The sequence below is a fragment of the Misgurnus anguillicaudatus genome, chromosome 20, assembly GCF_027580225.2.
Source record: "Misgurnus anguillicaudatus chromosome 20, ASM2758022v2, whole genome shotgun sequence".
NCBI lineage: Eukaryota > Metazoa > Chordata > Actinopteri > Cypriniformes > Cobitidae > Misgurnus > Misgurnus anguillicaudatus.
The window spans coordinates 740,204-812,292 of NC_073356.2; the positions used below are offsets into that span (position 1 = coordinate 740,204).

General features: G+C 39.1%; 3 long non-coding RNA genes across 4 annotated transcripts; 2 read left to right on the forward strand and 1 right to left on the reverse strand.

Moving 5' to 3' along the window:
- Window positions 1-37,421: 37,421 nt before the first annotated feature.
- LOC129455474 (uncharacterized) lies at window positions 37,422-39,304 on the forward strand. The gene is made up of 2 exons (XR_012359593.1): window positions 37,422-38,352; window positions 39,087-39,304. It is a non-coding gene; the product is annotated as an uncharacterized lncRNA (long non-coding RNA).
- Window positions 39,305-41,156: 1,852 nt separating this feature from the next.
- Window positions 41,157-42,519, forward strand: LOC141351360 (uncharacterized). Of its 2 annotated transcripts, none has more exons than XR_012359591.1 (4): window positions 41,157-41,476; window positions 41,999-42,081; window positions 42,179-42,311; window positions 42,415-42,519. It is a non-coding gene; the product is annotated as an uncharacterized lncRNA (long non-coding RNA). The 2 variants fall into 2 exon arrangements; XR_012359590.1 differs by having other exon boundaries at window positions 41,158-41,476; window positions 42,401-42,490.
- Window positions 42,520-42,662: 143 nt separating this feature from the next.
- Window positions 42,663-43,845, reverse strand: LOC129421251 (uncharacterized). The gene is made up of 3 exons (XR_012359592.1): window positions 43,679-43,845; window positions 43,190-43,247; window positions 42,663-42,796 (listed from the first exon to the last, which is right to left on the reverse strand). It is a non-coding gene; the product is annotated as an uncharacterized lncRNA (long non-coding RNA).
- Window positions 43,846-72,089: the final 28,244 nt, after the last annotated feature.

A 72,089-nucleotide genomic window follows, 5' to 3' on the forward strand; every position in this document is an offset into this window, starting at 1 on the left:
TGGAGTGGCCACTAAAATCCAGACTGGTGGCTGTTCAGAAGGATATTCTGTAAGAGATAAGAGCTGGTCATAAACAACATGCTTGAGTGTCTTAGCAATGAATGGAAAAACATTCAGTCCTGTCAGTGATCATTAATAGCAGGGGCAGTCTCACATGCCTTCACACCCAGCAGTAATACTTTCAGCATCCCTTCTCTTCCCCATCTCCTCCATTACTGTTCTCTTTCCTCTGTGCAGTTCTGTTACAGGGGTTGAACTTGGTGCTCGAGACCCGGCCTCAGGTTCATTCTCTCTGAAGGTTCTGTTTACATCCTGTTTAGAGCTCCCTTTGATGCTAAAGCTCTAAAGAGGGTTTCCTGGCAGCCATATGATGATGTTATTGATTGTCTCCAGAAATGCAACAGATGATTTGTCAAATTTAAGTAAAATAATCCCATCATTTAATCTATAGCAGCATAGTTTGTTTCAAGCTTTACTAATGTGCCCATTACACAAATACTAATTTAAAACATAAAGATACATAATTTACACATTTATTATGTGTGCTGTCTGTTGACTTGTGGCCTATTTGCTGCTTTTTCTGACAAAAATCCACCCTTCTGCTTAAGAAAGGTATGTCTCAGTGTAATAGTGTACAATAATAATGACATGATAGTTATCCATTTTGGTAGCAAGTTCCCCAAATGGTGGTACAGTATATAACACTGGAACTTTCTTTCCGTGTTATAACCTTTGCACTAGCAACACACCGCTCTACCAATTGAGCTACAGGAACACTCAAATACAGCCAAGTATTTAAATAAAAATATCCAAGCCCATGGAATTTAAAGCTCGGGTGAATTAAAAATACATCCGAATGTGAGCTGCTGTCACAGGGTGACTTTTATAGGGCGGAACCGAAAATGGCGAAACTTGGTTCCGCCTGAAGATGGTTTCCGCCCGGACCAAATTTTAAAAGAACCCCAGTACTTCCTGGTTTCCAGGGCAACGCAATCGGGACCTTACGAGCCACAGGTGAAACAAATTAAATAAGCAAATTGTGATTGGAGGCTGTGTGAGGATGAAACGTATAAAAAGCTCTGCAGAAACACGAGTAGACAGCGATTGACACGGGGAAAGCTCCTTCGCCAAGGGCAGATAGAAGACATGCACCTTTTGAAGAGCCCGAACGCTCTGTTGATCCGGGGATCGCTGGGAAGCGAGCAGAAAGAGGACAGACCCACAGGAGGCGAAAGAAAGGTATGCTGTGGATCATCTACAGGAGCCCCCCCCCGAAGAGTTTTCGTTTGGTGCTGGTTGTTTGCGCTTGTTGTGCTGTTTTTCCTCTCAGGCTGAAGCTGGCGTGGCTGTGTGGGACGAAGTAAACCATAGTGGCTGGAAGACGATTGGACATTACTGGAAACTGAAATGAAACAAAAGGAGAAGCGGAGTCTAGCGTGAGTGTTTGCTATACTGAGGATATTGTGGCGTAAGTGAAATTGCTGTGCAACCCTGTTGGGGGAAGAAACGCCTCGTTCTGTGTGGCTGGAAATAATCGCCTGTGTGGATCAAAGAGGAGAACATTAGAGAAGATCTTACAGTAATTGTGAGTATGAAACATTGAGTTTGGGACACGCTGTATACTAACCTGTTTTGTAGCAAACGACTCCGTGAAAAGTAGGACGGCCCTACCCCTGAACAGTGTGGTGGGTGAGCCGGAGGAAGACAAACTGGGGCTACCACAGCAACGTGAACGCTGACTAGGCCGTGCTAAACACCGTCTAACGGACTCCGGCGAAGTGGAGGAAGACGGGGCGCCCTAAATGTTCACTTGAGTGCGGTGGGCGAGTCTGTGTTGTTGTGGAAATTTCACTTTGACGTGGTGCTGTGTGTGTATTGTCAGAAAACCCCTGCCTTCGCTAACCTCGCCCTGGGAGAACGAAAAGGCTGCCGGTTTCAGTCGTTATTACCTGACATATGCTGTGGGCAAGCCCTTGATGTGAGCATTACCGTGGTGAGAGAAACCAGCAGTATAAATAACTGATCTTTGTGTCCCAGCCCGCAGCCTGTAGAGAGAGAGAGAACGAGAAGCCTACCTGTACCGTACTTACTGTACGTTGTCCCAAGTGGAGAGGTGAGAGACATCAGCAGTCTGAATAACCGATCCTTGTGTTCCAACCTGCAGCCTGTAGAGAGAAAGAGAACGAGAAACCTACCTGTACCGTACTTATTGTACGTTGTCCCAAGTTAGAGAGCCAGCAGCCTGTGGAGAGAGAACCCTGAACGCTACCAGGGAAATGACTGCCCGTAAAGGGAAAAAAGTAGCGAACCTGAAGAGGCCGTTATTTTAAGTTCCCCCTTTTTCCCTCCCCTATTTATCTTTTAAATAATTTAAATAAAAGTGTATTTTAATTTTACTCTTATCTGGTGTGTCTGGTCATTGGGGTGGCTTTGGGAACCTCCTCGAGGTGGAAATTAAAAAAGGGGCGTGACCTCATTAACATCTGGGTCCACCCTGACCTGTGACACTGCCATATATGAATGAAAGTGCTAACAAATAGCTTTAGCTAGGTATTATAGTATAAACCTCCTGGTCTCTAACCATTTCAGCAATCATTACACAAAAAACCAAAACAAAGCAAAGAGCTTCACGTTCTGGCCAAAATTAGGAAAAAAATCAAACACATCTCCATGGAAAAACAGCAGAAGAACAGGAAGATGTGCAGTAAATGCAAGCCAAGCTCTTTTGCAAGCACTGCTCTTGTCCAAACACAACAACTCGCAATGAGTTTAGAGTACTGAACTGGTGATACAGTAGGTGAGAGAAAAATGATTGCACTGTTTCTGGGGTTCACACTATGTTTCTGTATTATGTATTTAATCATTCAGTCATGTTCAACCAAAGTCTTTCATCCCTGTGCACTCTTGTTATCTGGGCTAAATTGAAATGAGGGTATTAAACGCTGGCTTATCATACCAGAGTCGTTGATCAAGGAGAAATAAATTGTGACAGCATGGATTTACATTGCTCAACCCTTCCTGTAACGTGCAGAGATTGTTATTTTTGTGATGATGTTTACAGGCTATTTTGTAATAGTCCTTCATGTTAGCAAAGTTAACCGTAATTGCAAGGTGTTTGGTTTCATTGATTAATTTATATTTAATTTACTTTGGGCCATGGTTAGACATCTATTAAATTTTAACTGACTGTGACTTACTTTTAAACGTGATGTTACGTTGTATTACATACAATAACACTCTGGCCTGGTGTGTAGCAAAGTCTTATTCAAACAGTAACGTGAGGTTTTAGATCCGCAGTACAAATGTCTTTACAAGTACCAATTTTCTTTTTGTCTCTTGTTTATTGTAATTACATCTGTGTATTATCAGCCTCATTGCTTTCACATAGACATATAAAACACCGCTCAGATTTGCTATTGTGTACATAAATGCCACCTTAGTATAACAAAGAAAATAGAAACACTCACTTTACAGTCAGACGTCCGTTTATCCCTGCATCCTCCACACAAACGCGTCCCCTGCACAATATCTCCACAGACGTGCTGCCTCAGCTCTTGGAGCTTGTGCTCGTAAGCTGAAACACATCTTTGAAATAAGCACGCGCAAAGAGCCCCGAAACATTCACAAAACAAACGTTCATATCCTTATCTGATGCAGAAATGTTATAAAGAAAGCACACAGCGAGAGTAGAGGCACTATCAGTCCGGGCTTCTCTATGCAGCAGAGGCTGATGGTTGCGGCGTCTTCCCCGGGCTCCTCTACTCAGCCGAAGCCCAGGCTCTGGCCTACTCCTCGAGCTTCTGTTCCTTCATCTGCCTGAGCTCTTTGCTGTATTGTGGCTCATAAAGGTGCAATGAACAGCGGATTAGAGCATCACGCTTGCGAAATCACCCTCTTCTATATCATATTGATTAACTTCCGCTGTTATTGTAACACAAAGTCTGTTTATGTCATGATTTTGGTTTTACTGACTGCTGTATTTTGGTTTCTCTGTTTGTGTTTTTGTGTTGACAGTTTCACTCGTGCACGTCTCTGTCACTGGTGTCATTAGTGTCATCTCCTTCACCTGCGTCCCTCACCTGCAGTTCATTTGATGGCCAATCGGTTCAGTATTTAATCCCTGTGTGTTTTTTGGTTCATTACAAGTTCGTCTGTGTATGTTCTCACCAGCTACTAGCTTTGCTAGTTTCTAGTCTTGTCTTGTCGTGTGTTTTGGATATTTCTAGTCTGTTTATATATTATTTTCAACCCCTAATCTGTGCTCTCTGCTGCCCAAGATTTATTCTGAGACTCTGTGTTTGCTGACGGCTCCCTGAACTTTTGTCATCTGTCAATTTATTACTACTACGGAACCCTTGTTGTGTTGTGGATTATTACAATTGTTGTAAGATACTCTCTCCCACCGTTCGCTTGTCTGGCCGGAGCCCGAACGTGTGTGGTTCATCGCCCCAGTGTCTGTGTGTGCTCCCCGCCTCCAGCCGTCTGCCCCGGAGTGGCCATTGCGCCCAGACGTGCTACTGTCTGTTAACTTCATTATTATTTAAATAAACTTTCTGTTATCCGCACTGGGATATTCTGTGTTTTCTGCCTGACAGTTTAGCTTAGCTTAGCATAAAGATGGCGGCTGATCGTTTCTTTTTCGTCTGTGTTCGTATATTTTCGTAAGTCCCACCCACTGACCTGTAATAGGTCTTTCGCGTGAGTGGGTCCCACCCATAGCCCCACCTTTGAAAAATGAGGAATGAGTGTCTCTAGTCTTTCACCCTCAACAGAGATACAGCATTTCCTTCTTTCAATGACGCAAAATGACGATTTTTACATCATTGAAAGAAGGAAGTGCCTCACTGAAATGAGCATTTCTCCCGTCTCATGAGAAACTGAGGGAATGATCCACGACCATTTAAAAACATGACTGGGGTTCTAACGATGCAAATGGGTGAAATTTCCCTTTAAATGCCATACCCTACCTAAGTAATGTTGCTGACCGTGTATTTTTACAAAGCTAATATCATCTCAAACAGAGTTTCTTACAACATTTCTGCTTACTTTCCAAATACAAAGACAGGTGTGGAATTTCCTTCAGAAAAAAGAAAACTCATAAAACACAAATGTGCTCAGGTGTTTTAATAAAGGAAATATAATAAAAGATTTTTATTCATCACTCATTAGCTGCTCCATTGTCACTTTAAAATTCTTTTTTTATTAAAATGTAAATCATTGTAATAGTGGCCACTTTACCAATATTGAATAATACTCAATACTATACTATTATAATGTGAACTACTGTTGAACATAATTTAACGAAAAACATGTGTGACATTAATTTAAAACTGAGGGCTATATATACACGGGTATTTTAATACAAAATCTGTGCTAAAACGTGCTTTGAAGCACTGTCAAGAGCATGCCAAACCCATAAGTGTCGATATAACTCTGTTTGGCCAACATGGCCTTACAGTTCGAAGCCTGAGAAAAGGTTAATACCGGTTCAACAGGTAATAATATGGGGCACCGAGGAAGAGTGCAGAGATTCGCCTCATATTAACAAATGAGATTGCGGCACTAAATCTGAGAAATAGTGCGATCTACTATGTCACAAGCCAAAATCTCTGGTTTCAAAATATCTGGCTACAGCAGCCAAATAGTTCAAAAAAGTGAAATTGATTATCCTGATTCATAATCTGTTTATCCCAGAATGATACTGTAAAAAAGCTAAGATTTCCTTGCTTTTATTAAAGCACACAAGATGCTTTGTGAAACAAAGATGTTAAGTGTCCCAAGTTTGAATAATGAAAATAAAATTACTTAGATATTTATACATTTTCTGTAAGAACTTGAAACAATTGTACATGTTTTTATGTTTTGAAAAATCAAAATGTTTAATTCATAAAAGATTTTTAATGTGGTCTCAGACTTTAGGATCCCACATTATGTCACTTACAAGGAATCTGAACGCTGAATCTAATAAATGTGATTTTCAAACTGAAATAGTGAGAGTCAATGTCTAAGCACAAACACACACACATGTGGAACACGTGAAGTTTGTGGAAAACCTTTAAGCAGGACTCGAGCACAAAACAAGTCAATTTTCACCCTGTGGTTTAAATGTGTCTCCAACTCAACACAGATCATTTTATTTAGGTCACATTGCCCAATTTACTGTGGGCTGATTTTTTTAAGGGAAAAGGAAAAGCTTTGCAAAATATTAAAAGAATCAGGCTATAAAGATAATAGAAGCTAAATGTTAATTTCATCTCATACAACATTTGCATCCACTGAAATGCTTTTCTTTTGTGAAACAATTATGAATTTTATCACTACTGAGTGTCTAACAATCCCTGGGACACCTTTAATGTACTCTACTAGTTCTCTATGCAGCAGTATTTGTACAGTTTGAACTTATAATGTATCTACATTAAAAAAACTACATGCACATATTGTGTAAATACAGCAGTGGCCAAAATTATCAAAACACCTGATAGATCAGAAAATAGATCAGGGCCTTTTTTCCCTCCAAAACATGATTTTTCTGGTAGTCAAACTCTGCTTTAAGGAACATAATCGTTCTTTCAGGAAGACCACATGCAACCGTCTTCTACAAATAAATAATAGTAATTCCTTACATTTATATAGCGCTTGTCTCAGTACTCAAAGCGCTTTATATATGAACGGGGGAATCTCCTCAATAAACCACCAATGTGCAGCATCCACCTGGATGATGCGACAGAACACCCACCACACACCAGCTTATTAGTGGAGAGGAGATAGAGTGATATAGCCAATTAGTATGAGGGGATGATTAGTAAGCCAATGGGCAAGTTTGGCCAGGATGCCAGGGCACGCCCCTACTCTTTTTCAGTAGGACCTCGGTTTTACCTCTCATCCAAAGGACGGTGCTTTTTTGACAGTATAGTGTCCCCATCACTATACTGGGGTGTTAGGACCCTCACAGACCACAGGGTGAGCACACCCTGCTGGTCTCACTAACATCTCTACCAGCAGCAACCTGGTTTTCCCAGGTGGTCTCCCATCCAAGTACTGACCAGGCTCAGCCCTGCTTAGCTTCAGTGGGCAAGCTGTCTTGGGCAACAGGGTGATATGGCTGCTGAATGTCTTGTGGTCGTTTAGAAGGTCGGAAGTCAATGTCAGCCTTTCATTTGTGACTTACATGTGATTATGGGTGGTCTACAGGCAGCCCTCAAACACTGCACAGGAAGCAACAATCCATTTACATTCCACTGACACCCCGTTCCTCCAGATAAGAACATTCTTGAATTCAAAGATGTACATCTGAAAGAATCTAGTGAAAGCTTTCTGATAGATATGGGGACAAATGTAATTTTGACTTTTTACCTCACTACTTTGACTTTATTTCTTTTGATTGCATCACAAATCTAATTGTGAGGGCAAAAAACTGACTGCTTTATTAAATAGTGAGCGACCAGCTGCTCCATTATCATCACATGGAACAAAATGCTGCTGAGGGTATGAGCGCTTAAAAATATATAGTTTCATTTAGGGATGCACCGAATCCAGATTTTTTAGGTTCGGCCGAATCCCGAATCCACCGTTTAAGATTCGGCCGAATCCGAAACCGAATACCGAATCCTACTCGCATCCTTATTCCAACACAGTAAAACACATTAATGAAGTAAAAAACGTCCACAGCAGTGTATTTTTCATTTTATTTAATTTTAACTGTACATTATGCCAGGATGACAAGTTGGAAAAACTATTTTGACAATTACCATAAGCCTATGCATAATGAAAGCGATGCGTTGCGACACGCTCGTTTTTCCAATAAGCAAGCAGCTCCGCGCTGAAAACTATATTTAACTTTGAGTGAGAAGCTCCGCTCGTCAATGTCAGTCTTCACACGGCTGTCCAATTACAGTGGAGGAGGGGCGGGACATTTAGTGATGGCCAAACGAGGCTTCCTGAACCAATGAGGCTTTCCAGCCCATTGGTTCGCCAAAAGGTTCATTTACCCGAAGCCTCATGAAACACTGTGCTCTCCAGTGACACCTGCTGTGCAAAGCAATGTATCGCACACGCACACAAATCTATTCATTTTGAGCAACCAAATTGTCATGGTGTGGGCTTTTGAATAAAGTATATTAAAGAAAGTATTTTACTCTGCTTGTGTTAACCTATGTACACACAACTCACACATACACAACTTTGTGTTCAACTATAGGCCTACAGTTCTTGAGTTAGTGATAACAGTGAATGCACAAAAAAAAGAAATGAAGAGTTTCGTTGCAAAACGAGATAAATCCATTTTTTAACATTTTTCTCAAAACTTGTTTATTATTACGTTATCATGTTATTATTTTGTTTTATGGTGCTACTTAGCTGTATTTTTTAAGTTATGAAGGTTTAAATCAAAACAAACCAACTGCAGTTGCATTGAAATTAATTGGAATGCACAACCAAAAAAAACAAGATTTCTGAACAATTAAAAAACGGTGGTTATCTCGTTTTGCAACGAAACTCTTCAAATTATCGTGAGTGCAGTGCTTATTGAACTGGGGCTGCAATAGTGGAATGCTTATGGGACTGGAAGTGTGGAACAGCAAACTGCAACATGGAAAAGGGTTTACTGGTTTTTATTTAGAAACAAAAGTTTTTTAACAGTATTTGGATTGAGGCGGTTTCTGTTTTTAGAAAACACCCTATCACAGGGCACTGATGATGCTGGACAACATAAGAAGATCAGTGCCAGCTTATATAAATTGGGATATTGGACCTTCTGTTTGTTCCAATATCCCAATGGATCCTCAGTCCTTCTAGGTTATCCCTAATACAGTCTAGTCTTATAATAATAATAACAGCAGCAATAATATATAATAATAAATATAGGCTATATAATATAATTACGTATTATTAGAACTAGACATATGCTAATTTACTCTAATGATATACTGAACTAGGCTATGTATAATTTACTCTAATAATCTACTAAACTAAGTGTAATATAATATATAATACAGGCTATGATATATAATGATAACTACTAGAAACTCACTACAACCTCGCCACTACTCGCTACAACCAACACTTTAACATCAATGCAAACGTACTGCAAAACACAAGCTCCGGAGCCTCGCTTCAGATGTCCCATCACTAGGGACATTACCACAGCAACCAACCGGCTCACAGCTGAAGCACCACAGCTACCAAGCGCTCGGCTGAAAAACAGCTGGCATTTGGGGTCCTCAAGGCGTTTTCAGCGGTGTTTAAAAGTTTTGGTGTGTCCAGCTGACCGAAAGAAAAAGCTCATCTCCACGTCAGCACCCGATGTGTGTAATCAACGGTTGCGTGACGTCGACCAGCGTAGCGCAAGCCTAGGGTTCGGTTCGGTGGAAAAAAAATCTAGGATTCGGCCGAACCCGAACCCCGCCAAAAAGCCCAGTATTCGGCCGAAACCGAATCCTGGATTCGGTGCATCCCTAGTTTCATTATGTGCCTATTATTGTACATGTTTTACAGACAGAAAAAAAGAGAAAAAATTTTTGGGAAAATAAATGTATTCATTATGTTAATTGCCTAATACAAAACCCTTTGCAATCTTTATTTTAAAGGCGGAGTGCACAATGTTTGAAAGCCAATGTTGATATTTGAAATCACCTAAAAAAACATGCCCCTACCCCAATAGAATCTGGACCTTCTTTTAATAGACCCGCCCCACACATACACAACCCGGGCAAGGATGTCAGTTAGTAGACACCCCCCTTACTGCTGATTGGCTACAAGTGTGTTTTGTTAGTCGGCCCGACTCCCTTTTCCAAAGCGTATTTCAAACATTGTTTACTCCACCTTTAAATAGTGTATTGTCATTATTCTTAGCTTTTCAGTTATAAGATGTAACTGAAAAAATGTATCATACAGAAAGACTTTACCCAGAACTCAAAAGACTCCAGATATTGGGGGTTTTCAAGATAAAGTATGGTTCCCTTTTAGTCGATCACTACGACGTCACGATGAATTGGGAACACGCATTGCGGGAGCAATCTACTTTAAGAAACTACTAAAATGCCAATGAACTTGGCATGCAGGTATTTGCATCTACCGGCGCTGTGCGATTATTTAATGAGCAGCAGGTGCAATACCAAATCAACCTTGAAGATTGCTACCCTCATCTCTCTCGATGGCAGAGCCGCTAAGGGTTAGACTAGGATTCCCGCCCCAGAGAGACCAGCCAACCCTCTGCTAGGGGTGCCTTCGTTCCTCACCTCTTTTGTGCGGCCAAAACACACACACCGGCAATCATCTCTGCTCTGCTCGCCGCGGGTACACCTGTCATGCTGTTAATTTCTCTCGTTCGGTATCTGGAAGCTTGCCAACAGCCTCCCAGCCCGTCGTGTTGGTTTTTATGCACGATCTGTCTCAGCCAGGGCATGAAATTAACACCCGACCATGCGCCAAATGCGGGTAGATTTTGCAATTGGCGGGTAACACTGTCAATCTGCTGGCAACATTGGCGGTTAGCCAATGCGAATCAGTGATGCGCTGGTCAATGTATAAACAACCCACTCCCGACCGACGGTTCAACTAAGCAGCCCGCAATTGTTTAAAATAGTTAATTGGCATCTTCATTTCAAACGACCCTACCGACCGTGGCCCAAATATCATTAAAAATGTTTTTGGATGACTCGTAACGACGGGTGACCGCAGGCACCCACTCATTTCTTATCAACCCGCGCATCACTGATGCGAATTGAGTGATTCATTGAGAGGATGCAACTGGTGTTTCGCAACGTTCATGAAGATGAGGCACTTCTCTTACTATGTTTGGATGTGCGAGTAAGTATTAACTGTTGGTGAGATGGGATGAGAATGCAGTGCTGACATAGGCTACAGTACAATCACAGTTGCACAGATGTGTAGTGCTGTGACGTATCAGAACTCTTGATGTGTAAATCTTAGAGAGAGTTGCGCTACTGTGTTTTATACTGTAGTAGTATATTAACATACACTTTGCGAATAGAGTAATGAAAAACAACGTATGTGGGGTGTTTGTGTGCTCAGTTTGGAATTACCCTTCCATCTGTATGTGCACGCGGGTTTAAGGGCCCTCAATAGTGCACACACGAAGACACGCATTCCTAAAAGCAAGCGTAAATAAAATCTTTCTGTTCTTGACAGGGCACATATAAACAAAATGATCTTCACAGTATTCTTTTTCTAATAAAACATTTTTTTATGTCTAAAGTGTATGTATAGAGAGTCTGTGACCAGTCTGTGCTTATTTGGTCTTAAAGATACAGTAACCTCAATTAACACACTTAAGTCTTTGTCATTAATGTTAATCAAACAACCTAAGACAAAGAGAAAATCAGTTTTGTAGCTCTAAAAATTAATTATATTTAATTTATACAGTAAAGACAGTGTTATCATTCACTATTCAGGCAAAAAAAAAATGGCTGGTAAAAAGTCACTGTGGCAGGTGGATTTCTAAATTTTCAGGCATTTGCTTCACTACAGTGAAAGCTGCCGATGCGCACATACTGCGTGCAGAGATTGAAGTCCTACTAAAGAAGGACGCAATCTAGCCGGTCCCCCAGCCGAGATGAGGTCAGGGTTTTACAGCATGATTTTTTTGCACCCATAGACCTGAAGGATGCGTACTTAAATGTCACGATTCTCCCCTGACACTGGCATTTCTCTGCTTTGCATTTAAGGGGCGGGCATATCAGTACAAAGTCTTACCATTCGGGCTTTCTCTCTCTACTTCACAAAAGTTTTGGAGGGGGCTTTAAAACCCCTGAGAGAGAGCAGTGTTTGCATACTGGCATATTTTGATGACTGGCTCATAATAGCACAGTCTCATCAAACACTTTGCGAACACAGAGTTTTGGTGCTCAAGCCCCTCGCTCATTTGGGTCTCCGGGTCAACTGGGAAAAACTCTGTCCTGTGCAGAGGATCTCTCAGAGGACTGGACTCGGTCAAACTAACAGCACATTCGACTGTACAGTGATTGTACAGTTGATACTGGCTTGCTTGAATACATTCAAAGGCAAAAAGACGGTCCCACTGAAACAATTTCAGAGGCTCGTGGGGCATATGGTAGCAACAGCGGCAACAACTGCATGCCAAGTTCATTGGTGCTTTAGTAGTTTCTCGAAGTAGATTGGTCCCGCAAAGCACGTTCCCAATTTGTTGTCACAACGTGATGTCTCTGTTCCCTTCCTTCAGGGAACGAGGGTTACAAATGTAACCGAGATGATCAGGGGTCTCATTTATAAAGCATGCCAGTTCCCACGCAAAAGTTGTGATATATAAACAACAAACTTGACGGGAGAATGAGCTTGAAGGGTGGAATCTGAGGATGATTCATGTATGCACACTTGCATGTGATCTGTGATTTATAAAGGGAACATTGCTTTGTTTTACAAGTCTTATTATTTTTTGGCATATGCCATTTTTGGCTTTTGTGCGTACATAGACTTTTAGTAGGGATCCTACACATAGTTTCATAAATAAGACCCCCGGTCACTTGATCTTATCATGGTGCCACCTTCAGAATAGCTTTGTAAAAACTTTAGTTTTTTTGTGTTCTTAATTACCTTGTTTACACTTTTTTGTCACTTTGGAGCATTTCTCAAATCATTCTTAAAGGTTGCAAAAAAATCCTTAGAACAATTTGTACAAACTGCACAACATCCTGAATGTCCTGCAAAAGCGTGTAACTTTTAAAATCCTTATTTCATCTCTAAAAAGTCAGTGAACAAGTGAACAAATTACACACACTGTGATTAAAAAAAATCTTATTTTATAGTACAAATAAAAGAAGTACAAAATTAAAAAGGTTCACTGTACACTGTAAGTAATGTCAAATTTTCTGTAACTCAAAATGTATGATTCACTTGACAGAAATGTATCAATTCCGTTTACATTTAGAAAACAACCTATGGAAAACATGCTTACAGTAACAAATTATAACACAATGGTCAACAATGAAATAACTTGTAGGATGAAGAAATTCCTAAATGTTTTGAGCTGTAAGACTATTCAACAGAAACCAGTATAATGTGTTTTGATGAAAATGTATCAAACAGCAGACAATTGTAAATAATCATCTACATGATTAAGCATTTGCAATTTGTCCAAAACAATGAGAATTAGTTTTATGTTGTGCACAACTGACTTGATGATGTGCAGGTTGAACAAAGTGTTTTAAAAAATGTATTTCTGATCTAAGAAATGCTCCAAAGTGACTGAGAAAAACTGTAAAACATTCATCTTGGAAATATATACTAAGTGTACCTTTAACTGCATACAACTGTCAGAAACAGATGATTTACAAGGTTTTCAGAAAACTACACTTAAAAAAAATGCTGGGCTATTTTCAACGAACTCAACCCGTTGGGTTGTAATTTAACCTATGCTGGGTTGTTTTAATCCATTGCTGGGTCAAATATAAGCATTTTCTATATTAATTTACCCACCAGCTGGGTTTGTCCCTTTTTGACCCATTCTGGGTTGAAAATGACCCAGCATTTTTAGTAGTTGAATTCTTGTAAAGTTTAAAAGATATGGCGCGAGATTTCCTGCTTAACCAAAACAGGCATTGCGTGGTTCATGGCATGGTCATGGATACATCTAAAATCGCAATCTAGATTTCTCTCTTAGGTCGCCACTGTTTAACACTTCCAGCTGAACGTTGCCTTTTTAATCTGGATATCTGCATCTCTTCATGCTGCTGATGAATAGAATGAGTTGGATCTTGTGTTATTGTTGCCAGTATACAAAGCTATCTCAGAGCCTGATTCTGCACAGGCCATTGCCTATTTGTGTTTGTGCTGGCTGCTACTGCTTTGCTGAAGCCAACAGTATGTAACAGTAAAAATACAGCGATAAAAGCACCATAGCAGGGCACAACAATAAGAAAAGATTGCAGGTGCATTAGGTGTGTGTAATATCAGGTTTATGTTATTGTGTATATTGGAGTGATATTTCAAAGCATTCCATCATTTGTCACACCTGGATTTATTGCAGAAAGAAGAATTGACTCACTGTGCCCCCCCCCAACAGCAGTGCCTGATACAGACAGAGTCCTTTAAAATGCCGATGGGATTATGGTCCTGCTTTCCTTACATCAACACTTTACATAATCTGAGAGGCTGAGGCACCAAATTTAGTATTTTGGTTGCAATATCTCACATTGCTTAAAGGCAAAGTGTTTAATGTTTATGCTACACTGTAAAAAATGTCTGTAAATTAAACAGTAAAATACCGTATAAGTGATACAGAATAAAACCGTATTTCACAAAACATGTGATAACCGTAGGATTCACTGTGAAAAACTTTAATTAGTTTTACAGACTAAGACCTTACATTTAACAGTAAAAAACATATAAAAATATGGTTTATTGCAGTAAAATTAACAAGATACTGTATTACCATAAAAATGAAAAAAAAAATTCTTGAGCAATATCAGCGTAATAGATATGGCATTATGCGTTATTGGTGTAACATTAAAACTTTTAGAGAATATATTTGTTACCAATATACTGAACCATCTGTTTATATTTTACTAAATCCTTGTTGATAGAGTTTAAAAATTTGAATAATATCAGTCTGCACTATAGTGGTCATCATGCAGGCATTTGTCATCAAGTTTCTACTTTTATCACACTAAATTTACTTTTAAGCATAAAATTACAATTATTTTCTAAACATGGACGATAAGTTTACAACTGCTGTCAAAACAAGATACAAGTCCTCAACTATTCCAGCATCCACACACATGATTTAGTAGACAAATATTCTTTCTGACGTGATGTAATCACAAGTCAAATGGATATTTTCCACCAAATTTATCCCATTAAATCTCCAGTTTGTGGTTGTTTAAGATTCATTTGAAGTCACCACTATTGTAATTAGTGTTTCCTTTAGTTAGGCATTTGTCCTTGTGCCCTTTATTGACCTAGCTCTCCTCTTTTAGCAATTGCAACAGTGCTTTATTAAGACCACTTGTTTATTGCTAGAGGGAGTAGGAAAAACTATCATGTGATCTATTGATTGCTTGTATGTCATGCATATAATTGTATATGCATAAAATTTTATAAATATTTTATGAACATAAAATGATAAAAGAACAATAAAGATATAAAGCACAAAAAAGTAATGCTCAGTTGAAAAAATGACACTGCTTTGAACAAGACTGCTGTAATGCTTTAGTTAGTTTCTTTTTTTTGCTTCAGAGAGACATCAACACTTTGGATACAAATCTCAACGATGGTGACAGTAAATGGTAAGAAAGTTGCACAATTTTGTCATGTCACAATGCATGATGGGAGTTATGAATGAGTTTTCTACAATCCTGGTACCCAGCATGCATTGCAGCATGAAGCTTTGTTGTTGAATGTCACCATTGTTGCGTTTCATAGGCGGATTAAAGTGTCTGTAAAGACTACGGAGAATGTACTGTAAATTTACAGTATTTTAAAGGAATGAAAGGAAATGTCTATAAACATAATGGAAATAGTACTGGTAATCTATTTTACAGATTTTTTTACAGTGTAGCATTTAAATTAGACAGTTCTGAGCTGTAAAATAGATGGTACCGAACCGTCATTTGTACAACATAAACCTTTACAATAAATAGTTTTGAGCTGTAAAAATGGTAATGAACCATATATATTACAATGTTAACCCTTGAATTTGACAGATATAAACTGTTTTAGCAACATAAACATGTTAAATAGACAGTTATAAACTGTAAAAAAACATTTATAAATTTGTAAAATATACAGTACAATGGGTGCAATCCCGTAAAACCAATAACATTGCTACCGTATTTTTGACGGTAAAGATCTGGCAACCACAGCTGCCGGTTTTCTACCGTAAAATGTACGGTTTATTTTTAACAGTGTAAAGTACTTTCCTCCATTCCTACGTGGCCGAACGTGTCAAACTTCTCTTGGGTTCTGTTGTTTAGTGTAACAAAATAAACTTGTCAGGAACTCCTTATGTGTGTTTTTATTAATTACACTTCACGCATACATAACATTGCCCTGCAGCTGTACATATCTAACACACGGTACCCAAGGGGGGCGGGACCTAATATGTAGAGAGGTCTCGTGACTACTTAAACATATAGTGATGTCACATATGCTGATGTACTACCTAAGGTTTATATTCCACAGCTTCAATAACATTGTGATTTCTTTTCACAATGAACATCAGTTTACTTTTCTTTAACATACTCATTTCCTAGAACAACAAAGGTATATTGGTTTTGCAACAGTAACAATATCAGAAAATTTAAATATTGCTTCAAATGTATTGCACATTAACAAAATATATTGTACATTAACGAAACAGGCATATTTAATCTAAATAAACAACTGAATAAAACAGCAATGTGCAATTCAACAGCATATTAAGTACTTCAGTCCTTGAATTTTCTGTTAGGGCGGACAGTACGTCCCGATCTTGTTACATAAGGACTGTCTCTTATTTGTGCATGTGTCTGAGGGTTTGTATGACCCATGGATGGAAAAGTGGCCTTTCAGTTTTTGTATGACACATGCTGAGGTCAAATTGTGGAGTTGATCAATCTCATACCAGCCAGAATAAGAGTCGACAAGCACCAGATATTGATGACTGTTCCAATCAAAGATGTCAGCCGCTACTGTTGACCAAGGTAGGCTCGGAACTGTATGCAGACGGAGAGGTTCTTTTTGCTGGTGTGGCTTGGTGCTGTTGCAAGTGGCACAAGATGAAATGTAAGCATCAATGTCTTTTGTCATTGTTGGCCAAAAGAATATACCACGTGCACGTCGTTTGGTAGATTCAGCTCTAGAGTGACTCCTATGTACAATCTGTGTGTATTCCAACTGGAGTGTGTCTGGGAAGACAACTTTGTGGCTTTCCACTAGGGATGGGCATAATTAATCGACGATCGATAATTGATTGTTAAGAATTTTGTCGATGACGTTAATTTGTTATCAATTAATCGAATGCATTTTTTTATCTAACTCCTGTTTCACAAATACTCCGTATGCAGTGCGTTTGAGTATGTGTCAGGCGAATCCGTCAAGCACCCGATGAAGTGCGCAGCTGACCGATTATTCTGCATATAAAAAGTTCATGTGATTGACACTTTCTGTGAACACTTTTCCGCATAAACAATAGAACAAAGCATCATTTTTTTTCACAAAACAATATATTTTAGATATTATTTGACAGACTAGTAAGTGTGGATTAAGGATGTTTAAAATCTCTAGCCTGGTGGTCAGGATCTGAATGGATCAAATCAGCAGTTTTGCAATGCTTTATTTATCTTCACATATATCATAAATAAAAATAAGCAGAGTAACTTTGCAAGTCTACCCTTCCACATTATATATTTCCTACTATGTATGTATATGATTTCCAAATAATAAATGAGAGTATTCAACGACAAAAAGCGTCTCATATGGAAATAAATCCTCACAATATTATTATTTCTCAAAACTTTATGACAAAAATAAGCAACTGTATTCCTACAGTTATTCAAAGATGCAGACATTATTCCGCATATAATTTGAATATTATATAAAAGTATTCATTTAACGGCACGTTTCATATGGCAAATAAATATCCTCACATTAACATAACAGCATAATGAAATGAATAAACAGACAATAAAACAGGATTGAAATATAAATTGTATTATTATTACCGGAAAAAAGCAATATTGCTAAAATAATCTCTGAGGTAAATGCGTCAAAAACGCTGTTACCCGCACAATAAGTCTAAATTAGCAATAACAGCGAAAAAAGCATTATTAGGCCATGTCTCAAAACTTTATATGACAAAATATATTTAAAAGTAATGTATACTTACAGTTATTCAAAGATGCACACATTATTCCATATTACTCCGGTTTAGGAGCACGTTTGTCTCTGGCCTCGCTCTGTTATGTAATATATTGACAGGTGCGCGTCTCCGTCTTTAAAACATATATAATTTTGTAATTACTACCTTAGTAAAATTAGCCATGATTTTATCATTGTGAAAATGTTTTTTTTTTTTTTGCAGATAAAAAACGATTTGTATTTCCGCAATTTTACTACAAATAACATGGTTATGGTAGGCTATATTGTGGAGTTGGAGACCATAGTAAATTTGTGTCTACTGTTGTTTTACAACAAATAAAAACTAAAAGACTATGTTAGTATAATTAAACAATGGTGAATGGGGCTCACAAAACGCACGCTGTTTCACACATACTCTGTATGCGGAATAAGCCAAGTTAGCGCTGAGGTACCTGTGCATCACGGTCAGTCTACTCGGAGCGGCTGTTTTCGGCGGCGGCTGGACTGACGGTCACCATGGGTTGCGGTCGCGTCTGACCCCAAAACATGTTTTTATTTCTCAAAAAAAAAAAATCAGTAGACTGGTGCAGAAGTTTTATGCGAGTTACTAAAGTTAGTTATTTTTCACAAGGCTTTAATGCCTAATTTGTTATAATTTGCCTAATGTTAGGAAGGCTAATATCTTGCACTTTCTTCTGGCTTGAATAATTTTGAGTTACATTTTGACAAAACCTTTCAGATCTAAGTATTATGTTTTTTGTTTAATTTAATGTTAAACATGAATCTGTTTTTTGTTTTATTTTGGAACTAATGAGGTCTCTGTTTAAGAACTCTGGCTCGCATCTGAAGGTTCCGCTGCTTTAGAGAACCGAACATGCAGGCACATATATGTTTGAAACATAGTTTAACTGTCTGCCACAAGTTGATCTTGTAATAAAGGTCTCATTGAGGAAAAACACGCTGTATATTTGTATTCATTGCAAGTATAAAAGTTAAATAACAAATTTTATTATAAAAATATTAATGATTAATCGATAGTCGATCGTTAATTCTCCCGACGATCGACAAAGAAAACTTAATCGAATGCCCATCCCTACTTTCCACACAATACCATCGTCTATGACCAATTCATGTCTGTATGGGTAGAACAACTGTATTGCTGGGGGAACACTGTGCAGTTTAGCTGTCCATCCTTGTCTGATTGTGTTCACAAGCATTTGAAGCGTGTGGTCGTCTGCTGTGTGGCGTTTAAGTTCATCCATGCATGATGGTGCAATGTTGCAGACATTCATTACCTCAAAGGTTTTTTCCTCGTTGAACTTTTGCTGTGTGGATGCGTGTGGGGCCCGCGACAAGGTGTCTGCAATGTACATGTGTTTTCCTTTTTTGTAAACCAGTGTGATGTTGTAGCGCTGGAGCTGAAGCAACATTCTTTGGAGTCTGGCAGGAGTGCTGTGTATAGGACGTTTGATGATTGTTACTAAAGGCTGGTGGTCTGTTTCGACTGTCACTGGTTTGCCATAGATGTAATCATTGAATTTGGTGCAAGCAAAAACAACCGCAAGGAGTTCTTTTTCTGTTTGCGCATAGCGCATTTCAGTTTGCGAGAGAACTCGTGAAGCATAAGCGAAGGGGTTTGCTGTCCTGCAGGCATATCGCACCTAAACCAAACTGTGAAGAATCACATGTCAAGGTGACGGGCTTGTGAACGTTATAGTATGACAGGACAAGAGGGCACGTCAGGTGTTTCTTTAGGGCATTAAAAGCGTCCTGATGCTGTTGTAGCCAACACCATGCCGAGTCTTTGTGTGTTAGCTGGCGGAGCGGGGCAGTTGTGTCGCTGAGGTTGGGGATAAACTTTGCCCATATAGTTGACCATGCCGAGAAATCACTGAAGAGCAGTGGCGTTTCTGGGCTCTGGCATTTCACTGATGGCTTTAGTCTTTGATGGATCGGCATGTGGGCCATCGCTGCTGAAGACATGTCCCACATAGCACACTTCTTTCAGTCTGAATTTGCATTTCAGTGGATTTAGCCAGAGATTTACCTGTCTGGCCCGCTCAAGCACTCTTTTTAGGTTGTCGTCATGCTCTTTTTTCTGTGTGTCCACCAACCAATATGTCACCTACTATTACAGCACAAGGGTATCCAGTGAAAATTTGTTCCATTGCACGTTGGAAAACTTCACTAGCTGAGTTTATGCCAAAAGGCATTTTCAGGAATCTGTATCTTCCAAAAGGGGTGCTGAATGTTGTTAATAGTGATAACTTGTTGTCTACAGAGATTTGCCAAAATGAATTCTTTGCATCCAGCACAGAGAAGATGGTGGAATTCGATATTTGAGCAGCGACTTCTTCAACCATTCTCATTGGGTGATGGGGTCTTTGTATTGCCATGTTAACGTCTCTAGGATCTATGCAAATCCTGATGTTGTTAGACTCTTTTTTATGAGCGGTTCAGAAATGGGTGTAATGACGCCAAGATCCGTCATTCGCTAAAGCTCCTTTTTAACCCTGTCTTGCATAGCAACTGGAATGCACCTTGCCGGTCGGACGACAGGAGGGATGGTGGGGTCGATTTTCATAGAATATGTAACAGGTAGTTTACCCACCTCATCTTTAAAAAGGTCTGCATATTTGGTGAGAATTCTGTCTGTGAATTCGTCCAGACTGTATGTGTAACGGTACAATAAAGTGGAGGAAGCAAGCGCAGGCGATCAAAACAGATTTATTAATAATGATGGTAAAAGCAGTGAAACAAACAGAGCAAGTGACTGAGTCCAGGATGTTGGCAATGGTGATCGAAGGTCTACGGTGGCGTGAAGAGTGTTGAGGCGTGAAGTCGGTGAAGAGTGTGATGATGGCCAATGGATGAAACCAGAAACGAACCAAACACTCACACGGAGACGACAACACGAACACAGATCCAAACACGACGACGAGAGACGATAATCCAAGTAGTATGGCTGGAACATGAAATGAGGACCTGACAACAGGAAGAGAACTGAGTGAGTATATGTAGCTGATGGGTAATGAGGATCAGCTGGAGCAAGGCAATCATACACAGGTGACAACACTTAATCAAACGAGCACATGGCAGAGGTGAGTGAACAAACAAACACACACACACACATGACACGGAGGAAACAGAGGATTTCCTACCGTGACAGTATGTGCTCAGCTGGTGGATTTCTTTGTTGAGAGTTAGAAGTTCCATCTGTAGGCAGTCAGGTAAGCCCAATAGTGGCTGTGCAGAGCTTTTGATGACATAAAACAACAGGTTGTAAGTCTGACTGGCTAGGCTGCATGGTAGTGTGACTGTTCCAAGTGTGTGTAGTTCATTGCCACCATATGCTATGAGCTTTGTTGTGTTTGACACATTTAGTTCTTCCTCCTTTCGCAGGCATTGGAACGTTTGTAAATCCATTACATTACACTTGGCTCCAGTATCCATTTTTAGTTCTGCCATGTATGTGTACAGTGCTATACAGTTCATTCTTTTGTGTCAGCTTAGATATGGAATCAACCGGCGCAGCATTTACTCCATCAATAAAGAACAAATCACTTTCATCACTGTTTGTCTGGTGTGGTTCAACATTATGGACGGTTTTGCTGTAGCGTCGCTTGGTTTGTTGTGTTTCGGTGGACCTGCAGCATTTTTTTAAATGGTTCCACTTTTTGCAGCCATTACATTGTTGACCAAATGCAGGACACTTATCTCTTTTGGCTGGATCTTCGCTACCACAATTGTTACAGTTCTTTATGGTTTGTGTTCTGTGTTTCGATTTGTAATTTCGGTGCTTTCCTGCAAACGTTTGGTGTACAGTATCGACTGAAGCAGTTGTCGTTTGGAGTGTTACTAAGTCTTTAGTATGCTGTTCAGTTTGCTCATATATCCTGCATGCTGATATGGCTTTAGTCAAAGTCAGCTCTGAATCACGTAGCAGTGATTTTCTCAGAATATCATTGTGTATTCCACAAACTATTCGGTCACGAATCAGCTCGTCTTGTAATGCACCAAATTTCCAGGTTTTTGCTTTTACTTTTAAATCGCTAATGTAAGATTCAAAAGTCTCACTGGGTATTTGGGATCTCGTGTTAAACTTGTGTCGTTCCATGGTGATGTTGACATGTGGATCACAAATCTCACGGAACTTTCTTTTTAAGCAGTCGGCGTAATAATAACGGTGTCATCTTCACCGGGTGTCCTCACCTCTTGTGCATAAACAAAGGACCGTTCACGTTCGATGGCTTTGGGACCCGCGAGGTTAAGAAATATAAAAGCTTGTGTTCGACATGGTTTGTCTCTATGAGCTGCAGCAATAAAGATGTCAAACTCTTGTTCAAAGAGACGCCAGTTTTCATGTTTTCATCATAAACGAGAGGATCCGGTCTTCGGAATTCCCCTGCCATGGCTTGCGCGTGCGATTTGTTTACATAGCTTAGCGGCTAGTAGATCACGAGTCGATTAATATGCACTGAACTTTTTAGCGAAGACAAAACTCACTTTTGCGTGCAGTCGTAGTTTACTTCTGACACCATGTTGTTCAGTGTAACAAAATAAACTTGTCAGGAAATCCTTATGTTTGTTTTTATTAATCACACTTCACACATACATAACATTGCCCTGCAGCTGTACATATCTAACACACGGTACCCGAGGGGGGCGGGACCTAATAAGTAGAGAGGTCTCGTGACTACTTAAACATATAGTGATGTCACATATGCTGATGTACTACAGGTTCAACTGATTAGGTGCATTTTGGGCAGTGTTTGTGTTTAACTTAGAAAATATAATTGAAATATGTCAACTTTATTTTATAAGTTGTAACAACTCATCTCTTGTCAAAATAAATAATAGTAAATTGAAATTATTTGTAGTAAAATCCTGGCTCCGGCAAGACAGCTAAATTCAGCAAACTGTAGCAGGGAGGGGTGTTACACATACACTTCTGAGTATGTAAGCATTTTATGCAGTGTTTATGCAAGTATGGGTTGTGCGTAATGTTGCCACAAGGGGTGCTATATTAGGTATAGCTAATATATGTGCTGTTCTACAGTATGTTACTGCACGTTTTTCTTGGTTCCTAAGATCTGTACCTGACCCCTTGCAACTTCCAACATGCATACAAATTTTTTTAGATTAGAATGACCACACACACTTAAAGATTTTTAGCCCAATTTTGGGCCTAATTTGCACACCTCCTTAAATGTGTCTCATAAGTAATTTGCCCCTGACCTATTATGTACCCTTATTATTTGTTTGGTGCTTGCAAAAATTGTATTGTGTCAGAATACATACCAGCTTTAAATGTCCATTAAATGAGAAAGATGAATCTAGAATCTCCAAGCAGGGGCTAAGCTGAATCTAACCAGCCAAACCTAATGAAAAAAGCCTCAAAAGTCAGTGGGTGCCATGTTAATGGTCGTCATGCATACGAATCACCATTACCAATCCACTAACCCTGAGCATCTGACAGTGAAATGAAACATACGCCAGAGGAGTCTGTATTTTTAGCAGATGGAAAAGGCAAGATTGCCCATTTGTGGCAACAACAGAATTGTGGAATCCCTCTTTGTTCTTCTCACCTCCTGTCAAACTGAATCTGTCTCTTCCTTTAAATCCTGGGCATGACAGTTCTTTATCATGATCCGAGCCACCTACATTTCATAGAGGAGGTGGAGAATATCATGAACACATTCTTTATCACTCACTTCTTGCTCCAGAAAATCCTGGCTCCGGCAAGACAGCTAAATTCAGCAAACTGTAGCAGGGAGGGGTGTTACACATACACTTCTGAGTATGTAAGCATTTTATGCAGTGTTTATGCAAGTATGGGTTGTGCGTAATGTTGCCACAAGGGGTGCTATATTAGGTATAGCTAATATATGTGCTGTTCTACAGTATGTTACTGCACGTTTTCTTGGTTCCTAAGATCTGTACCTGACCCCTTGCAACTTCCAACATGCATACAAATTTTTTTAGATTAGAATGACCAGACCCAAGACAATACAATTAGAACCCAATCCAATCTTATAGCTGTAATATACTTTTTCGTGTATGAGTTTGTTTCTTTTCTATGCACATTTTACTAAAAATAACACTTCACATGAAAGTTGCTGCCTGTTCATGTAGAGCTGAAATATCTGATCACTGTACCTTCATTTTGTTCTATGACCTTTAGCGTAATGTTCACAATATTGGTTATTTACCGGAACATAATGTGGGTCTTCTAAGTCTATTAAATAGAAGCACATTTATTTTGAAAATCAGCCTTGACCTGTGCCTGTCAAGTTTTAGACATTAACCCCCTCTGTCCTCGGTCAGACTTTGAGTTCATATCCAGGCAGACTCATGATGAACTTAACTGCATACACATTAAGGGATTTTCCAGACAGTTTTATCCGAATCAACTTATGTACATGTGCATTCAATGTACATATTCCCTGGGAAACAAACCCACAACTTTAGTGCTGCTGCTGACCAGATGAGCTTCAGGAACACAGAGACATCCAAGAGTGCATGCTGAGTACTAAAGACTGTATCATGGTAATGTGTTAGCCAAGCATTACCATCTGCGTAGCTCTTGTCCTTAGGATATTTTAATTCACATGGAAAATTCACAGGGAGAGAGAGAGAGGAGGATTGCAATTGTTTTATTACGTAAGTGACAGTGTGATTGCTGGAAAAGGTAACTTCAATAACTCAAAACTCATTTCACCATGAGCTGACTCACTCTGCAGTGGGGTCTGGCTAACATTTCTGTGTGACAATAATTCAGTATTTTAGTAATTGAGTATCCTGCAGTCTTAACCTTAGGAAACCTATGAAGGAAACTATGAATGTCATCGCTAAGTGCTGTTTGTTTAACATCTTGATGCCATCAAGCTACTAACAAAGGCAGGCGGAGTTGTGGTATTTTTAAACCTCGCTGCTTGCAGTTTGCTGTCCCGGCACCATTCACTTCAGCAATAACCACCGAAATATCCCAACAAGAAACTTAACAAGCATCACAGGAGCTCTCTTCACAGCAAGAGTGGTACATCAAGAACATTATCCTTCATTATAAGTTGCAGGGTTTTCTTCTTTTCTACAGACTAGAGGAGATAAACAATTACAGCCCCACTGGAGTCTGAATATCTCTGTTTTAAAGGCAGGGTATCTCATTTGATTCAGAAACATTTTAGTTATACTGGTTAAAAGTCTCCTCACATCCTGATAGCAATCACTATGTTAAGTGGTTTAAAAGTTTTTGTAGAAATTTATGTCATCTGTGAAAGTCATAGCCGCAGCAAATTTGACTGCTTATGCTATCGTGTATTATGTTGTGCTATCTGTCGTTTTTCTGTGCTTTTACTGCTTCTATTAATGTAAAGCTGCTTTGAAACAATTAGCTATTGTAAAAAGCGCTATATAAATAAAATTGAATTGAAAAATTGAAAGGCGTAGGACCAAAAAATGTTCAACCAATCATAGATCTCGGTCCGAACGGACATTGCCTTTTTTGTCCCTCATCCGTAAGCATAATTTAAATGCCACCGCGCAGCTTGTTTACGCAGACACCATACGTCATCGGCGCCTTCACATGCCCTCACCTCCCGTTTGTAAACAGGGAAAATGGCAAACTTTTCTGCTGAATTGACTACCTGCACAGGGGCCACAAAACAAAAGACATGTTTTATAACAACAACAGCAAAAACTGCCTGGATCAGCAAAGAACAAAAACCCAAATTAACATTGGTAAATTTACTGCTTTACCATGAGATGCAAACAGTTGCAGGAGGCAAAGGGTCTGAAAGGGTCGTTGCACTGTTTATTTTGGTACGGTAGGTATGCGATATGTTACCTATTCAGATGGATTCAGACATTCTACTTTGATGAAACATTGTGCTGCTTATATAATTTGTGTTTGTTTACAGATTAGCGTAACAATATAGTTACTACCCACCCAGCACAAGACGTCATTTAGACATTGTTTTTTGGGCAAAATCACGTCGGCCCGTCATGACCTTCATTTAGTCCAAAAAAAGACGTTGAAATCTGGTCTTGGTTTGGTCCGTCTAATTCAGTCCAAATTTAGCCTAAAATCAGAAGTCTTTTTCGGACCACTTATCTACTACAATAGAACCATGTGATTTTCATAAAGTGTCTGTCCATTAAATAATAATCCTAACAAAATATGCATGAATGTATAGGTAGAAACAATAAATAATGAGCACACTGAACTATAATGAATATGCTTTATTTAAAGTCTATTAATATTTCTGTTTATTTTAATGGAATAAATATGTTAAATTGGGCTTTAAACAGGTAATTTCGGTCCCGTACAGGACTGTTAGAAGCACTTCATTTTCATCTTTTAACAAATATCTTTATTTTCTTTAATTATGATATTATTAGCAGAGGCGCGCGTCCGTCTCGTGCTTTGTGATCACGTGATTATTCAACTGGGAAACGCGCGTTCTGGATTCTCCTCAGACAAGTGTTACTGTTTTGTGGTCGATTCTGGGGTAAGTTTCCTTAAATTCGTGATTACTTTATTGAACTTAGTTCACAGGGATGTCGATACGACTAATAAATGATATATTTGAATGTTTATCATTTGTTAGTAATGTTAGCTCGAGTGCTGACAGCTTGACTGAGCTCGTCGCGCAGGTGTGAGCTAATCAGTTAATGGAAATCTTTTATTTGTCTTTATATCTTCTATATAATCGTGTTATGCTTGTTTTTAAATATATTTTAAATTGTTTAGTTAATTATAATGCAAGTTTACTCCAAGTATTGTAATGTTGGCTTTTTTCAGCTTACGCCTAGCTTGATTGATCTCGTGGCACAGCTGTGAGCTAACAGTTAAGGTTAGAGATATTTTATTTGTTTTATATCTTTTATAAAAACGTGTTGTGCTTTTTCTTAAATGCATTATAATGTTTTTAAAATACAAGTTTACTCCAAGTATTGCAATGTATGTGTGCTTTGTTCAGCTCCCTCCTATCAAAATTACATTAGCCTAACATTTTAAAGTAGACGGTTTAAAGGCCATTCTGAATAAATAACTGTTATATATTTATTGTTACTTCTTTCAGATCCTTTTCTTGGTGTGTCTTGATGTTTTCTAAGTATTACTTTGTTCATTTTTTCACAGCCACCAGAATCAGACTCAAGTCAAGTGCTCAAAAGGGAAATAGCATGTTGGTCTCTTCAATGCAATGATAAATAAAATAGTTATAACTAATTAAATAGTCAGATCTTACTTTGACTTGATGTACAGTTTGCTCAAGGTCAGAACACAGCTCATTCATACAAATCAAATAGTGACACTGGCTATATGTCTGCTTTCTTTTTATAGCAATAAAAGCATAGAGATATATATAAAGCAAAGACAATAAGATAATCCTTGTCTCGCGAAAGTGACTAAGCTTGCTGATGACAGTGGCAGCCGTAGTAGTGTTGAGTTTGTCTAATTGGAAGAAATGTTTATAGTAATTCAATTCAATTCAATTTTATTTATATAGCGCTTTTCACAAGTGTTAATTGTTGCAAATCAGCTTTACATGAGAAGATGTAGAGGAGAACACAGAAAATCAATAGATAATATAAGAAGTAGAGAAAGCGGTTAAACCGTACAAGCGAGCATATTAATAATGTCACGTATACAGTAAAGTGCTAAGTTAAGCCAAAGTTGGCTGACTCTCCCTGGGACTAAAAACCCTCTAGGAAAAAAAACCCAATGGGAAAAAGTCCTAGAAGGACAAAAACCCTTGGGAGGAATTAATATATATTTAATATATTGGCACCACCGTGCAGCCATCTATGGGCAACTTGTAATCTGACATAGTATGTTTGTAGCGATTCGGTTCAATAATAAGTATCTCTGTCTTATTGGAGTTTAGCATAAGAAAGTTTTGTGCCATCCAGTCCCTAATATCACTAATGCAGTCTGTTAGCTTAGAAAACTGGTGGGTTTCGCTAGGATGCGACGAGATGTAAAGCTGGGTATCATCTGCATAGCAGTGAAAACGTATGTTATGTTTCCTGATAATGTCTCCTAGAGGTAACATATATAACGAGAATAGGATAGGGCCTAGAACTGATCCCTGAGGTATGCCGTATTTAACGGGGGAGTGATATGACTCTTCCTCATTTACATAAACAAAGTAATATCGATTGGTTAGATACAATCTGAACCAGGCTAACGCCTGACCACTGATGCCAACATAGTTTTCTAGTCTATTGAGTAAGATTGTGTGATCTATTGTGTCAAAGGCTGCACTAAGGTCTAGTAATATAAGGATTGAGATTTCACCACGATCGGATGTTAATAGGAGGTCATTTGTAACTCTAAGCAGCGCTGTCTCTGTGCTATGGTGGGGCCTGAATCCTGATTGGAACTTTTCATATGTATTATTATTTTCTACGAATGTGCGTAGCTGGCTTGCCACTACTTTTTCTAATATTTTAGAAAGAAAAGGTAGATTTGAGATTGGTCTAAAGTTATTAAGATCTCCCTGGTCAAGGTTTTGTTTTTTAATGAGCGGTCTAATAACTGCTAGTTTGAAAGCTGTTGGAACGTATCCTAATTCTAGAGATGAGTTAAAGATATTAAGTACCGTGTCTGACACTACATGAAATACCTCATTTAGTAATTTTGTGGGAACGGGGTCTAGTATACAGGACGATGATTTGGATGACGTTACTAGTTTAGAGAGCTCTTCTATTGTAGTAGGATTAAATGACTCAAGATGTTCGTTTGGTAATCTAGTGGAAAATGTACTATTGGGTAGAGTGGTGGCTGTTTGCGTAGTTTCTATGTTTTCCCTAATAAACATAATTTTGTTAGTAAAGAAGTTCATGAAGTCATCACTATTGTGTTGGAGTTTACTATTGGTTTCTGTTTGTTCTTTGTTTCTAGTCAGTTTCGCAACTGTGCTAAATAGAAAACGAGGGTTGTTGTGATTTTCTTTAATAAGCGTACTGAGATAGGTAGATCTGGTGGTTTTAATAGCCTGTCTGTAGTGTTGAACACTCTCTTTCCATGCTGAACGCCATACCTCTAACTTTGTGCTTCGGTAGTTTCTTTCCATTTTTCTAGCTACTTTTTTAAGGGCTGCAGTATGATGGTCATACCATGGAGCTAGCGGTTTTTCTTTGATTCTCTTTTTTCGAATGGGAGCAACGGCATCCAACGTGCTAGAGCAGACGTTGTTCAGGTTTTCTATTATAATATCTAGATCTTCACGATTATCTGCTACATGTTTAATTTGAGACAGGTCTGGAAGAGTGCTAATAAAGCTATCTTTAGTGGTGGAAATTATTGTTCTGGCTAATCTGTAGCATGTTGTAGACTGAGCGGTCCTATGTCATTAATATTGAGTCCGAGTGACAGAATTAAGTGTAGTGTGTGATTACGAGTATGCGTGGGCCCTGACACCTTTTGTTTAATGCCGAGAGAATTTAGAACATCCATAAACGCACGTCCTAATGCATCTTTTGGATTATCCACATGGATATTAAAATCACCAACGATAAGAGCTTTATCTACAGTGACTGTAACCTCAGATAGGAAGTCTGCTATTTCTTTAAGAAAATCTGTGTGGCGGCCTGGAGGCCTATATATGGTAGCTAAAATGAACGAAAGCCGTTTGTTGTTGCGATCAGTTATTTCCATATTTAACAGTATTATTTCAAACGAATTAAATTTTAGGTTGGATTTATGGTTTACTTTGAATATTTTATTGTATATTGTAGCTACACCACCCCCTCTCCCTATTAGACGAGGAACATGTTTATAATAATAGTCTTGTGGGGTGGATTCGTTTAAACTGGTGTAATCGTCTGCTTTAAGCCAGGTTTCTGTTAAACAGAGTGCATCTAAGTTTTGATCAGTAATTATTTAATTGATAATTGGTTCTTTGTTGGTAAGTGATCTAATGTTAAGAAGGCCGAATTTTAACATTTGAGTTTCATCTGTTAATGTATTATGTTCTAGTTTTATGTTAATAAGATTTGTACGAGACGAGGTAAACGGTGCTCTGTATTTATTTGTTCGAGGAACAGACACAGTCGAGATGTGTTGGTACTCTGTTAAAAAAGGCTCTATGTGCTGGGATATATGTGATCTTGACATGTCAAGGCAGCTAACAGACTGATGGGTAAGCCGATCTGTCTGTTTCCTGACCTGGGCCCTGGATAGTCAGACAATATCAAAAGTAAGACTATTGGTCAGATTTCTAGAGAGTATAGCACTTCCTTCCGGAGACGGATGGAGGCCATCTCTCTTTAGCAGGTCAGGTCTTCCCCGGAAATGCTTCCAATTGTCTATAAACCCTACGTTATGCTGAGGGCACCACTTTGACATCCAGCCATGAAGAGACACTAATCTACTGTAAGTTTCATCCCCTCTACATTAATCATGTATTCTTCATTGTTCCAGGTGAAGAGGTCTGAAGCTAATACCTGCCATGGTCTGATTGGTATTTCATGAGGAATCATGGGTTCCTTGGTATTTGAATTATGTTGCAACAGGCAAGTACTGCATCTTTCGAACATGTGTTCTATCTGCTAACACATTCCTAGCCAAAATAACATTTCGTGCTCTTAGCTTCTCTGCGTGTGCGCATATCTTTTCTGTGTGAGGTCAGATATGACTATTTTCTTATCTTCACTGGTCAATGAAAGTTTGTCTTAGAAGTCAATAATGTATGTGGGAAATTGTCTCCTCTTTGCAGGCCATCCATCCAAGATTATCTATCTGAGCTGCTGAAAACTGCCTCGGTACGGATCTGTTGCAGCTTTGTGTCACTGCAGGCCCGGCTGCAGGATGAAATGACTAACGCCTGTTTCGCGCATGCTCCGTGTGCGGTGCGTTTGCGGTGCGTGTTGCAGTACGTATGCGGTGCGATCCGTCAAGCATCCGTTGTGCTTTCGCGCGTGCTCCGTTTGCGGTGCGTTGCTGCCGCTGCTTCTGCGTATCGGGTGGTCAGGTGATTGACACTTTCTGTTGAATAGCGTCTCATCAATAAACGATATAATAGCCTGCTGTGTTTTTTTTCTTTACAAAACAATATACTTTAGATATTATTTGATAGACTAGGATGTTTAAAATCTCTAGTGTAATGGTCAGGAAACATGAAAGGATCAAAGGTCTATTTATCTCCACATATATCATAAATATAAATTAGCATTATAACTTTTGAAGAGAAAATATAGGTGACATGCATGGTTACATTATAGGCTACATTTCCTATACTATTTATATATTTGCATAGACGAGAGTATTTATATAATGGCAATGAAGCTCATATGGCAAGAAATATTCTCAAATAATTAAAATAACAGCATAATGACATGAATAAACAGACAAGGAAGCAAGATTGACATGCAAATTGTATTATTATTACCGGAAAAACAGCAACATTACTGAAACAAACTCTGAGGTAAATACGCCAAACGCTGTTATAACTGCAACATGTCTAAATAAGCTCAATAACAATTTAAAAAAACATTATTATCTCCCAAAACGTTGTATGAAAAACATTATATTTAAAGCAAATGTATTCTTACAATCATTCAAGATCAACACATTATTCCATATTACTGAGCACGTTCGTCTCTCGCCTCGCTCTGTTATAATAGCGCTGATTGACAGGTGCGCTTCCCCGTCTATCAAACAGATCATTTTGTATAGTTCTCCTTAGAAAAATTAACCATAATTTTAACGGTTGACAAAACGGTTTTTGTCAGATTGATTATGATTTGTATTACCTTAGTTTAACTAAAAATTCCATGGTTATGGATATTGTTATAAGACAATATAAATTTGGTTACTGTTGTTTTACAAATAAAAAGTAAAAGGCTATGTTAGTATAATTAAACAATGGTAAAATTAATAGCATACTTTATGTATATGCAATGTATATAAACACGGTAGAATATTTAACAAGATGTTATTAATATCATTTTTTAACTCCTTAATTGCTTCATACTGAGATTAAACAAATAAAATTACAGAAAAAACTACTGAAAAACTTTATTTACATCCATTTAGAGTGAAATTACTGCATTTTTGTGTAAATCCGTGTTCATTCTGACCACAAAACATGCGCTATCACTTTAAATCAGCGCGTGCAGCTTGCGTGCCGTACAGCAAAAATAGACTCGCTGCCGAAACGATCGCAGCACTGCTGCACCGCACCGCATCTGCAACGGACAGGACGGACCGCATACGTATGCTGTGTGAAAGCTCTAACCTGTTAACATGGCTACGTAAAAAATTACGCACCGCAAGCGCACTGCATACGGGGTATGTGTGGAACAGGCGTAAGGGGGCATGTGAAATTGTTGAGGGGGCTTAACTTTATACCAACAATGATACACTGAGATCTTGCTTTGGAAAGACATATTTTTAAATGCAGCGCTCCATAAAACACTCCATATGCAACTGCACAGCCCAGGTAACCAGAAACTCACTAATGATGATAGATCATGAGATATTATTTTATAGACTAGTAAATGTGGATTAAGGGTGTTTAAAATCTCTAGGCTGGTAATCAGGACATGAATGGATTAAATCAGCATATTTGCAAAGGTTTATTTCTCCACATATAAATTAAAATTAGCAGGGTAACTGTTCAGTAGGGGTGTGCAGCGGAGTCAGTATTTGTATCTGTAACAGTCTTAAAATTATTTCTATCTGTATTTGTATTCGGATTGAACCGGAAGTGGGCGGGTCTTAAACCGAAAGTTTGCATTTTTGCTTTTTATTATAATTATAACTTAAATAACTGTAAATGTTTATTAATAATAATAATACAACATTTTAATCAAAAAGACAAATAACTTGATTCTTGTTACTAATACACTTATACGCATGGAAAGCAAACATCTTATTTTCAAAGCCTCATCCAGCTTGTGCCTATGTGCTATGCATCATTGTATTGTAGCATTAAAATAACAAACTTGAGAGCACATTGACAAAACTGTAGGCTACATCACCTTTAAACGTTTTTGTGCCTGTCAGCACAGTTCCTTGAGATTCTGTCTAAATGAGTGGGATATTTTTCAGAAAAAAATGTGTAGCCTACATCAATCCCTCGTCTAGCGATTCAAATAATTAAACATCTAAAATGATCGTTAGTTTTCTGAGTGAAATATAACCTAATACTACTCATAAATCCACATGTCTGACATCTTGGTTTCGGTTTAAAAAACATGCAGGAATTTGAAAATAAAATGCAGGACTTGCTTGACGTTTAAAGATTTATTAAGGGAGATAAAGTTCGGGAACTGATTTATGTTAAAAAGTTATTAAGATCGACAAACTCGCGCTGACTGACAGATCCGAAATGCAACGCAGAGACACGCAAGTGCACCGCCCTATATACACAGAATAGTTCAAAAACATCTGTTTTGACAAGAATTTATGAAAGCATATAACCATTACAACAAACTTGCTGAGTTATTATCTATGTCCATATAGCATTTGCGCGAACATAACGAATTGTTTAAAAAATAAACTTTCTCATTAATCTTAATCTACATAAATAAATAATCAGATATTCCTTTAAAATTTCAAATAACAGTATTTCAAATAACAGTATGCAGTTTTGACTTAGTTCAAAACAAGCAACATAATTTTAAACAATAAGGTAATTTAGAAAGATTTAATTCAAATGCAGTTGTTATTTGCTTACTTTATTTTTATGTTAATTGCAATTCAAGTCATAGTAATCTTCAGTTAAAATTTTGCTTTTAAAATGTTATTTTCATATTTTTAGCTATTTACTTATTTATTTTATATTCACCAAGATTGACAATAAAGCTTGCTTGGACTAGAAGTAATTAAAAGATCATCTACCGGAGTCAGAGACACGGAGTTATTAACAAATATTTTATTATTAGAGTGCAGCATTTTATTAAGCTTTTTTGGTCTTGTGTAATTAGATAAAACGAAAAAAAACTAAAAGGGTCATTTTTTACAGCTGGGTTTAAAGAAGTTTGATACAACAGCGTTTTTAAGATTTTAAACTAATTCCAAAACAACTCGCGTTTCTAAATTAGGGTTGCGCCGAAAATGTCATTCATGTCATTTTATAGCACTCATTGCACTCATTCACTTCACACTCACATTATTCGTGCTTTAAGGGATTTATAATTTACAGCTGTTCCAGTAAACACGTGATTATGTCTGGCCGAATATTTTCTCTGTTATTCGGATGAATTCGTTATTCGTTTTGAAACCATTATCCGTGCCCTTCCGAATAACGTATTCGGCTTCGGGCACATCCCTACTGTTCAGTATACCACATTATATATGTCCTATGTGATTTCCATTAACGAGAGTAGGCTATTCAACGGCACTAAACGTTTGCAATAAATATCCTAACATTATTTCTCAAAACGTTGACAAAAGTTATTTATATAACGGCAATGGACGTCTCATATTGCAATACATTTCCACATATAACTTAACATAACAGCATCATGAAATGAATAACCAGAGAAGGAAGCATGATTGACATGTAAATTGTATTATTAAAACAGCAATATTACTGAAATAAACTATAAGGTAGGCTATGCGGCAAACATGCTGTTAACTGCAAGTCTAAATAAGCAATAAAAGTGGATAAAACATTATTATCTCTTAAAACTTTATATGACAAAAATTATATTTAAAGGAAATGTATTCTTACAGTTATTCAAAGATGCACAAATTATTCCATATATTAATTCCTGTTTAAGAGCACGTTCGTCTCTGGCCTCGCTCTGTTATGTAATAGCTGCTTGACAGGTGCGCATCTCGGTCTTTCAAACAGGTATAACCTTTATAACAAAAGAGTAAACTTTATAGTTGCTTCCACTGTGTTTGTCTGATATGAATAACACACGTCGGCAAATTAATTATTATTTGAAAATAATATTTATTTATTATTTGCAAATTATTATCTTATTTGAATAGATTTTTATTGCTGCGTCCACAGACATCAGGGTGTAGACATCATTAGTTTTACAAACTAAATATAGGCTATTGTTTTACCAGTGCATGTGTATTTAAATGTCTGAAATCTAAAATAAACATTATGAGGTTGAAAAAACTGCATTGATATATGACAGCGCTTAGCTCGTCCGTCTGGCTCAGCGCCAATCAACGCGAAAAACGTTTGAATCTGGCAGTAATATTACGTCACTTAACATTCTAAATCCCAAATGGGGATAAGGTTAATTACTTACTTAACTCTAAAGGTTGAACATTTTATTTGTAATCATAAATACAAAAATGAAACAGAGGGGGCACAAATCAGATCTGAGGGGGCAATGCCCCCTTTTGCCCCCTCGTGGCGCCGGGCCTGTGTCACTGACTGATAAGTTTTTATAATTAAGTGAATCTATGTCCATATCTTTGCTGTGATTGTCATGTTTTGTTGCTATGGACTTTCTGGAGAGGGTGTCTGCCACAGGAATCTCCTTTCCTGTTCCGTGTTTGATGTCATATTTCTAGGGCTGTAGAATCATTCTTTAAAGGAGCATTTCACCCGTAGAAACATTAAAGGCGGGGTCCACGATGTTTGAAAGCCAATGTTGATATTTGAAATCACCTAAACAAACACACCCCTACCCCAATAGAATCTGGACCTTCTGTTGATAGACCCGCCCCACACATACGCAACCCGGCATTTGCTTTGATTTGCTCTAAGTGTGTTTTGGTAGTCGGCCCGTCTCCTTTTCCAACGCGTTTTTCAAACATCGTGGACTCCGCCTTTAATCTTTATTGAAAGTGCGTCATATTTGTAGTCAAAATGTAACAAACATTTCGAATTTGTGCCTATTTGACCGAGAAAAGCGGTGTTTATAGTCTCTCACCCCCTCAACAAAGTTATTGGACTTCCTGCTTTCAATGATGCAAAATGATGATTTTTAAATCATTGAAAGAAGGAAGTGCAACACTGAAATCTATATTTCTCCTGTCTCAGCGGAAACTGAGGAAATGATGCACAACCATTCAAAAACATGAATGGGGTTCTAATGATACAAAGCTTAATGTAAATGGGTGAAGTATCCCTTTAAACCCATGAAGGAGCAGCATCTAGTAGGGCCCTATGAAATCCATTTAATTTTTGTCCCAAACTCAGTTTTATTTTTCTCAAATAATCACACCAAACGCGCTTCAAACGCTTGGAAACGCTTGTTTTTTTTAAAAAGAGCAGTGTGACGTGGCTTTTCATATTGCTAGCAAACAACGAGTCAGCTGTCTTGTCAATCAAATATTGAAGCATGATATTATTTTGCTATTAAATGTGATATTAGCAGAAACTTTAAAAAGAGGGTGCTTGCTCTGACCTTGTTTGAGGGTGAGAGGTGCACAAACACGCAGGAGAGAGTGAGCGAGTGGAATCCGGTTCTTTTAAGCAACTGTAAACTTCCCTCACCACACCGTAAGGCACGCCTCTCCCCCCATCCGATTGGACAATGGACAGATGTGAATGACGTCTGCTTTTTTCCGCACTCAAGCGCTCCTTCAAAAGCGTGTGCTGCGGCTGGTGGCAAAAAACGCAAGGCGTTCGGCGCACATAAACAGCGTGCAAACGCTCCCTGCCGATAGAAGATCATTCAAAAAAGCGCCTGCAACTGCCATAAATGCGTTTGGTGTGATTGGCCCCCAAGAGTGATTCTTAGCTTTAAGGAATTTGACAACTTGCTTTTATACTTAAGTTTGAAAGTAGGAGTATATTTCATGAATTCTTAGTACTTAAGATAAAAATGGCACTTTCAGAAGCTTGATAAATATGGGAACAGTTGTCTAACTTGAAACTAACTTCAGTTTCTTTCCTTTCCTATCAGTATTTCTGCAATTGCCTGCTTCGTGTCACATGGCTTATGCAAGACTGAATCCATGAAGGTGAGTTGTCATCATCATGAGAAACGTCTTTGCTCACTGCAAGCACATTTCTTTTATAAGCAGAATGACACACTTTGGTGAAGTGATTGTGTTTTTGGGGCTGTTTAAACTTGGTATTAAAATGTTGGTTTTTTTGTCAATCGGATCATAAGTGGATGAGAGGGACACATTCTGTTTACACCTGGTATTTAAATCCGTCAGTTTTGTCCACTTTCAACCTCTTCTGTCCTGAATACTTTTAGGGGATGGTCTGTGGAGACTGGGCGAGTCCTTTATGGTATTACTTTTGTGTCAATATTATTCAATCAAACATACAGTATTTGAGAGCAAAACTATTAAATTGTTGTAAAAAAATTGATTTGCATTTAAAAAATGTTATCTTAAAATTATTTTAGTTACAAAATACAGTAATTGTTAACCAAATTTTTTGCAATATGAATTTTTCTTTGAGTAGTTTCAGCGCGTGTCCCTACATTTTGCTCTCTGCTACGCTGTTTTTGTTTGCGGATCAAAAATCTTTGCTTTTGAGTCAAAAAGTTTTGGATGCAAGTTACAAGCGTCTCAGTGGGCGGGATCAACCTAGTTGAATGAAAGACCCGTTTCTATTGGCCACTACTGTCACCATTTGGCCACGCCCACCACGGAAGTCTGCCTGTTGAACGAGGAGAGCGATGCTGTGCTATGGAGAGCGGCATATTGTTTGTAAGGTACGAAAGATAATTTAATGTCATAAACTCTGTGGAATGTGTATAAAAATGAATATCTTGTGTTTAACCATCCATATGTTTTAATCTCTTTTATGTAAATATGCTACGTTAGTTATTAGCATTAGCTTCCGGAGGCTATTGCGTCCAGAGTTTGCTTTATCAAGCTAACGCTAAGTCTTACACAGATATTAATACCACGCTTTTATTAGTAAGTTAATCACTTACTGCATACGGACATAAAAACAAATATTACATATTATGTAATTGCACGACTATTTTCCCCAAGTTATTTTTACATTGGAAGTTCTTAGTGTTGATACTGCTTAAATATTACTCAATACGTGAAGAATTAATCCTGTTATGGCACTTATGTAAATGTTTATGTATTCAAACAATATCCAGATGAAGAAATTTGAATGTATGTTTATTCCCATAGCAGATGCCTTTATTCAAATCCATTTACAAATGAAAAAACATTTAAGGGCGGTTTCCTGGACAGGGATTATCTTAAACCATGATTAGGCCTTAGTTTAATTAGGAAATATAACAAGGTTTAACAAACATGCCTTACTAAAAACATTACTTGTGTGCATTTTGAGGCAAAACAAAGGGCACTGATGTATTTTAAGATATGTCAGCGCAAGTTGTTTTCAGTTTTGACAGCTCTTACATTTATTTTAGTCTAGGACTAGTCTAATCCCTGTCCGGGAAACTGCCCCAAAATGTTTTGTCCAAAGGCCCATGTAATGTTTAGTAAGACAATAAATATACAACACTTGTTTATCATTTTGTATCTCAGTAATTTGTATTTATTTCTCAGATGATTCTTCACTAGAGGTTACATTGAAGTCAGGCAATGACAGGAAGGATGGCTGGGGATTCCAAGATCTGATAAAAGAAGTTACATGAAGATACTTGGACTACTCATGGGACAAAAGAGCTGTAAGCAGAATAATTTGGAGTACAGTTTTCAAATAGAAGGATGTTGGTCACCTCAGCAAATACAGGAAATGACTTTTATTAGACAGAAATCTTTCTTTTGAAACCCATATCTCACATCACAAAAGCAGCCTTCTTCCAGCAGAACATATCAACCGTCTCAGATGTGAAGAACCTTGTTCATGCATTTATGACATCTAGATTAGATTACTGGGTGGTTGTCCTGCATCCTTAATTAATAGGCTACAATTAGTGCAAAATCCCAGCTGCTAGAGTTCTGACAAGGTCACACAAGTTCATATAACCCCAAATTTAGATCTCTACAATAGTAACCAGTTAAATTCTGTATCGATTACAAAATATTGCTACTCACTTATAAAGTCCCAAATGGTTTAGCTCCTACAGACAGAACTTCTAGTATGCTACAAACAATCATGCTCCATAATATCTCAAAACTCCAGACTTTTAGTAGTTCCTAGGATAGCAAAATCTACCAAAGCAGGGTAAGTTTTTTTACACCTATGGAAACTGTGGAACAGCCTTACTGACACTGTTCAGACACTCCCTCCCAGTTTAAATCTAGCTTAAAGACACCTCTTCAGTGTGCATAAACATAATTTCATCCTGTAACTTTGCATTAAGTTTATAAATAACTTTTTTTTTAATTATCCTTAACCTAAAAAGCTCTAAACAGCAGCTATGGTAATTTTCTCTATTTGCTTTTTTTTAAACTTCAGATTACACCAGCTCCAGTCTGGATCCTGTCTCTATCAGATGACCCTACACATAAGGAAAGTTGACATCGGACATCACGAGGACTTCAAAACTGTTCAAAGCGCTATACAAATAAATGTGAACAAAATTGAATTGATTGAAGTCAACAGCAGAGATGAGGATGCCACACAATGCATCCTCTCCACAACAGATCTTGCATTACAAAGTGATATTGACATCTTTCTTGGCCTCTTTGATTACAATCCTCCCAATCATTCCTGCAACACAAGAAGCACACATTACTTTTATGTCACAAATCACAGTGCGTCATTAAAGTATGGTCTACCTGCTACTTTTAAAAGATCTTGGTATCAAAATTTCTTAAATACTTGATTTTATTAATTAATTTTGTTTAATTACCAATATTTATTTACATTTACACATTTTTTCATATTCATTCATTTTATCCTAAACTATTTTGCTTGTTGTTTCATTACTGCAGATTATTTATGTTAAGTGATGCATTGTCTTCATAAGTAGATATAGGTATATCAGTGGTCTCCTACGGCTAAAGATTTTTGATAATTTCATAAGACAAAGTAGCATTGTGTAATACTTTATATGTTGTTTAAAATATGGGTAACACTTTACAATAAGGTTCATTAGTTAACATTAGTTAACTACATTAATTAACATGAACTAATAATGAATTGCACTTATACAGCATTTATTCATCTTTGTTAATGTTAATTTCAACAATTACTAATACTTTTATTAAAATTTTGTTAATGTTAGTTAATGCACTGTGAACTAACATGAACAAGCAAGTAAACCTTTATTTATATTAACTAACGTTAACAAAGATTAATAAATACTGTAACAAATGTATTGCTCATAGTTTGTTCATGTTAGTTAATACATTAACTAATATTAACTAATGAACCTTATTGTAAAGTGTTACCAAAATAGGTTACAAGACGAGTCAGACAGACCATTGACAGTGCAGCTAAGATTATTCAATAAACCATTTTTATTTTATTCTTTATCATTTTGTCCCCTGCCTGATGCTCTCATCTCTGTCTACCTTGTGGTTGAGTAAAAGCATCAACTCACCACAGAGTTGTCTATCTTTGAGCAATGGACAAAGTCATTTTCCTGACTAAGAGAGGTCTAGTGAAACTAAGAACTAGTGAACTGGACTTGCTCCTTGTATCGGTTTAATCTAACATTTTTGGCATAGTCATATTTGGATCTATCAATGTCATTAAATGCCCACCTGATCTTACTCTATTATGGGGCGGTTTCCCGGACAGGGATTAGACTAGTCCTAGACTTAATCAGTTTTAAGAGCTCTCCAAACTGAAAACAACTTGCACTTACATATCCTAAAATACATCAGTGCCCTTTGTTTTACCTCAAAATGCACACAGGCAATGCTTTTAGTAAGGCATGTTTGTTAAAACTAGTTATATTTCCCAATTAAACTAAGTCCTAGTCCTGGATCAAGCCAATCCTGGTCCGGGAAACCGCCCCTATATGTCATAACTGCTATGCTAGAATTAATTGTATAAAATAATTGTATAATTTATCATTTCTGTTCAAAAAAAGAAATACTAATTTAGTAGTCAATTATGCAAAAATATTCAGCCTGCAACAGCAAACTTGCACGATTGCATCACATCATGAGTACATTTTATGTCCGTATGCAGTAAGTGATTAACTTACTAATAAAAGCGTGGTATTAATATCTGTGTAAGACTTAACGTTAGCTGGATAAAGCAAACTCTGGACACAATAGCCTCTGGAAGCTAATGCTAATAACTAACGTTGCATATTTAAAGAGCACCTATTATGAGATACACGTTTTTAAACATCCTTTTGTGTGTAAGTGTGTATTAGTACATGCTAACGATCTTCAAAAAGTACATACCTCAAAGAAAACGATGACGCGAGTTATCGTCTCTAAGGTTCGAGGACTACAAAAAACACTCGGATTGTAGGCAACAGTTTAATTCCTGGGATTAGTGACGTAGAGAAGACCAACATTATCATAGTTCAGCCCTCTCTGCTTCGCTTGGGTACGCCCTCAAAGACAGGGGTGGAGAGCGCTGAGTCAGAAGAGAGCTAAAATGGCGGAGGTTGGGAGTCCCTGCTTTGACCCTGTTTGCAAACTCTTGTTTCATCATTTAAGCGATTAAATCTCTAGAGTAGACGCTGTCTCTTTAGATGCAAGGGCAAAATAGCACTTTATGGACTTACACAGAGGACATCATGTTTAATACGGCTCCGGAAAAATCCAGTCAGAAGTTGTTCACGGAGTTTTCACAATAACTGCTTCTTATGAACCGAAGCTGGATTTGCGCGACATTTCCTCTTGAAAGTTGGATTACCGTGCACTTCTGGATCACAGGCTGTAAGTATTCATGTTTATTATTTGCCTTTACTGTAAGTTACGTTACCGGTAACCGGAGCTTAACATAATGTGCTTGTAGAGCTCAGATATAGATCTATATGTAACTTAGAGCTAAGCTTGCAAGCTAATTGTTTTGTGTTGTAATAATGTATTTCATAAACATATTTCGTACCATATTTACACACGTGTATGTTGAATTATGCAGACTATCGTTTTTATCGATGTTTATTTAGACATGTTTACAAACTTACTATTACCGGTAAAGTTTGTTCTCATGATAAAACTCAAGAAACTCTAAGTACAGATGATTTGTTTAACATTATATGTATTTTACTGTTGTTTTTACTTAAGCTTTCTTAGATTTTGAAACAAAGTAAACACGTAATGTGTGTTGCTAATGTTGGGCCATGTAATACATTAACGTTTTAATGAACAGTCTAACGATTTATAATCGTTGTACTCTATTGTTATAATATGTCTTTTTGACTGAATACATGTTTGTTTTATTTGTGTATATCCTAGATTCGCAGCTGGACACATCCTTCTACACTGTATGCAAACATGCAACATCATTACACACAGTACAAGGCATATGAGGAGCAAAGGTGTGTAACACATATGATGTATTTAGCTAGTGAAACCACTACCAGTCTTAAATGTATACCTGATGATGAGAAAGTTTTTTTCTCTGCATAATCATAGGAACCCAGGCAGTAGCATCGTTTCACAATGTTTCAATCACCATCATCAGTGGATGCCTTTGCCGTCCGTAGCCTGAGATTTCAGATTTGCAGCAAAAAAATGTGACTTTCCCATTTATTGGAATGCTGTGCAGGTATTTAAGTATTTTAGTAACTGTGTTAAAATAAAGTACGGTAGTGTTTACTTTTAAAATAAATGTATTGCTTATTTATATTTTTACAGGTTATACCTTACAGCCGTCCATTACAATGTCACCAAGCCGTAACAAAAGCAGGAGAGGGAAAGTACAAGGCTATGTTCCCAAAACACACAGTGACATACTGTAAGCAGTAATGTTTTATTTCAAATACATTCATAATTAAAAACTTACTGTATGAAGCAGGGAAATAAATGATCAAAACAAAAGATTTATTGAGTGCAATATTTGTACAGTTATGTGGATGATGTGATCAGGCTTGTGTTTGATGAGGTATTTGAAGATAAGCTGAAGGAAACCCCGATTCCAATGGACCTGGCATCACAGTTTGAGAGACCTTCAAAGGAGGACGTGATTGCATGCCATCTTCAGTGCAGGGGTCGTCGGAAGCCAACATTCCGATCAGGAAGCTCCAAGCATATCTGGAGAACAACACACGACAGGATGATAACCCTAAAGTGTCGTCTTAAATAGCACCAGCTGACAAAGCTTTGATATGCCATTTATCTGAATAGATAGCTGTAAGAAGTGAATTGAACAATTTTTGAGAGAAGAGCACAATATGGTTACTAAAGTATGTTTATTTATATATTGTTTAACATTTAAATATATATTTGTAATAAATAAAAAAACTTTTGACTGACTACTATATTTTCTTTAAAGTTACATCTTTTGGGTACTTTGTTACTATAATAATACTTTAGTGTTATTGGTTTAAAAATGTGATAAAACTTACTCTAGTCCTGAACCTCAAAGGCTTATAGTCGGTACAATAAATGTTCTATGTGTAGGGATTTAGACAATTTGTGCAAAACCTGGATGATGAATCACGCAGGTAAGAGGCCCTGGAACCTGTTGCATTCTCCTTAAAACCTAATAAGTAAAAACATAGCACTTATAAGTAAGCTCTTTCATAATAAAGTTTACCATAGTAAAATAATGTAGAACTAACATTCATTGCAATGAATACTTTTTTGTGCTACATTTGGTGTTTCCATATAGTTTGCACAATAAAATAGTATGTAAGCAGTCTTATAATAAAGTTTATTATAGTAAAATAATGTAGAAATTACCAAGTGAAATCGTTTAATAATCATTTCAACAAATACTTTCTATGTGCTACATTTGGTGTTTCCATATAGTTTGCACAGTAATATAGTATGTAAGCAGTCTTATAATACATTTTACTATAGTAAAATAATGTAGAAATTACCAAGTGAAATAGTATTATAATCATTTCAACAAATACTTTCTATGTGCTACATTTGGTGTTTCCATATAGTTATGTAGTACGTTATAATTACCTTTTGGATGTTTTTGCAACACATTTTCGTCTTCGTTTAGCATTCTGGCAGAGCTAAGGACACCTAAAAAAGTTAAATCCAATCGCATTCATTGACGGAGATCGTTTATATCGTAACGGCCTTCTGAACTCTCTGGATCGAGCTCGAAGTGGTAAGGCAATACAGACACCATCGTTTATAGAGAAATATAACGCTTGTTTACGTTGCCTCTGAGGCTGTGACTCTCAGTCAGAACCGTGTGTCAACCCACACGTAGTCAGGGGCGTTACCTTTCAAACACACGACGAACCCAGCTGACCAATAACAGTTGAGTAGTCATCTGACCAATCCGATTACACTAGACATTTTGGGAGGCGGAGACAGGAACTAAACCGAGCGTTTTTCAGACAGTGGGAAATCGGTGAGGTATGTAAGCAATTTTTAAGACTCACAGTGCATTAGTTCAAGTTTTAATAACATGTATGTACTATGGGATATTGCAATAACGTGCTAACGTGCCAATTTATTAGCATAATTGGTGCTCTTTAAAAGAGAGATTAAAACATATGGATAGTTACACACAAGCTATTCATTTTTATACACGTTCCACAGAGTTTATGACATTAGATGATCTTTCGTACCTTACAAACAATATGCCGCTCTCCATAGCACAGCCTCGCTCTCCTTGTTCTACAGGCAGACTTCCGTGGTGGGCGTGGCCAAATAGTGACAGTAGTGGCCAATTGAAACAGGTCTTTCCTTCAACTAGGTTGATCCCGCCCACTGAGACGCTTGTAACTTGCATCCAAAACTTTTTGACTCAAAAGGAAAGATTTTTGATCCACAAACAAATACAGCGTAGCAGAGAGCAAAATGTAGGGACACACGATTAAATTACTCAAAGAAAAATTCATATTTCAAAAAAATTGGTTAACAATTACTGTATTTTGTAACTAAAATAATTTTAAGATAACATTTTTTTAATGCGAATTAATTTTTTTTTACAACAATTTAATAGTTTTGCTCTTAAATACTGTATGTTTGATTAAATAATTTAGACACAAAATTCAGCCCATAGTCCTTCTGCTGTCATTTAAACATGAGCAGGAGTAATGACAGGTTTAAATGGACGCAACTAATATTATGCCAGAGTCCGCTGCTTGTAAGTAAACATGCTGCACAGTGTTTTGTACATTTATATGTAAAAGCTTTCTTTGATATTTCTTTGATATTCTCTTGTGGCTGTTTGAACACATTCTACCACATGCGCGCTTACACTACAAAAGCAATCAGATCAAAAGTGTTTTCAACAACCTCTGAATGTGGTCAAAAGTGGACGAGCTTAAGATGTTTTGATCATTTACACCTGTCTTTAGTATCGTCCACTTGTGTTCTGATAACAGCACATCTTAATACCAAGTGTAAACGGCCCCTTTTTTACTTGCACTTCCAAGCTTTATAATGGTAGAAAACAACAGTTAGGGAACAACTTCTGACTTTAAACTTCAATAAAGTGCATTCATCCTTCACAGAGGTAATCCATACTCAAATATTGCCACTCATTGCACATTGAATTGTGTGAGTCCAAGACATCGTTACCGGAAACTAGTTATTATAGTTTATAAAGTTTAAAACTAGGGACGTCCCGATCAGGTTTTTTGCCCTCAAGTCCGAGTCATTTGATGTAGAGTATCTGCCGATACCGAGTCCCGATCCGATACTTCTATAATACATAAAAAAAGAATAAATAAGAGCAAAAAAAACTGAACCAGGGTGTTCCTTATGTCATGCCGCACGCATTGCTGTTTCTGTGTGGAGTCAAAAGAGTCTAACTCTGTGCCAGCGCATAACTACAGATGTGTTAAAAAATAATGAAAAATTATATAGTATATGTACAGGGGTTAAATTGGGATTTGTTTTGTGGGGATGCTCTGTTGGGAGGGAGGGTTCGAGGGGTAACATGTTTAATCCTGATGACAGCAAAGCCACTGGTGTGTTTCAATGACATTTTGGACCTCTGATAGGATTTAATAAGTTTCAGTTTTAAAGCTGTGCCACATGTTGACCCAAACTTTAAAACCTGAACTTTAAATTATGCAAATCTATGAGTCTGACACCCTATATGCATTTGTTGCACATGTCATTATGCACAATTGATCAAACCTTGAAGGAAGTTATAAGAATCAACCTCCTTGACTAATTCTAGGCATAAGATAGACTACCCACAAAGACTCAATTAACAAGAAAAACAAACTGATTCAGAAATATGTCTTATAAATTAGCCATAGAGATTCCCTAAACTGGTCAGCAGTTAGTTATAAAATACCTATAGTTAGGTCGTAATTAATCTGTATGATCAAAATACATTATTTTATTAAACTATACAATCAGTTGTATCCAGTTATCTAGTTAACATATTGTAATGAGATGAGTGACATGGCTAGACATACTTTAATACTTTGTTTCTAGACTTCTATGAAGTTTTCTCGACGTGGGCACCATTCTTACCTCTCTCTCTATCTCTCATCTCTACAGTATCCTGCGCGAATGCGCGTTCTTGAGGTTCTGAGTGAGACGTGGAGCTGCGTCTGAGCACATGGTGACAAAAACGATCAGCGCGTCGTTTAAATGAGCGGTAAAAACACGGTTTTGTCGTGGGTTCCTTGCATGCACAAGTGCGAAGCCTATGAATGAATTTGAAAGCATGTCAATAGGCTTGTTCGACAGCCGGGTGACGTCAAACTACTGCGAGAGTGATCCGCGAAATCATACGGAGGAGTTTGCTTTTAAATCGCTCTCGCGGAACTTAGACGTCATCCGGCTGCCGGTTGTTGCGGCGCTGCATGAAGTCGAACAAGCCTATTCTCTTCTCATCAGTTCACATGCACCAGCGCAGCACGTACACTGGCGCGAAGCAGAGCGAGACCTTAATGGATTTTAAACCCTGCATATGTATCCGAGTCCTGATCGGGAGGTAACGTCCGATTCCGATCGAGTCTGAAACCACGTGATCGGGGCCGATTTCCGATCACGTGATCGGATCGGGACATCCCTATTTAAAACATTATCTTTTCTTACTATATAGCATTGATTACCCACAGAAGAACTTTATTAACCCCTTGGAGTGCTGTGGATTACTTCTTTAAAGGCTGCACTTCTTTGGGAAGTCAGAAAATGAACCCTGATCCATGTTTTTCCCCACATTAAGCTCGAAAAAGCTCAGACATTTACTAAAATAACTCAAATTGTGTTTGTCTGAACATGTGTATTTCGAGTCACTGAGTGTTAGTACATCATGGGGTCATTTTAAAATCTGTCTGAAATATCACTTTAAGTATTTAAATGGAGTATAGCAATACATAATTGGGACTAAATAACAAAGGTAAAATAAAATATAAATTCATTTTAATATTAGTGTACCTAATTGGATTGATCATGCTTTACTTTTTGTTAAGACAACCCCTGTTTTTAATGTTTACATTTAATTTTTTTATGTTCTCACTTAAATGCTGTAACCATAAAGCAACCAGGACAACACACCTGGAGTGACCGAGAGCAGGATGAAGAAAGAATCGGACGAGAAAATATCAACTGGTTCCCATGAGGAGACATATTGTTCTTGGACCTGCTTTTTCTGTTTAGTAATAAGTGGTTTTATGTGGTTAAATACAAGTAATTTAATATTCAATCCACAAGCTAAATTTCTTAGATTTTCTTAAAGGGTTGTTTACCGAAAAAGGAAAATTCTGTCATCATTTACACAAACAGTTTGGTTACAAACATTTCTCACAATATCTTCCTTCGTGTTTATCAGAACAAAGAAATTTATGCAGGTTTGTAACAACATGAGAGTGTGTAAATGATTACAGAATTTTCACTTTTGGGTGAACTACCACTTTAACATTTTTATACCCAGGGGTAAAAGAAATGTATGTTGAACATTTTTAGTTTGCCTTTTTTGTTACTGCTACTTTCAACAAGACTAATTATTCAGCCAAGTTTATTTTGTACTTTAAGAAATGAACAGCTTTTATGGGTTTTAAGACCCAGATCTGTGCTCACAGTTTGCCCATAAAATGCCCAGTGGTCCCCCAATTTTCCCTCAGTATGCCCACTTTGTCCATTATGCCCACATTTTTCCCACGTATTTGTATTTAAATAAATTTTTCCACACAGTATTTTGTATTTGTGAAATCTGTGAATTTGTTATAGTATTTTTTATATTCCATATATTGTATGCCTATCTCAGATCATATAATAAGCATGTGAAAGGCAGTTTCTGGTATAAATATCAGAACACACAAGGTTTTCTCTGTCATTAGAAATGCAGTCAAAAAGAGGGACAACAAGGATAACTGATCATGAAGGTAAGAACCTTAACCATGCCAGGTGAGGGATATATTATGGCTGAAAAAAACAATAAACCAATTAATGAAATATTCATGTCATATGTGTATTTACCATTTAAATTCGTATTACATTTTTGTTAGCTGTCCTATTTTGAGATACGTATTAGCCTAATAGTAATAGTATAATTAATATTATATAATGCATTCTTAAAATTAGGATAAACCCTTGGAAAGACATAGGAAATAATATAGAAACGTAGCCCTTTTATAGACTTCTTTTCAACGACCATGAAAAGACGTCTTTTAACCTTTCACTTTTCAACCAAATTTAGCCTTTTTCTAGACGTCGATTTATAGGCGTCTTTTCAACGACCATGAAAAGACGTCTTTTCACCTTTCACTTTTCAACCAGAATTTCACGTCTTCGACGTCTTTTCAACCAGATTTTGCTAAGTGGGTATGTCTACACAACCGAAAGTGTGCTTTAACTAATTCTGATGTAAACCAGTTATTTTGGTTATTTTGGTAATGTTATTCACTTTGTACTGCAAAGTTTTCTCATTGGTAAATAACATGAGATGTGACTGTCTGATCTGTGCGTGTTCATGTGTTTTGAAAGAGGATGGCGATTTGAATGGAGGGATCGTGATTTCATTGCTAGTCGGCTAACGTTATCAATTTTCAAAATTTTATGCCTCACCTTTGAGAGGAACTAGAGAGATTTCAGGTTCAGGACTATCTGTTCCGTACAAGACCTGAGTGTGCTGGGTCAATGACTAAACAATAGGCAAGGTCTGAAGACATTATTTCAGCCTTAATTAAATGCTGGGCTCTTAAGTATTTGTGTGTGAGGTATAGTAGATCCTTGATTCTGATAAAGGTAATTGAATGGGCTTGTAATATGAAGTAGATCCAACCCCCAAGGAGACACATTACAATGATTTATGTTTCCTGTTATTGCTCTAAAATTCTCTTGGCTCTATTCACATCACAAGAAGGCGTGTGTTAAAGCAACACTATGTAGTTTTTTTACCTTTAAATAATGTCTCTAAAATTATTTCAGTGATAGAACAACTCTTAACTGGATGAATTGTACTGTTGCTGCAACCTGAGCAGCCTCCTAGCTGCTACAAGCACACTCTGAAAGTGGCGGTGGAGGGTAGAGCACACAGTCCCGTCCCTCCCCCTGCCTGCAGAAGAGTGTCTGATACCAGGCACTATTGCGCTTTTCAACCACATGGGGGAAACTACATAGTCCCCGTCACTATACTGGGGTGTTAGGACCCACCCAGACCACAGGGTGAACACCCCCTGCTGGTATCACTAACACCACTACTACACTCTTAAAAATTATGCTAAGGGATTTTTTTTAATAATCTTCTGTGTTATAGAAGGTATTTAAGGCCTTTTTAAAACATTGATCTCTGGCAAGAAGACACTTAAGAGCAGCAAGATACATACGTGTTTTAAGAAGTGGATGTTTGGCTTGAATCCCAAAAAATACCCAAAATTAACCCCATGGGGTTGAGGTAATGAGAATCAAATTGTTAATAATGTTGAGGTAATCAGGGTGAAATTACTGGTAAAGCTGTGGTCAGAGTGAAATTAATACACAAAAGACAATTAAATTAGTAGTGGGTTTACAGTTTTTCTCAATCGATTTGGTACATTTCTTCAAACTCAGGCTCTCAAAACAAAATATTATGCAATTAAGTACATATGTAACTGCATTCATTGAATCAATTAATTTTTTTGATCATGCCTCTCAATTACTGGCCAAAGAAAATATTTTCATGACTCATGCATAGTGGGAATAATGCCTTGCTGTATTCCTTGCTGTATCCATCCTTGACATGCTTGTGCCCCAATATCTCCATAGGCCTCTTCCATCGCTTAAAGAAGACCTACTTGGCTGTAAGGGTTGTGATCATGTACTTTCCATCTCCAAGAGGAGAAGAATTTCTCTATTTAATTTAGGAAAGGAGAATATGGTGGAAGTAACACCATCCTGAAATGTGGGTGATTCTCAAACCACTCTCGCACTAGTGCTGAATGGTGGAATTGGACATTGTCCCAAACAACTACAAACGTCTGCCCCATTTGCTCCTGATCACCCTGTGGAAAGAGGATTTCATTACCCACAAATAGTGTGTGTCGAGAGGTTAAAACAGATTCATTTGATTCAATTTTAGATTATGGAATATGCAGAAAGAATAGAATTAGGCTGCAAGGTCTTGGCCCCGGTTGCATAAAGCACCTTAAGTTTTTCCTTAAGTATGACACTTAAGGGATAAATTCCCATTTCCTACTGTAAGAGAATAATTTAAGGGTGTTGCATACAGTATAATCCCTTAAAGGACCATTTCACCTATAGGAACATTAATCTTTATAGAAAGTGGGTCATATTTGTAGTCAAAATGTAACATACATTTAGAATTTTGTGCCTATTTGACAGAGAAAAGACAGAACATGATTTTAGAGCACATTTGTATGAAAAACTACAACTCCCACTATGCACCACAATGCACAGCAGCTCTTCAAGCCACTCCCGTTAATCGGAACAAGGCTCAGATATGATATTGTGTACATAAATGCCATGTTAGTAAAACAAAGAAAATAGCCACCACCACTGTGTCTGACAGACACCAATCCTGACTTACTTTTAAACGTGATATTACATTGTGTTACCCACAATAACACTCTGGTCTGGTGTGTAGCAAAGTCTTATTCAAACAGTAACGTGTGGTTTCAAATGTCTTTTCAAGTACTTAAAAAAGGGTATGCATTTTAAATGTTTATTTAGTTTTACCAATTTTCTTTTTGTCTCTTGGTTACTGTAATTACATCCGTGTTATATCGCCCTCACTGCTCTCAAAGACATATAAAACACTGCTCAGATATCCTATTGTGTACATAAATGCCACCTTAGTATAATAAAGAAAATAGAAACACTCACTTTAGTCAGACGTCCGTTTATCCCTGCATCCTCCACACAAACGCTTCCCCTGCACAATATCTCCACTGTGCTCGTAAGCCGAAACACGTCTTTGAAATAAGCACGCGCTCAGAAACATTCACAAAACAAACTTTATATCCTTATCTGATGGAAAAATGTTAAACCGAAAGCACACAGCGTGAGTCTGTCCAAGCTCATATACTCCGCAGCGCGTCTGCTCGTAAGCCGAAACACGTCTGTGAAATAAACACGTCCAAACACACGCAAAGTTGCTCTCTTGCCTAGAAACCTTCAACAAACAAACGTCCATATCCTTATCTGATACAGAAATGTTATAAAGCAAGCACACAGCGAGAGTTCAGGCAGTAGTCTGTCCAAGCTTCTCTACGCAGCAGAGGCCGATGGTTGCGGCATCTTCCCCGGGCTTCTCTTCTCTCCTCGAGCTTCTGTTCCTCCATCTGCCGGAGATCTTTGCTGTATTGTGGCTCATAAAGGTGCAATGAACAGCGAATTATAGCATCACGCTTGTTAAATCACCCTATTCAATATAATATTGATTCACTTCCACTGTTATTGTAACACGAAGTCTGGCTCGCTCACAACTTCTGTTTAGCTTAGCTTAGCACAAAGATGGCGGCTGATCGTTTTTTTTCCATCTGTGTTCGTATATTTTCGTAAGTCCCACCCACTGATCTGTAATAGGTCTGTAGTGTGAGTGGGTCCCACCCATAGCCCCCACCTTGGAAAAATGAGCAATGAGTGTCTGTAGTCTTTCACACTCAACAGAGATACAGGATTTCCTTCTTTCAATGACGCAAAATGACGATTTTTACATAATTGAAAGAAGGAAGTGCCTCACTGAAATCAGTATTTCTCTCGTCTCAGGAGAAACTGAGGGAATGATGCACAACCATTCAAAAACATGACTGGGGTTCTAACTATACAAAGCTTAATGCAAATGGGTGAAGTTTCCCTTTAAATGGTTCTCTTAGGTAAGGATAATCGTTAAATGTTTCACGACAGGGACCCAGGTTTGTTGTTATACTATTGTTGCCATGGAGATGCAACAGAAAAAACTTTTTTTTGCAACACCCTTAAGTTTAAATGAAGCATAAGGGTGAACTTAAAGGCGCTCTATGCATTTTCTGCGTTTTTGTCAAACAGCGACCCCTAGAGTTGCTGGAGAATACTTGCAACTGTCGTAATTTCCCACTCTTTTCTAGTACATTTCTAGTACACCTCCGAAGATAATGACCAGGTAATTGTAGCCTTTTTTTGTCTATACCGGTTATAATTTCTCAAGTCTGATTCGAACTACGGACCAGTGACCTTCAAAAGACCAGGTTCACCCAAAGAGGGAAAGGTTGCAGCACAGTGAATGACTCAGACACAGTATTTGAGGTAAGAGAGAACAAATATATATGTATATTTGTAAAACACAAATAAACGAATGTGTCACGAGTGACTATCGGGGCGGAACTGAAAGTTGGGAAGAATGGTTCCGCCCGGACCAATGTATGCAAACACCGACACTTCCGGGTTGCCCTGGGCGACGAAATCAGCAGAAACCAGCGACAGGTGAGAGCGTCGGCGTGGCGAATGGTGATTGGAAGATTTGGAGGAAGAGGAGGCTTATAAGGAGCATGTGAAACGTGAGTTAGTGGCAGTTGTTTTCCCCCGTTGTTGACGGTGTTTGTAGCGGGCGTGGTGGCAAGTGGCAGTGAAGTGGACGAAGAGGAGGTGGAGAAAGAGCGGACCTGTTAGAGGAGACACAAACAGAAGGATCGATTATGGAATCAGGTTTAAATAACCATACATCTGGTAAGTGATATATGCTCACGTAAAAGTAATTATCTGTATTGAAGACGGACACGAAGGGCGGTCTTTAAAGGAGAGTGTGCACAGCAGGTGATTTCTTCGTATAACGCTGGAGTAGAGAGAGGACAACCCCAAAGGGGAAAAACCATCATAACCGATCCGTGAGTACAAATACCTCTTGTACTGTAATAAAAGCTTGGAGATATGAACAGTCATTGATGTGTGAGAAGTGTGTAGGCACGCAGTGGCCCTACCGTGGAATCTGAAGCCGGTGGGTGAGCCAGAAGGATTGGAGGATACCCAGAGTGTAGTGCGGGGGCCTGCGTCATCCGTCCAGAGCGCCCGCGGCCGCAAGTGGAAACATCAGTTCCTCAAGTGAAGTGAACTGACCGGTGTGGAGGTATGAGCCTTAATTTTCACTAATAGAAGTGTGGAGTGCCGTGTGTGAAGAGTGCATTATTGACGTGTGCGCACTTGAAGCATTTGCAGTGCTGTGCTGTGTCCTTGTCGCTCATACCGCCCCTAGGAAATACCCGTGTTGCTGTGAGGCACACTGTGGAGCCGCTGGGACGTGCTTACCATCAAGAACGAAATTGTTACTTTCCCCTGCCAACGCGTCTGGAACCTGTGTGCTGTGAAAAGGACCCTAGTAGGGAGACCGAAGCCGTGTGGAGATACCTGCTGCCGTGGTGTGCAACCCGCACTGAGAGAGTAAGTCTAGCCACCTGTTCCATTCAGCGCAGGCATTGGGCGTTGACCCTGAGAGCGAGCGGAGGCGCCTGGCCTGTGACAGACTTCACCCCCATCCTACCGGTTTCTCGCCGTGGGCCACGGCCAGGTGATGTACATCCTTTCTATTTCACCTAAGTTGTAACACTGCTGTGCTGTGTCTAGAGTAAGGAGAGCAAGAGTAAAGTTAAAAGTCATACTTACCTGAAGAACCTGTGGAGTAAAAGCCTAAAATCCGGGTATACGTACCTGTATGGTCCTGCTGCCACGATTGAGACGTCATCAAGTGACGAAGGTGGAGCTATGCTTCCCTAGGCCGCCTTGTCTTGTTGAGCCACTTAGAGTCCACTTTTGAGAGCCACACGCACCCAAGGGGCCCTGGAATCACCAAAGTTGAACGTCAGTAGAGCATAGAGCTGAGAGCCATCTGTATGTGAAACTGTTTTGTCGTTGCAGCATTGTACGCCACTGAACCCCAGAGCCACTAGAGAGCTGAGCTGTGAGTACGGAGAAAAATACTTACCTGAAGAAACGTACCTGTCTCGTCGACTGCCCAGCCCCTTAGGGCGAGTTAAAGTTACCTTACCTGAGTGTCCCGTAGATCCCGCCTTGTACACCGAGTAGAACCCCGTCCACCTGGCACATTCTCCGGCCCAGGCTAGTGACGCCCTCGAGGTAAACTATCGGGTAAAGTAGAGTGGTGGTCACTAAACCTTTCTGTTTCTCCAGCTCCGTAGGCCAATGAGAGGCCGTAGTGCACAGTGAGATCTCCCTGCTAACCTGTTTCTTGTATATCTGTGACCGCAGTTCGTTCCCTGGCCCAGGGGAGTACGCCGGCCGGCCGTGGACGGAGGAGAGCGTCTCGGGGTTCTGCAGAAAAGAAATCAAAGAGAAGGAGGGTTAGTTCATGGACGCAGAGAGAGACAAGCCTATACTTACCTGTATCCCGACGGAAGGACATTGGAGTCAGCCGCAGGGTGACCACTGAAAAACTGCACAGGCAGCTGTCATAATATCCCCGCACAGTAATTCTAAAGTCTGTTTGATCTGCCTCCAGGAGCCAGGGAGCGCGCCACGGATAGTAGGACCCAAGGGAGGAACTCCGCCCCTCACGGCCCCTCTCCCCTTCCGGTGCTCAGGAGTGCCGGGTCGGCATCTAGCCCCTGCCCCTGTAGATCTGTTGAAGATCCAGGAGAGACTTTTTAATATTTCCCTTTGCCCAGAGCATTTTAATTAACTTAAATAAAATTTGTTTTAACTTACTTACCTGTGTTCGTCTTATTGGTCATTGGGGTGCTTTTGGGGACCTCCTCGAGGTGGAACGCGCCGAAGGGGCATTTACTAGCCCGCTCCGGCCGGTAACAAATGTAAAATAAATAAATAATGAAATTTAACAATATACACTCAGGTTGAATATATGTTGAATACATTCTTCAAAATACACCCAAATTACTTCTCTTTAGAAAAGAGAACGTAAGATTTCAAAGTCCAGTCCAAACCTTTAGTCCTTAGTGAAAATCAGTTCCTTTTTTTTCCAGTTTTCTTAAACAAAGGAAAAGTGATGGTGTGCAATGCTTATCCTACCAGTTAATGATGATGAAGGATGAATAAGTTCAAGGTTGATTTTTTTCTTCTTTCAGAAAAGAAAAGGTTTCATATCATGGGCAGGCTCGCCAGCTCAACCCCACCGTTGAACAAACAAGAGTTGAACAAATCCACAACTAGAGGAAAATCCCTGTCCCGTCCAGGTCACACAATCAGATCAGAAGCACACCAAGCAGCTGAACATCAACACAGCTCATCCAGAAGTAACAATGGAATAAAAAAAACCTGGCCTTGATAACAAGACCAAACAAAAATCATTAATATGTGATACACATACTATTATATTCAGTTTCAATACATTTCAAATAAACCAGTTTCACTTTTACATGTCTCTGCCACTTATGTATCCTTGCATTCATTCAATAACATCACCATTTATGTTCAAATGCAATTTAACACCATATTTGTTATTCAATGCATATTAACATATTCAAACATACACATAATCTCTCTACATTTTAGTGTATTTTCCACATATAAACACATTTAACATAACTTTAAACCATTTTATAACAAATACACACACACACACACATATATATATATATATATATATATATATATATGTAAAACTCAATATATATATAAAACTCAATAACTCACCAAGAAAAATAACACGTGTGCACATCTGAAGAACCAGGAAATTTCCAGATGACACACTTTTGAAGATGTCACACTTCAAAAATACTCTTTGCCTCCCTCTCTCAGCCTTTCGTTAAAAAATCACATATTTACTATTTTATGTTAGCATTTTACCATCGCTAAAATAACGTCATCACATTAATCCAACAAGCTCACGAAACCATGCGTCATTACAAGGTTTACACGGTGCTCATTTCTCTATAAATCAACATATTATCACAGATTCAAGTACTTTTTAGTCTTAAATACCTGAGTTTAGGGCATAAAAATCCCTGGATTAACAATAGCATCCGCTAATGTCTCAGACTCACGGAGTGAAAAGGGAAGAGTTTCACGTGCTCTCTGCGGTTCAGGAACACCAAAGGAAACGGAAGTAGCATGACGTAACTCTGGGGTCGAGATTCAATTCGCTCTTAACCAGGTATGACCGTGTTATTGGACAAACTAATATCCACAATATTTTTTATATTTCTAAATTTTATATAGACATTATATTAACTGGGATAATTAAGTGGGATTTTTAACTGTCTGTAGTTTTCTCTTCAGTTTTAATTGTTTTTTCTGCGTCTATCCTCTGGTAACCTGGGTTACATAATGTTTCACAATTTCATACAAATATTAGGCTACTGCATAGTCTACTAAACTACAGATGATGGTAATAGGATAATAAGAAGTTTATTCCAAGTGTAGAGTATGCCTATAATAATAAAGTAGCCTACCGCGTTTGCTGGCTTATAACGTTTTTACATGATTGCAGCTAAATCACAAGTAAACAATGTATAGTCTATTGTATAGTCTATGTCTACTGTATAATTTAATTTGTGTTCTTTTATTGTAATGTAAAGATTACAAAATGCCATGACAAAGTGAATTGTGTATGTTGCATTATTTCATAACATTGGTCGTTATAATTTCACTATACATGATTATTGTTATTTATCATAATAGTTTGCAAATTGTGCATGTTTACATTATTTACAACCTCTAGGCTTATTTATGTCCTGATAATTATGTGAGATATTGACAACTGTTGTCATGATAATCGCATGACATACTACAAGCAAGCGCAACAACATACAACATAGACCGCAAACAAGTTTACAAATAAGAGATTTTCTTACTAGTCCATCAACAAGATTGCCAGATCAGCATCCCTGTTGCATCTAGTGCTGTCTTTTAGCTCACGCCAACGAGTAAAAACCTGACCGAGTGGGACTCTTGTCCGGTTCTTAGCGTGACCAGATTCTCTTTTCCTGTTTCTACTCTCTTCCGAACACGCTTTCTTAACTTTTAAATCGTTTAGCCTCACGTCTCAAATTCACGCGTGCAGTTCGTTTTATAGGCTTGATCAACATCATGTGGCGTTGCAAGAACCGACAGCCGGATGATGTCAAAGTGCTGTCTCGTATCATTCTCGCGGTATTTTGACGTCATCCGGTGGTCGGTTCTAGCAGCGCCGCACGAAGTCGAACAAGCCTAACGTGTGTGATGTCATTGCCATAAAGCAAGTCGTGATTCTCGCGAGATTTGTCAGGGGCGGTTCTCTCAAGCTTGCATTGCTGGTTTTGCTAGCGGCGTCCTCCCAGAGATTTAACAGGACAATGATTCGCCCTACTATGACTTTGTTTACCACCGAAATAACTTTGAAGCTGTTATATTAAGGTAAAATAACTGCATAGTGTGTCTTTAAGGGAAAATTACACCTAAGGTGCTTTATGCAACCGGGCCCTGTTGCTTTATACTGTAGCATATTCAGGGCGTGCATCATGTTTTTGAAAAGTAATTAGTAAAGTAACTAGTAAAGTAACTAATTTCTTTTGAAAATAAGTAATCAGTAAAGTAACAGGATTACTTTCTTATGGAAGTAATCAGTTCTCAGTAACTAATTACTATTTCCAAGTAACTTGACCAACACTGGTGATGATTGAAGCCTGCTTCATCAATATACAGGAACTCATAATGAGTTGCACTGCTATCCAACTCCAAGATTCTAAAGTTAAAAAAGAACACAAGGTACAATACAGTAAGTTAGTGTTTTACAGTAATGGCATTGATTGCAGTCAATACTACTATGAAACTGTTGCTGAAGTTTGAGTTTGAAACAACAGTATACACAGATATGCTTAAATCTTTTCACGTACAGTAGCATGGAATAAATATATCTTTGTTTTGACAGTAAAAGTGCAGTAATTGCATGTACTTGAACAAACTAGAATTGCAACTCCTTCACTCTAACGAAGTTCCTCTTAAAGGGCACTTTGTATACTTGCTTCATTCGGATTGCATTTCTCCTTAGAACACGATCAATTGTGGAGAAACTGCATTGGTGGATATTGTGGAACAATTGATTGTCCTGTGTTATTCTTTGCTCAATCTCTTTGAGGTGGAGGGTGTTGTTCTGGACCACCATGTCAACAATGGCATGCTCTTGTTTAATTGAAAGATGTCTTGTTCCACCTGAATGTTCTCTAACTTTAAATCTTGAAAATGTTTGGACAAGCAGGAACATTTACTGTAGAAATCTGGACCTATGTCAAACAAGACTACATGGAATCTCATTGTAGAAGTAGAATGATATAGTTACTTACCGGTTTTCCCTCTGGAATGTGCGGATAATTGAAGCCACTGTGGATCTGTTTATATTGGGCTGAAATCTCTGCCCAGCTTATCTCAATGAGAGACCATAACCCCATTCACACAGACCTTTGGTCCCAGAAAATACCCGCAAAATTGCCAGACAAGCCTCTGTGTGAACACAAACTCGTCCCGTTAATCTTCTGGGATCGTTGCCGGAAAGAGGACCTAGTCAGATACACGGATAACCGTCTGGGTGAACAAGAAGCCGAAAGAATGCCGTAATGGGCGTGTAGTAGTGAGGACGTGCGCATCATTACAACAAAAGTTATGGTTCAGCTCCTTAAAACGAGAGATAACATGCATATAAACATTCACCATGAGAAATGTTGCAAACTATATTGACGCAGTTATCAGGAAATGATAAAGGAGACGCATAAACAATGGCGCACGTGCCGTAGTGTGGACGCGCGTGTCATGGCAAGATGAAGTTGGTTCAACTCTTTAAAATGAGGGATTTACATCATTCAAGAATGAGAAATGTCAGCAAACTGGACTGAAGCAGATATCAGGTAAGTTAGCTCGTTACTTACTACGTTGAAACGGAGATCATTCAGCAGCATAAAAGAATGTCGCGTCACATGCTCATTTGAGCTATAATAAACGAAAATACCCGCACGTCATCCCAACAAGATATATTGTTCAGCTCCTCAAAATGCGAGTTTTAAATGCATATAAACAATCACGATGAGAAATGTCTGAAAACTGAATTAAAGCAGAGATCAGGGAGCTTGTCAAATATCCACTCAGAAGCTGAGATCATTCACCAGCATTAGAACGGCGCGTCACGCGCTCCTTTATAATCTTATCATAAACAAAAATGCACGCGAGTGGTTCTTGGAGAGAGAAATAATATATAATATGCAAACTTCAGACACTGCGTAGAAGAGAGGGCGGGACTTTCAATAGTTCACGTGTCTTTCCAGGACCATCAGATGCCGGGTAATCATGGCAGTGTGAATGAACAAAAAATCCCGGATGCCTTTCCCGTGTATTTTACGGAATGTCTGTGTGAAAAGGGCTCTTGACTTATATACCCTACCTCTCCTCCCTCCTTTTACACCTTGCGTCTGTCTTACTTTGCCTTCCTCTTCCTCTCTGTCCATCTATTCTTATATTTACTACTCTTTCTCTTTCCAGTATACCATTCTATCTATCTCTTCTCCCTCTACTCCTCTTTCTTCTCCTCTTCCTACATCCTAAGCTCTTCCTTCTCTTCTCCTACATTTTCAGCTGTTCTTGGTCTTTCTCCATCTCCTGTTCCTCTTCTTCTCTCTCTACACCCTGTCCACCACCTCTCACTTTTACACCTCTTCCTTTTCAACTGCTCATTCTTCTTCTTTTTATTGTCTTTTCCCCTCATTCATCTTCTTCATTGCTATCACGGTTTTCACAGTATATATTATTAAATCATCATCATTATTATAATGATCAGCTATAATGACCCTTAAATGAATGAAAACAGATATGGTTTTTGGTTGAACATTTGGTTTATTATATCAAACTTAAAAAAAAGCTTGTGAAAAAAATAAAGACAAAATAAAGCTGCATCTCTCATTTGAATAAAATAAGGAATAAGTTATTTCTCTTCAGATATGGCCTACGTATAATCAACTTAAAATTGACTTGTAATATAATTCACTTAAATGGACTTTAGTGTTTTGAGAGAGAGAAAGCGCGCGCACGAATGAGAAAAAAGAGAGAGAGACCACGCGTGAGTGAAAGAGAGCGTTAACATGTAAACAAAGAAGACATGTGTGCTTATAAACAGCGCTTTATCAGCCATTATACTGACATTAGAAAGAAAGAAAATGCCATTACGACTTTTCTCAAGACAATTCCCTTCAGAGGTGCATTTATATAACAGCTTTAAGTCTGGAAACAGATCAGCTGCCATATCACCCTGTAGCCCAAAACAGCTTTCCCACTGAAGCTAAGTAGGGTTGAGCCTGGTCAGTACTTGGATGGGAGACTTCCTGGGAAATCCAGGTTGCTGGTGGTGGAGGTGTTAGTGAGACCAGTAGGGGGTGGTCACTCTGTGGTCTGTGTGGGTCCTAACACCCCAGTATAGTGACAGGGGAACTATACTGTCAAAAAGCACCGTCTTTCGGATGAGATGTTAAACCGAGGTCCTGACTCTCTGTGGTTGTTAAAAATCCCAGGATGTCATTCGAAAAAGAGTAGTGGTGTGCCCTGGCATACTGGTCAAATTTGCCCGTTGGCCTACTAATCATCCCTATGTATAGTAATTGGCTATATCCCTTGGTCTTCTCTCCACTAATAAGCTGGTGTTTGGTGGCTGTTCTGGTGCAATATGGCTGCTGTCGCATCATCCAGGTGGATGCTGCGCATTATTGGTGGTTGAGGAGAATCCCCCATTCATATGTAAAGCACTTGTAGGTCTGCAGAAAAAGCGCTATATAAATGTAACAAATTATTATTATTAATTATTAGATTGGCCGAAAATTAAACGCACATCTGTTTCCGAATTATGGCAGATTTTTCTGACTGGATTTCAGGATTGCCTCTGCATCACGGAAATAATACTGCTTTGAATTCTAAACAAAACACACTTTTATCTACACAGAAGATAAACACACCTTTATCTACACAGCGTTCGCGAATATGGTAGCACATGTTCGACATATTTCCTCATTTTGCAGCCACTCTTCGTCCACTTTCTGGCAAACACATTTCTATCCATTTTTAAGGACAACTCTGTGCTCGTTTTTGGGATACCCAAAGTATTCCTATACTGTATATTTGAACTTTTTTTCCGGCAGGGGATAGAGGTTAGAATTTGTAGTCTCTGGATCTGACATTTTCTCTGCTGTACATAAACGAGTGGCGTCAAGCAGTCACGTGTAATGAAGTTGAATATGCACAGGAGCACAGGTGAGATCTTCTTTATTATAATTTTTACAAAACGGGAATAAGCAAATGTTTACGGTTTAATAATCGTATATGTTAATATCATGGTATACCGCCATATCGGTATACCATTACAACCCTATTTGTGAGGTTTGATGCAATGGTGTTGAGGTAGTGAGGTTACGGTACCCTGCAGAAATGGTTTTATTGGGAATTTTATTGGTTCTAATGGAATATGGCCCAAAACAGTGTATTGGTTTTTGTTGGTCTCTAATGGTATGTATTGGTTCTATTGGTTCTATGTATTGGTTCTAATGGAATATGGCCCAAAACACACAACAGTGTGGTGGTTTTCATGGTAAAAGCTAATGGTTCCTATTGGTATTTTAATGAAAACCTTTAGAATTTTCAGTAATGGTTTTATTGTTTTTTTCAGCAGGATAATAATTTTGTTGTAATGTTTTGTTCTTTTTACCACCAAATGGTTGGCAGATATAGGCCTACAGTATGACACTATATATTAGACTCATTTCTCACCAATCACATCACTCATCATCAGTATACATTCTTCACTAAGTGTCAAGCTTCTGAATAGAACATTTGCAATGTCAGTGCAATGCTCTGATATGGTTACACGGAAGCATAGAAGCTCCTCAACTCCCCTAGGGCACTGTTAGATTCACACAATGTTACCTGAAGGCTCAAAATGTCTCCATGCTTGAGCAGTCATTGCCAAAAACATGCAGCACTTACAAAAGGAGAAAAGACTGGGCTGAAATGTGAGACAGAGCAAGAGATAGACAGAATGTAAGATACATCAGAACTGAGCATGTGATTCTTCTCCTGTCCAGCACTATCCTGCTCAAAATCAACAATGGCCTTCAAAAAACACAAGGTTAGCCAGAGATAGAGGACAGATAGACAGAGGATTATTTTGCAGATGCAGCTGCTGAAATATTGAGATGAGCAGACACATTTAGTATTTCCCTTCGGGATTGTGACTGAATGAAACCTCAGAAACAGTTTATAGACAGATTATATTATTACATTTTTTTGCAATAGTTCATTGTTCTGAAAGAGCACTGAAAGAGTGCAAGCAGCTTTAGCCACATGTCATAAGAGTTCATTGCTGTGATCATCCTTCACTCAGGAAACTTGCCTGCAGCCAAAAATTCAGCTAACTGTATATGCTACTGTAAACAAACACAAAAGAGATACACACTCCAGGCTGTCACATGAGAGTATTATTACACATGTACAGTACAGAAGAATCAGACAAGGGCATACAGACAGACCCAGGGGAGTAGCAGCCATTTAAAAAGTGTGTGTGCGCCCAGCTGTCAGGTGATGTGATCCTCAAAGGCTAAACAAATCATGTACATAATGTACAAAGTAAGTAGGCTACATTCATGTTCATATAATATGTTTTTATCTTAATAAATAAAGCAACACATCATAATGCACATGACTCATCCTAACCACCCTAACATCCCTATCCACTTTAAGGCACTTGTACAATAGATGAGTTTTGCTGGTTAAAATAAGATTCGCTTTGAGGGTGTAGAAAGAGCCACCATCATTTTGAAATCAAAGGAATACAGCAGAAGTATACAGTACAAGTGAATTCTCATTGGTTAACTCATTGGAGAGTGAAGTCTAGAGAAAAATGATCCATTAGCTCTTTGTGTTTTTATTTATCACAATAGCAGTTGTTCATCTAGAGCATAACCCCAGAGCTACGCAACAACAACTGATGACTGATGATACCATAAAAATGAGTCCGGTCACAAGCCATTTACTAGCAACTCTCCTAAGCTGTGATGTCAAAGGCAGCAGACTGGGGGACTTTTGCGTTTATAAGAGCTTACAAGACCATGCTTTTAAATACCCATTAAAGGACAAAGACAGCAAAAGAATAGTCATAGAATTTCTCTTACCTTTATACACTAATAGCAATTTTAAAATTCTCAGCTTTTAGGGCTCTATCATACAGCCGTCACAATGCGTCGCGATGCAAGTGTCTTTTGCTAGTTTCAGCCTGGCGCAATTATAATTTTCACTTTTAGCACCACATTGTTTAAATAGCAAATGCATTTGCGCCCTATTTTGCGCCCATGGGCGTTCTGGTCTGAAAATGAGGTGTGTTCAGGAGCATTTTTGGCGCATTGCTATTTTGAGGCAACTAAAATAGACTACGCCATTGACCAACTAAAACTAGTCTAAAGTCTCAAGTCAATGGCGCAATATTGTTTTTGTTATTTTGTTATGAGCACATTAGTAATATGTGCCTATAAACGAGACGACAATGCGCGTTTGCTTATCACACACATGAAAAGCACACAAATGTTTTTAAATATGAGAAATTAAAAGATTAAAATGTAAAAGATTATTATTGAGTCTTATGAACATAAATTAGGACAGATTACAAGACATTAGAAGGCATAAGAACTGCTTCCTCTATAGCCCGGTAAGTAATGAAATGTTCCCTTTCAGTCGGTCACTACGACGTCACGTCGTGACCGTCGAATTGGGAACTCGCTTAGAGAGACCAATCTGCTTCGAATACTACTAAAACGCCAATGAACTTGGCATTGAGATATTTGCATAATGCTGGCGCCGCCCCGCCAGGTGCGTATATAAGGAGCACGTGCAAATAGGGAAATCAGCTTCTGCTTTTTATTGCTTCGAAAGCCGGCAGTATCTGCTACTGAGAAGCTACTTTCTGCTCTTCTGGGAACGGTTGCTGAAGTTGATTGACAAGCGGTACTAACACAGCGGACGCTCGCAGTATTCCACTGCTCTGCATATTTTTTGTTTTGAGTTTAGTGTGTGCGTTGCCTTTCCCTGTGCGCATCATCAGCTGAGCACCTAAAGAGTGATTTCCCTAAAGAGTGATACGTGAGAGCTCTGTGTCTTTTTAAAGACAGCCACTCTCTCGTATATTCGGAGATCAGCGTCCTTTTCAGGATTGCTTTTCGTCCGTGCGATCTTGGATGTGAGAGGTATAAGGGTTCCAGTTACGGTCACGAGCGCTGTCTTCATGCTTGGGCATCAAGCACTCTGAGGCTGCGTTCGTGGAGAGTTTTGTTCTCTCTGTGAGAGCATAACCCTCTTGGATTGCGGAGACGACTGACATTTCTACGGGAATGCTGTCCGCGCCTTTGCAGTGCTGACACCGCCATGGTGCGGCTGTCAAGCGCTCGCATGACGCTCTTCGCATCACTACGCTGAGTGGGACAGAGGATGCGTCCTCCACCTACCGGCCTTTCATCCTCATCCGGTTGAGGCTCCGGTGGAGACGGCAGAGTCGTGTTCTACGATTTCAGCCAAATCCATTGGACCTCCTTCTGGTCCTGTCCACTTCTGCAGCATCAGAGGGGTGTCCAATTTTCCTCCGAAGTGGAGTCGTTCCGGAGACGGCGGCCGTGCCCGCTCGAGCGGCAGAAACGGTAGAGTTGGAGAGGTTAACCCCTCTCCGCCCGAACCGTACCGCCCACGTGATTGGTATTTCGGAGTTGCTCGGACCTCTCGGTCCTCTTCTCCTGTGCCTTTCTTCCCGACAGCACGAAGAGCTGACGTGATTTGCGGCCATCCGGTCGTTCAGCTTCAGCTTTCACCCCTCACCTCCCTCACCAATGGAGCCGCTAAGGGCGGGGACCCCTTCAGTGGAGCGGGGGGTTGCGATGCAGCTGCGTTCCTGGAGCGACCACCCAACCCTTCCCTCCCGTGTTTGTAGACAGTCGTCTGGTTACGGGCGCTGTCCGTCAGGCATGCAGAGAGGCGGCTTCAGCCCTGCACGCAATAACGTTGCTACAGGTTCACCAAGGATTTACGAGGGAAGCCACGACCTTCAGTCGTGCGATGTCCACCACAGTGGTTCAAGATCGCCACCTTTGGCTGTGTCTGGCTGACGGACGCAGGCGAGAACAACTTCTTGAATGCTCCTGTCTCACAGACCGGCCTCTTCGGCGAGGCCGTGGAGTTGTACAGCTCCGCTGCGCAGACTGAGGCGATCTCTTAGGTCATGCCCCGGCGAAGGAGAGCTGCCCTTGGTAAAAACCACCACGCCGGCTCCTCAGTCTGCCTCTCGCCGTGGGCGTCCTGCGGCGACCACCTCCGTTCCCCTCCTCGGACCCCATCCCGGCAGCGCAGGGGAACCGGTCGTCAGCAGCTCGCCCCGCCCGCTTAGCCGCTTCCCGTGAAATCGGGAGTTTAAGTGGCCAGTAAGCGGGTGACCCGGATTGGCAGAGGATCACTCTTCAGGAGACGGTGATTCGCTCCTTCCCCCGATAGAGGGTCGGGTGGAAAATACTTGGTTTGCATGTGTTCCACCGGCTGTTTAGCCGGTACCCACTTAACCACACATAGAGTGCATTCCTCTTCCTTCTCCAGGTCTCCAGAGAATCGAGAGAGCCGTGAGCGGGCACACACCAGCTCACCCTACCTCTCCTCTATCGCCAGCGGGTGTTCTGAGGAGTCCGAGCCCTCCACTGAGGAGACCGGACCACCAGCACCCTCATCGGAGTCTGTGCTCTCCGCAGAGGAGACCAGACGACCGTCACCTTCAGCGGGCTCAGGTCAGTGTCTCACACACATACTGTAGATGCTTATGCTGTCAAAGCAGACGCACCGGCAGTCTCACCTGTCTCGCTTCGCTGCCCCACCGTGGGTACTTCGGTAGTGTCGTTAATTCTCCTCTTACGGTGCCTGGGTGCTTGGCTTCAGTTCCCAGCCCGTTTCGTTGGGTTTTTTCGCACGATCCGCCTCGGTTACGAAATACAATTACCGGCACAACCCCAAAATTCTCGGGCTTTCGTTTCACTATAGTGAAAGTGTCCGATGCACATGTACTGCGTGCATAAGTCGATGTCCTGCTGGTGAAGGATGTATCGAGCCGGTCCCTCTTACCGAGATGATGATAGGGTTTTTCCAGCCTTTATCTCATAGTACCCAAAATACGCGGTGGGTTACGATCGATTTGATTTACGCACCGGCTCTACAAAGGTGGTCTTTTTTTGGATGATAACGCAGAGGCTCGTATTTCAATATTCAGATCGGTTTGCAGCCTTAGACCTGTAAGACGTGTACTTTTTATGTCCATCTCCCCTCGCCTTAGACCGTTTTTTCGCTCTGCGTTGTGGGGTGGGCATATTAATATTAAGTACACCATTCGAGCTGTCTCTCTCTCTCCGTGTCTCCATGAAAGTGCTAGTCACGGCTTTAAAATATCAGAGAGAGAGAGAGCGTTGTTCGCATTCTGCTTTTATTTACGTTGACTTATAATAGCCCGTTCTTGGCAGACGTGCGTGAACACAGAGAGTTAATGCTTCGGCATCTCGCTCGTTTAAGTCATCAGGTCGACTGGGAAAGAGCAACTTTGCCCCGTGCAGAGGATCCTTTTTCTCAGTATGGAATTAGACTCGATCAACTAATTGGCGTGTTTTACAAGAGCGCGCAACTAGTCAGTTCTGACTTGCCTCGGTTTAATTCAAGGGAAGTACGCGGTCCCTCTGAAACAATTTCAGAAGCTCCTGGACATATGACAGCATGCTGCAGCTGTGACACTGCTCGAGCTGCGTCATATGAGACCGCTTCAGCGTTGGCTTTACGATCGAGTCTCGAGGAGAGCGTGGCGCACCAGCATACATTGTGTAAACACTACACCTGCGTGTCATTTAAATTTCCCCGTAGTAGACCCAGCATTTCTGATAGCAAGATATGCCTCTGAGGGGTCTCCTGGCATTCTGTAGCATGCGATGCCCTAAGCACGGGATGATCAGCCACGTATGACGGGCTTGCAGTCTCTGGGGTGTGCATAGCACCCCAACTGCCGCGAGCGGTGCGCTGTATATCTGGGACTTGTACGCTCCGCTATGGAGATGCGAGGGAAGGATGTATTAGTAGACCCCGATAACATTGCGACTGTTGCGTTATTTACCGTTAAGGCGGTTTTTTAAAAAACATAGTTGTCAAAACCATGGTTATTTTGTGGTTACCATGGTTTTACTACAGTAACCATGGTTTTTTGGTTTTAACTGTAGTAAAACCATGGAGTATTTTCGTAAGGGAACGATCGTACGAATCATCTTAGAATTTCCCAAAAGCTTCGTAACAAGTAGCACTTGAAAATCATCGTAGATCTACGAGTGGTCTGGAGTAATCGTTAATTCTTAAGTGCATCGTAAGACAACAGAGTTACAAGGACACCTGCAGGACAACCAGCTAATTGCACTCCTGCAATGACGATAATGTAATGTTTTAAATGTAGACTATGTTTATTTACTGGGTTCTTTATTTGTTTATTTTATATTAAATATATAATATAATATATTAAAAATTCAAATGAGAAATCAAATTTAAACCACTAAACATAAATTAATAAAGAAGTAAAACGTATTTGGTACAAGTTGGTAAAAGTTTTTTTTTTTGTATTTTGGTAAAAGTTGGTACTAGCAAATTGATAAATGGTTCCTACCGATTGCTGCTTCATCTAAAAATGTTTTGAAGGGAAATGGCATCTAATTAAAGAAACCAAATAAATATTTACAGTACAATGCAATAATCCATAATAATAAATAAACATATATAATAAAAACAAATAATAATAATAATCTAAACTATAATATAAAATGCAGAAGGCATTTCGCGGTGGGACGAGTCCTAACTTAATACGGAAAAGAATATTTCATTATGCACAAATTATTAAAACATTTCATAAAACAAGTCATTGATCAATTATGATTAATAATATTAAAATTTAGTGCACATCAGCTAAAGGTCATTAGCCTAAACAAGCTTCTGCTACAAATTTGAGTCATTCTATTGGTGACATTTCAGCACTTGACAAACGGATAGCGACTCGTAAGTAGCACTTAAAAGCCAGCTGCGAGCGATCGTTATACGTGCATCTTTGGGAAACGCACGTAAATGAACAACGAATGTTCGTTAAGTGGCTCGTAGAAAGTGCTCTTAAGTGCAATGTTCAACCAAGTGTAAATAAGTACCTTTCTTCAGTTTTGGACAAGAGATAAAGTTTGATTTATACGACAGATATGAAAAGTTATTAAAAAAAACAATGTCGTGTGGTAATTTTGTTGAAGTGATGATTTCGGTTTGTCTTCGGTTGTTTTCTGTGTGCGCGTGTAACATGTAACGTGCAACGTGACTGATGCGCTACAGCTAGTGATAATTTTCAGTATGGGCCAATGTATATCAGAAGTAAGGAACGTCTACTGGAGAGTGGAGGCAGTACAACAGGTGAGTAAGTGACTGACAAAGTTTTGTTCTGATTCAGTGAATTGTATTATTATAAAAAATTTCTATTTTGTTATTTGTCTCAATGAATAATTCACAGGTATCAAATCAGTTGTTAACAGTGAAGATAAACAATTAACAACAATCTTCTTTCATTTCTTATAGGATCAAGAATTCAACAGTTTGACAGATTCAATTCAATTTGAAGTTTAACACTCTTCACAAAATGTAAAAATAAATAAAACTTCAAAATAAAACAGTAGTGTGTGATTCTTTCACTTCAGGCAAAATATTTTGCAAATAATATAACCTTCAACAAAATATTACATTCAATAAACCCCAAAAAAGGTATTGTTAGACATTCAATGTAACTCAAAACACTCTATGTGAGTGAATTTTTTAGAACAGATCACTTTCTCTTCCAAACTCAACAGAATAGTCAGAAATATGAGTTGAAAATACACCAATGCATCAAACTGATTCAATTCAGTTCGAATAAGGATCAAACGACTCAGTTGAACACAGTCCGTGAATCAAATGATTCAGTTCAGTTCGAATAAAGATCAAACGACTCAGTTGAACACAGTTCGTGAATCAAATGATTCAGTTCAGTAACAAGAGTTATTAAACTCTTTCATTGAGCTCAAGTTCAAAAGACAATCTCTCCTTTTTGGTAGAAGAAAAAATATCAAGAGTTTAACGAACGAGAGTCTTTTGTGTCCAAAAGCAAGAAAAAATTGGAAATTTCCTACCAGTTGGTGAATTTTAGCACAGTTCAAAGTGGAAACAGGTTCGTTGGTGGCTCGCCATTGTGCATATTTAATCACGTCAGATAACCAGATTCCTCTCCGGAAGGATTAAATATGGCACAAAACAGGGATCTCTCGCAGGAAATCACGTAGAATAAATCATAGATAAAGAAAAAACCCAGCCTTGAAAAAATACAAGGCAGAAAGACAATCAATATCAATTTAAACTTTTTAACAGCAAAAATCTTAACAGCAAAAATCATGTATACACTTCGATTAAAGTATTAAATCATGTTTCAACACTTATTGAACTTATTAACATTTAAATTCCACAATCACATTTTATCAGCATGTTTGCACGTGAAATTAGCTTTAGCCCTCGTGCTAATACTACAGCTCACGCTGTGCTCACGTGACCCATGTAAACACTTTTCATATCGATAACTTATTTAGTTAATGACACTTTTCTCAAATCATGCATTACGTAAAATGTGACTCACCAAGGCAATAACTTCATATATATTCAAATAAGCTCATTTGCAACAATCCAATTCTCCGTTGGATTTCATCCACTTTCAGTTCACAAATCTTCGCTTTGTCGTCCTCTCACTCCAATGACAACTTCACGTAATCGAATCCATTCAGAAATATGACTATTTACTGCATTCAAAGTTATTCGCGATCTATTTTAAAACTTTCTTATAGAGAATCTCTGAATATCGCTCTGTGTAGCTGCTCCGTTTCACTCTCCCACTCTGTCTTTCAAACTGACAGTCTAGCAGCGCCACTGCAGGTTGTGGGCGGGGCTTATGAAAGTGCTGCTAACATTGGCTCTTTGGAGAGTCAGTCACTGAAATAAGGGCTGTGATTGGGCAAAACAGTTTTCCTTCTAGAACTTTCCTCCTTTCTTACTTTTTTCACTTTTCTTCACTTAATTATTTTATTATATTTCACTTTATTATTATTTTATAATTCTTCATCTTAACTAGTAACTTGATTACCCGGGTTACACTCTCCCCGTCTGGAAGATATGCAGGTCCCGCTGCATCTTTTAGGCTGCGAAACAATCGCAGAAGGAATTCCGCTATACGTTTCCACAGACGTACTCTTAAGGGAATCAGGCTCTTCCAATGACACAGTGAAAGCAGTACTGAGCCCTTGCAGTAATGACTGTACAACTAATGAAAGGGGATTACCCAACTTAGGGTACTGCAGTCTCTTTGGTGGCTCACAATGTCTCTGAGAACGCCGGGGGACATCTTCTACCCTCTGGCTAGTCTCCATTAGGCTGTCTTGAGTACTCAAATTTAAAGATTCATCCTGTATCAGGCCATCACTCCTTTCATCCTCCTGATTGAAGGTTTCAGATGGGGGCTCAACAGACTCCTGGTCCTGTTGTTTATTCTGCGCAGGTAAGTTATTTAAGACATCAGTTCCTACAGGGTCTATAAACTGCAATGTCTCCCTTTCAGGTTCATCATGCAACGTTCTGTCTTCGTCATCAGGTAAGTCAGGTAAGTTCCTTTGTGATTCCACTGAGAAAGGGTGCATGATGTCTGTATTAGTTGTAGTTCTCATTTCAGGAGAAACTTCTGTTGTCACTCCAGGTTTTGACTGTTTCTCAGGCCTATGTTTGGAGATGATTCTGCTCTCAATGGTAGGTAAGTATTCAGGCACGTAACTTGTAAAGTCATCTTCGGTCTCAGAACTCTGGGTTTCACTCTCAGACTCTCTTGAAACAGGAATTGCTCGAGTCCTAGGCCTGCGAGGTTTGTGTGGGCCTACTGTTTCATCAGGTTCATCTTTCTTTTGCAGAAACCCACAGGGTAAGAGCAGGTCACGGTGCAATGTGCGGCGGGGCCCATCTTTGCCTTCAGGTCGAACAGTATAAACTGGTAAGTCGCCAGCCCTCTTGATTACAACATAAACTTCCTTCTCCCACTTGTCAGCCAATTTATTCTTTCCTCTAAGTCTAACGTTCCTCACCAGGACACGATCACCAACCTCAAGGAACGATGCGACCACTCGCTCATCAAACCTCCGCTTATTGCGTGCCGCTACTTTTGCAACGTTCTCTTTCGCTATCTTGTAGCTCTCTTCCAGGCGATCCTTCAGATTCCTCACGTAACTCAAGTGAGACTGGGGTGACTCATCAGCAGGCAAACCAAAAGCCAGATCGATTGGTAGTCGGGGCTGCCTCCCGAACATTAACTCTTATGGTGAGAATCCAGTCGAATCATTACGAGTACAATTGTACGCGTGGACTAATGGCTTCACAAAACTCTTCCAGCAGGTATTTTCTTTATCATCCAAGGTCCCCAACATCTAAAGCAATGTCCTGTTGAAGCGCTCCACTGGGTTGCCACGAGGATGATAAGGCGTCGTTCTCGTTTCAGTCAATCTTGACGCAAAGTCGGGCCCTTGATCGCTGTGGAGTTTCTCCGGGAATCCATAGTGAACTAGAAAGTTATCCCACAGGCATTTCGCCATGGTCTCAGCTTTCTGATTTCTGGTGGGTATCGCTACGGCATACCTAGTGAAATGATCGGTGATCACTATAAAATCCTTTGTGTCTGGTTCGAGCGACAGAAAGTCCATGCAGACTAGCTCGAGAGGTCTGCTTGTAACTATATTCACCAGAGGTGCGGCTCGCTCAGGGGGGGTCTTTCGTCTCACACAGCGCTCGCAGGTCTTTATTTTTTCCTCCACAGCCATCGCCATCTTTGGCCAGTAGAAACGGGACCTAATGAGGTCCAGCGTCCTCTCAATCCCTAGATGGCCCATGTCATTGTGGAGGCTCATTAACGCTGTCTCCCGAAGGTCCA